This window comes from Mytilus edulis, chromosome 8 (genome assembly GCF_963676685.1).
Source record: "Mytilus edulis chromosome 8, xbMytEdul2.2, whole genome shotgun sequence".
Taxonomy (NCBI): domain Eukaryota; kingdom Metazoa; phylum Mollusca; class Bivalvia; order Mytilida; family Mytilidae; genus Mytilus; species Mytilus edulis.
This window is the reverse complement of record NC_092351.1, coordinates 65,419,109-65,491,197: the sequence shown is the minus strand read 5'-3', so window position 1 is coordinate 65,491,197 and position 72,089 is coordinate 65,419,109. Positions and strand designations below refer to the sequence as shown.

The 72,089-nt window shown below is 33.2% G+C and overlaps 2 protein-coding genes and 1 long non-coding RNA gene across 3 annotated transcripts; 2 read left to right on the top strand and 1 right to left on the bottom strand.

Moving 5' to 3' along the window:
• The first annotated feature begins 32,022 nt into the window (after positions 1 to 32,022).
• LOC139487083 (uncharacterized) lies at positions 32,023 to 34,164 on the top strand. Its single transcript, XR_011655740.1, has 2 exons — positions 32,023 to 32,176; positions 33,803 to 34,164. It is a non-coding gene; the product is annotated as an uncharacterized lncRNA (long non-coding RNA).
• Positions 34,165 to 36,444: 2,280 nt separating this feature from the next.
• Positions 36,445 to 41,293, bottom strand: LOC139486089 (uncharacterized). Its single transcript, XM_071270790.1, has 3 exons — positions 40,867 to 41,293; positions 40,417 to 40,506; positions 36,445 to 38,567 (listed from the first exon to the last, which is right to left on the bottom strand). Exons 1-3 carry the CDS (start codon positions 40,879 to 40,881, stop codon positions 38,010 to 38,012), a joined length of 663 nt encoding a protein of 220 aa, XP_071126891.1. The 5' UTR covers positions 40,882 to 41,293; the 3' UTR covers positions 36,445 to 38,009.
• Positions 41,294 to 48,872: 7,579 nt separating this feature from the next.
• Positions 48,873 to 70,611, top strand: LOC139486092 (glutamate receptor U1-like). Its single transcript, XM_071270794.1, has 7 exons — positions 48,873 to 49,028; positions 49,248 to 49,280; positions 54,709 to 54,900; positions 56,143 to 56,384; positions 63,882 to 63,973; positions 66,431 to 67,191; positions 69,564 to 70,611. Exons 1-7 carry the CDS (start codon positions 48,963 to 48,965, stop codon positions 69,627 to 69,629), a joined length of 1,452 nt encoding a protein of 483 aa, XP_071126895.1. The 5' UTR covers positions 48,873 to 48,962; the 3' UTR covers positions 69,630 to 70,611.
• Positions 70,612 to 72,089: the final 1,478 nt, after the last annotated feature.

Sequence of the window (72,089 nt, the reverse complement as noted above, 5' to 3'; positions counted from 1 at the left end):
CCCGCCACATTATGTATGTATGTGCCTGTCCCAAGTCAGGAGCCTGTAATTCAGTGGTTGTCGTTTGTTGTTGTGTTACATATAGAAAATAAGAGGTGGTATAATTGCCAATGAGACAACTCTCCACAATTAACAACTATAGATCACCGTCCGGCCTTCAACAATGAGCAAATTCCATACCGCATACTCAGCTATAGAAGGCCCCGATATGACAATATAAAACATTTCAAACGAGAAAACTAACGACCTTATTTATATAAAAAATGAACGAAAAACAAATATGTAACACATTAAACAAACATATTTATTTTTCGTTCATTTATTATACATTAATTAGGGCCTTAGTTTTCTTGTTTGCATTGTTTTACATTTGTCATTTCGGGGCCTTTTACAACTGACTATGCGGTATGAGCTTTGCTCATTGTAAAAGGCCGTACGGTGACCTATAGTTGTTAATTTCTGTGTCATTTTTGGTCCCTTGTGGAGAGTTTTCTCATTGGGAAGCATACCACCTCTTCTTTTTTTTATATGCGTATTTTGCGATGTACCTAAACTATTTCAGTCAAAAATATAGACCCTATATATAGTTATGAGATATGATATATAAAAACGATTTCCAAAAACTCTTGGTAAAAAAGATATACATATAATAGCTTGAAAATTCTGAGACAAGTGCCTATGGTGAGTGTCAATGTATTTATGGGTTCGTATATGTATGGTATATGAGGCTAATAAAGTTATTTCTCTTTTAGTGTATTACTCAAATTCTTATTTTATTTCAATGTGTTTTGTTTTGTTTCGGTTATTAATTCGTTTCGTTACGTTTCGTTTTGTTTCATTTCTTGTTTTAATGGGACCCTAACATGCATGCATTTAATTATGCAAGCATGGTCTTGTATTGTTTATTTAAGTTTTGGGATGGTTAACTTTCTGTTAGTAAGACCCGTTACGGCCTGTCTTTGAAACTGGATAGGCAAATGCTCACATTAATCTGTCACGGCCGAAACAATGTGCTAATATGTCCTCCTCTACAGCATACCTTATGGTGATGCTCCTTAGTAGGAGGTATTATACACATACAATAAGGTTCGTATCTTTCCCCTTTATTATACTTTCCATGAACTAGGTAAGACATGTTAGAATATAGCGTATTTTTCACCACTATTTTTGCAGAAGTTTGCAGTCACTTCGACACATTCAAGATGTTAAGTGATCAGGCGTTCGGGTCGATCCGGCCCCACGTCGATCCGGCCCAAGTCGATCCGGCCCACGTCGATCCGGCCCCACGTCTATCCGGCCCATATGTAAAGTCGATCCGGCCCCAATAAAAAATATATTTATAAGGAATAAAAATAAAGATATATATTAATTGTAATTCATAAATGTTTCTGATTTCTTTTAATTATAATGTAAAAGGTGTACTGTGTACGGTAAAAAAAAAAGGCCTTTGAAAAATATTTTCTTTAGATGAGCATACAAAAAGGGTTCTGATCTTCTATCTACAATATACTAGAAGTAAAAAAAATATGAAAGTTTCACCTTAGTGAAAGATGATGATGTCGGAATCGTTATATTTTTGTGTTTCGCCAACTTGAAATGTCTTTGATTGTCTATGTAATGAAATAACTCAAGTGATATTTGCATGGATGGCACGGTTAACTATTCGATACATGGGTGTAAAATGGCAACTTCATTCCTCTTGTGTTTGTGTTACTTCCACTTTTTATCAAAATGTGGGATCTGCTTATTGATTTGTGCACAACCCGAAGACTAAATCTCCAGCCCGAGGTAGATAAATTGACTTTAAATGCGCAATGCATACTGCTATTACAAAAATTTCATGCTACTACAATCAACGGTTCAAGGTACTCAGATTAATTATCTTTAATATATTTTTTCCGGAATGGTTACTATTTTCGCGGAAAAGTAGTAAGGTATTTATTTCCGGAAACGTAGACTTTTTTTTTGCGGAAACGTAGATTTTTTTTTTTGCGGAAACGTAAAACGCCGACTGTAATCCAATACGTCTTTTATCTTGTGTTATAACAAATAGCTACATACACAACGGTACAGGCCGATCCCCAAGCTGATACATACAAATTTTGTTTTTCTTTTTTAAAAGTTCTTAAAATTCTCAAATTGAGAAATGTTGTTAGATTTGCCTAGTCCTTTCTATAAAAGAGAAGACAGAATGCGTTTGTTTTTATATCACAATGGCTTTTCCTTGTGTATTATGGGACCAACATGTGCATTTAGTGTCATTGGTTTGTTATTTTCTTGCAATAAAGAATAATGGATACTCCTATTACTTGTTTTTTTTTTATCTACACACAACTATTCAAAGTATTGTCAATTTTAAGAAAAAAATAAATTGACTATATTCGATATTACAAAAGAAAAACAAGTGTAACATGTGTTATAGAAGCCTCTGATGTTACCTGAAAAAAATACAATTAATTATTATTATATAAACACCAAACACCAAACAAAAGATCAAACTACAAAGACCTTGTTGATAACGTAACTTTAATTAATCAGGATACTTTTCAAAGTATTGTCAATTTTAAGAAAAAATAAATTGACTATATTCGATATTACAAAAGAAAAACAAGTGTAACATGTGTTATAGAAGCCTCTGATGTTACCTGAAAAAATACAATTAATTATTATTATATAAACACCAAACAAAAGATCAAACTACAAAGACCTTGTTGATAACGTAACTTTAATTAATCAGGATTTGATTGAATTAAGTGATTACGATTGGCATTACCTTAGTTCACAATCATCAGACAATTATTGAATAAACAAACCAATTATAGACTAATGATTTGGTTAAACAAGACATTAATGATGAGTTAAATTTTTACGGTTCCATTGGACTGTAAATATTTATTGAGCTACTCTGTGTGAGAAGTAAATAAAATAAAAATCGCCATGACATTCAAAGTCAACTTTGAAAATATCTTCACATTTTAAAATATCATTGGAGCTGCTGTACAAATAGACACAATAACTATAGTTCAAAGCCACTAACAACTAATAAAAAAATCATGCATCTAAGACTAAACTAACACTCAGTTACGTATCGATTTAAAGTAGTTCTTTAACTGGTACTTCAATACTTCGTTTACCTGTTGTGATCCATCATCGACACTTTTTGCAAATTCCGTTTATACAGTTCAAATTTGTCACAAATTCCTCCATATAGTGAATATAGTTTATTCATATTTTATTATGGGGCCGGATCAACTTGTGGCTGGATCGACGTGGGCCGGAACGACTTGGGCCGGATCGACTTGGGGCCGGATTGACTTGGGGCCGGATCGGTTTGGGGCCGGAACGACCGGATACCAGTGATCAGCCATACTAAGTTTTATAAAGGACCGACCATTTAAATCTTAAACAGGGGGGCTTTTGTTTAAAGTTCCGAAACAAACAACACTCATTGCGATCCTGAATTTTCAGGAAAAAGACTAGTCAAAATAATTATGACGTCTGGCAAGGCTATTTTAATTTTTTTTCTGGGACGCCTTTCTACGTCTATGACGTCTGGCAAGGCTTTTTTAATTATTTTTTTTCTGGGATGACTTCCTACGATGTAGGATTAATTAAAATAGCCTTGCCATAGGAAGGCGTCCCAGAAAAAAAATTAAAATAGCCTTGCCAGACGTCATAATTATTTGGACTAGAAAAAGACTAATTTGATAGAGGATCTTTTCTGAGGTGGCATTATTATGCTGTATGCAAAGATCTTTCATACAGAATAATAATGCCACCTCAAAGAATAATTAAATGTTCTGGCATTGTCTCACCAACGTTATAAATCCATATTCTTACTGAGAAAAATAAATCAAATCCCCCCCCTCCTCACTCCGGCATTTCAAGTTAAAGGGTAACTGGACCGTTTCACTCTAGTTACATGTTCGCCCTGGCCTAGGTCAGTTTGTGGTGGGTTCGTTCGCCCATGGATTTCGTTCGCCCTAGGTTCGTTTCCAATTAAAAATACTTTAGTAATTGTGAAGTCAGCTTCAACTTTTTCTAAAAACCCTGTAAGTTATATCTTTAAGATCACCCTCTGTGTTTAAAAGCAGATTTATCTCATTTGGAAAGGAATATGAAAGAAAAATATTATAATTTGTCTATTATATTAAAATAAGATTATTAAACAAAGGAATCTTAAATTATTGATTATCCCTGAAATCATATTAGGGAGTTTGTATAATAATCATTAACATGTTCAGTGAGTATGTAAAATCACTGGTCATTTTCAGGGATTATATATAATTACTAATGATTTCAGTGATTCTACATATTCCCATAAAAATCAGGGATTCTACATAATGCCTGATTATACAAATTCACTGTAACATATATACATAGACATGATACATGTAGATATAGGAAGATGTGGTGTGAATGCCAATGAGACAACTCTCCATCCAAATAACAATTTATAAAAGTAAACCATTATAGGTCAAGGTACGGCCTTCAACACAGAGCCTTGGCTCACATGGAACAGCCAGCTATAAAGGGGCCCAAAAATTCGTAATGTAAAACCATTTATATATTATGAAGAGAAAATACATGTAGGCGAGTGTAATATTTGAAAAAGACGTCTAGTTAAGGACTTTAATGCACACACCTAACACACGGCTAATTTCTTTTTTAAATGAAAGAATAATGATTTAACTTTGATTTTTGCCCGGTCGTCACAAAATCGTACGGTGCAGTTTTTGTAAAATTGACGTTTATTTCGGAAATTAGTTGAAAATTATAAAACTACGACATGTTTTTCAAGCAAAGGAAATTAGTCGTATCTCTTCTTTTAGACAGAATAATTAAGTGAATTAGATTCTTAGAATAATGAAAAACATTATTTACAAATGCAAATCCGCATGCTTTTGTATTCCTTCTAAATATTTGACATTTTGTACGAAAATTTTCATAATCCTGACCTTTTCGGATCTACAATTAAATTTTTATTAAATGATTTTGCACTCTATCCGTTTTAGAACACACCAAATTACTCATCAGTTATCGTTTTTTCATTCAGGATCAAGACTTTATCTCAACATTTCTTAAAATCACGAGTTTCTGTAATTTTATGATGTTGGGTAAAATCACTATAGTTTCCGGAATCCCTTATCTATTTCGTTATCGTTTTTTTACTGAATATATTAGTCGATTTCCGTGTACTTAATAGTGCTATTAGAGTACTATAAATCATATTTAAACGGTTCTATTTCTATCTTTAACATCAGTGTAGCTTAAATAGATATGAAATCGTCCGAAATTAAGATCAAATTTAAGTAAAACATAATTTTTGAGTTCTGTAGAATTACCCCTTTCTAAAAAAGGAATCGTATCGGAAAATTGTAGAAAATCTTCCGAGTCGTGTCAAACTTTTCACAGTCCAGTTCACAATGAAACCATTTCTATGCTAAAAAGCAAAAACTATCCATTGATTGACATAGATATGCAAAGTCTGTCATGTATTTACTACATAGAAACTATGTAGTTAAACACTTAAATGATTGCCGCTGTGGGAAAACTAAAAGATGAAGTTTACAGAAGACTGGTCGATGAATATGAAAAAAAATTAAAGCATCCCATTTGAAAATACAAAATATCATAAGATTTGCTATAAATATTTTAAAAGTAAGCACAACCTATCATCTTCTGTTTTGTCCGCTGTACAAAGATTTTGTACTTCATGTACCAATTCTGCCGACCAGTCTCATATATCAACGAGGACAGTAGATCTATAACTCATTCTGATTTGTCTGTTTGTATATTTTGCAAATTTATAAAGCCTATAAGCAAGGTACACAACTTTATAAGGTATCCTTTGAGGAGCAAACGCAAGCTGTATTGAGTGTTACTACATATATCTCCTACAATGATCTAATTTACAAAATAACTCATGATAATTTTACTATTAAATCTTTATACCATCGAGCTTGCATCGCTAAATATTTGTTACAAAATTTGAAATCAGAAAGTAAAGAGCTATTTAATTCTGAACATAACACAGCTTTTACTAACATTTCGACGATTAAAGATGACGTGCCTGTACACAAGGAAGTATTCTGGTTAACAACTTTAATTACTTGGTCAGTTAACCGGGCTTAATAAATTTCTGCCCCAGAATAGCCGACGAGAAAACTACAGAACATATTATCAGCTTCAACAAAAACTAAAAATATATGGTCAATTTATAGTTACATATATACAGCATCAACGAGGCCAAGGTACATCCAATATTGTATACAGTAGCTCTATAATTTTGTCTTATGCCGTAATGACGGAAAATTACTCGTTTAAAATGACAGTTATATACAGTCTGTCAAATTCAAAGATCTGAGCAGTGACTGCGAAACTGGTTGCAAGCACTTTATGCAGCTACTAGTATTTTACGGAAGCATATATGGGGTAAAGTTGTAATCCAATCAGATGAATATCCATTATCTAAAAACATTTCACTGGATTATTCAATTAAAGTTATGCCACCTGCTTTCAAAACATTTCTGTATTGTCTTTTGGATGATTGCGCATCTGCCGCAGTTAATAAAGCGTACGATATTCCTATTGACAAAGTTCTTAGATGTATGGCGTTAGTAGAATGTATGTATATCTATAAATATTTGTTTTACTCTTTTTCATTTAGGTTTATTATTACAAATGCACCGTATTTATGGACACACCTTTGATAACTATTAACAAGTTTGACTGCTCAAGAGATTAGAAAAATTGAAAATGGGGCATACATTCTACGTGGCATTATTTTTCTTCTGGGGGTCAACATTTTATCCAAGACAAGTCGACCTAACTACAGAAACAATAAAAGTTCTCCGTATGACTTTGGTTTGGTAAAAGGCAACATCGGTCCGGTATGATGTCATCCAAATTGCTACAAGATTTGATCTGTTCACGCATTGGTATAGGTATAGGGGGAGGGTTGAGATCTCCAAAAACATGTTTAACCCCGGCGCAATTTTACGCCTGTCCCAAATCAGGAGCCTCTGGCCTTCTTAGTTTTGTGTGATTTTTTATTATTATTTCTTGAGTATATTTCGAAGCTTAGTATGACGTCCATTATCATTTCAAACTAGTACATTTTTGTTTATGGGCCAGCTGAAGAACGCCTCCGGGTTTGGGAGTTTCTTGCTGCATTGATGACCCATTGGTGATCTTCGGCCGTTGCCTGCTTTTTGAACGGGTTGGTGTCTCTTTGACAAATCCCTCATGTCCATTCCCAATTTTTAATTCAATCTGTATATAGTAGATCTTGTGTCCGCTTTGAGCAAAACCTCTGCTGTACTGATATATGCCCATGCCAAGGAAGTTGTCTTTGTATGGATATGTTGACCGATAAGAATGGTGAGATTACAAGTTAAAATGAAGCTATAATATTCCGATATTGCAAGATTTCGACACCTAAATGGTCCAACATCCCATTGGTCCGACGTTTCGATCATTTAGGTTATACTCTAACGGAATTTTAACATAAGAAAGCCAAATAAAAGGTTCAATATTAGGATAACCGTGTCCTCCGTTTGAAACGGTGAAACAAGATATAAAAAAGTAATACTTAGTGCCAAAGAAGCCGAACGTCATCACTAGCGTAATTCAAAATAAGTACAAACTACTTTGTCAAGTGTTGTTTGATTAGTTAGAGATCTCAAGATACACGGCGGCCGACTAAAGTAAAATCAAACTTAGTTTGATGTACAATGAGTGATCATATTTTCCTTGTGATGTTTTATATTAAAATTGTCACAATTTTGTTGATATAAATATACTAGTAGCACTTTACTCATTTTAGTAATGTTAGTTAGACTACTCTTATCATATCTGATTTAGTGATGTAAATGAAATTGCGATATGATCCAGACTCAACATATTGCACTACAATAATAAAATAATTCTGCCCTATGGTTGTCTGATCTTGAAGCGGTTGACAGGCTTTCAAATTAACAGGAGACCATACACTTCCTCAATTTTAATGTACAGCTCATCATGGGACTTTTCTAAACAATTCAAAATACGTCATATGTTATATTTCCCCCTTGCTTCAAATATTTTGTTTCGGATTATTTTATATCAAATTTGCAGATATGTGTTTGTAAATACGTGCAATCAAATGATATGGAGGTATTATAAGATTTAGATAATGCAAGGGCGACTACATATACATTTGTGTGACTTAATGGTTGATTTTCAAATATTCCGAGAGAAAACGTTACGTAACATGCGTTACCGTTAAAATCAACCAAAATTAATTAATACTATGATAGAAATATATTTTTCCAACAGTAATACAGCATTCCTGTAAAATTGTTTTTGACGCATGTTACGTAACGTTTTCTCTCGGAATATTTGAAAATCAACCATTAAGTCACACAAATGTATATGTAGTCGCCCTTGCATTATCTAAATCTTATAATACCTCCATATCATTTGATTGCACGTATTTACAAACACATATCTGCAAATTTGATATAAAATAATCCGAAACAAAATATTTGAAGCAAGGGGGAAATATAACATATGACGTATTTTGAATTGTTTAGAAAAGTCCCATGATGAGCTGTACATTAAAATTGAGGAAGTGTATGGTCTCCTGTTAATTTGAAAGCCTGTCAACCGCTTCAAGATCAGACAACCATAGGGCAGAATTATTTTATTATTGTAGTGCAATATGTTGAGTCTGGATCATATCGCAATTTCATTTACATCACTAAATCAGATATGATAAGAGTAGTCTAACTAACATTACTAAAATGAGTAAAGTGCTACTAGTATATTTATATCAACAAAATTGTGACAATTTTAATATAAAACATCACAAGGAAAATATGATCACTCATTGTACATCAAACTAAGTTTGATTTTACTTTAGTCGGCCGCCGTGTATCTTGAGATATCTAACTAATCAAACAACACTTGACAAAGTAGTTTGTACTTATTTTGAATTACGCTAGTGATGACGTTCGGCTTCTTTGGCACTAAGTATTACTTTTTTATATCTTGTTTCACCGTTTCAAACGGAGGACACGGTTATCCTAATATTGAACCTTTTATTTGGCTTTCTTATGTTAAAATTCCGTTAGAGTATAACCTAAATGATCGAAACGTCGGACCAATGGGATGTTGGACCATTTAGGTGTCGAAATCTTGCAATATCGGAATATTATAGCTTCATTTTAACTTGTAATCTCACCATTCTTATCGGTCAACATATCCATACAAAGACAACTTCCTTGGCATGGGCATATATCAGTACAGCAGAGGTTTTGCTCAAAGCGGACACAAGATCTACTATATACAGATTGAATTAAAAATTGGGAATGGACATGAGGGATTTGTCAAAGAGACACCAACCCGTTCAAAAAGCAGGCAACGGCCGAAGATCACCAATGGGTCATCAATGCAGCAAGAAACTCCCAAACCCGGAGGCGTTCTTCAGCTGGCCCATAAACAAAAATGTACTAGTTTGAAATGATAATGGACGTCATACTAAGCTTCGAAATATACTCAAGAAATAATAATAAAAAATCACACAAAACTAAGAAAGGCCAGAGGCTCCTGATTTGGGACAGGCGTAAAATTGCGCCGGGGTTAAACATGTTTTTGGAGATCTCAACCCTCCCCCTATACCTATACCAATGCGTGAACAGATCAAATCTTGTAGCAATTTGGATGACATCATACCGGACCGATGTTGCCTTTTACCAAACCAAAGTCATACGGAGAACTTTTATTGTTTCTGTAGTTAGGTCGACTTGTCTTGGATAAAATGTTGACCCCCAGAAGAAAAATAATGCCACGTAGAATGTATGCCCCATTTTCAATTTTTCTAATCTCTTGAGCAGTCAAACTTGTTAATAGTTATCAAAGGTGTGTCCATAAATACGGTGCATTTGTAATAATAAACCTAAATGAAAAAGAGTAAAACAAATATTTATAGATATACATACATTCTACTAACGCCATACATCTAAGAACTTTGTCAATAGGAATATCGTACGCTTTATTAACTGCGGCAGATGCGCAATCATCCAAAAGACAATACAGAAATGTTTTGAAAGCAGGTGGCATAACTTTAATTGAATAATCCAGTGAAATGTTTTTAGATAATGGATATTCATCTGATTGGATTACAACTTTACCCCATATATGCTTCCGTAAAATACTAGTAGCTGCATAAAGTGCTTGCAACCAGTTTCGCAGTCACTGCTCAGATCTTTGAATTTGACAGACTGTATATAACTGTCATTTTAAACGAGTAATTTTCCGTCATTACGGCATAAGACAAAATTATAGAGCTACTGTATACAATATTGGATGTACCTTGGCCTCGTTGATGCTGTATATATGTAACTATAAATTGACCATATATTTTTAGTTTTTGTTGAAGCTGATAATATGTTCTGTAGTTTTCTCGTCGGCTATTCTGGGGCAGAAATTTATTAAGCCCGGTTAACTGACCAAGTAATTAAAGTTGTTAACCAGAATACTTCCTTGTGTACAGGCACGTCATCTTTAATCGTCGAAATGTTAGTAAAAGCTGTGTTATGTTCAGAATTAAATAGCTCTTTACTTTCTGATTTCAAATTTTGTAACAAATATTTAGCGATGCAAGCTCGATGGTATAAAGATTTAATAGTAAAATTATCATGAGTTATTTTGTAAATCAGATCATTGTAGGAGATATATGTAGTAACACTCAATACAGCTTGCGTTTGCTCCTCAAAGGATACCTTATAAAGTTGTGTACCTTGCTTATAGGCTTTATAAATTTGCAAAATATACAAACAGACAAATCAGAATGAGTTATAGATCTACTGTCCTCGTTGATATATGAGAAGAGACTGGTCGGCAGAATTGGTACATGAAGTACAAAATCTTTGTACAGCGGACAAAACAGAAGATGATAGGTTGTGCTTACTTTTAAAATATTTATAGCAAATCTTATGATATTTTGTATTTTCAAATGAGATGTTTTAATTTTCATAGTTTCTATGTAGTAAATACATGACAGACTTTGCATATCTATGTCAATCAATGGATAGTTTTTGCTTTTTAGCATAGAAATGGTTTCATTGTGAACTGGACTGTGAAAAGTTTGACACGACTCGGAAGATTTTCTACAATTTTCCGATACGATTCCTTTTTTAGAAAGGGGTAATTCTACAGAACTCAAAAATTATGTTTTACTTAAATTTGATCTAAATTTCGGACGATTTCATATCTATTTAAGCTACACTGATGTTAAAGATAGAAATAGAACCGTTTAAATATGATTTATAGTACTCTAATAGCACTATTAAGTACACGGAAATCGACTAATATATTCAGTAAAAAAACGATAACGAAATAGATAAGGGATTCCGGAAACTATAGTGATTTTACCCAACATCATAAAATTACAGAAACTCGTGATTTTAAGAAATGTTGAGATAAAGTCTTGATCCTGAATGAAAAAACGATAACTGATGAGTAATTTGGTGTGTTCTAAAACGGATAGAGTGCAAAATCATTTAATAAAAATTTAATTGTAGATCCGAAAAGGTCAGGATTATGAAAATTTTCGTACAAAATGTCAAATATTTAGAAGGAATGCAAAAGCATGCGGATTTGCATTTGTAAATAATGTTTTTCATTATTCTAAGAATCTAATTCACTTAATTATTCTGTCTAAAAGAAGAGATACGACTAATTTCCTTTGCTTGAAAAACATGTCGTAGTTTTATAATTTTCAACTAATTTCCGAAATAAACGTCAATTTTACAAAAACTGCACCGTACGATTTTGTGACGACCGGGCAAAAATCAAAGTTAAATCATTATTCTTTCATTTAAAAAAGAAATTAGCCGTGTGTTAGGTGGGTGCATTAAAGTCCTTAACTAGACGTCTTTTTCAAATATTACACTCGCCTACATGTATTTTCTCTTCATAATATATAAATGGTTTTACATTACGAATTTTTGGGCCCCTTTATAGCTGGCTGTTCCATGTGAGCCAAGGCTCTGTGTTGAAGGCCGTACCTTGACCTATAATGGTTTACTTTTATAAATTGTTATTTGGATGGAGAGTTGTCTCATTGGCATTCACACCACATCTTCCTATATCTACATGTATCATGTCTATGTATATATGTTACAGTGAATTTGTATAATCAGGCATTATGTAGAATCCCTGATTTTTATGGGAATATGTAGAATCACTGAAATCATTAGTAATTATATATAATCCCTGAAAATGACCAGTGATTTTACATACTCACTGAACATGTTAATGATTATTATACAAACTCCCTAATATGATTTCAGGGATAATCAATAATTTAAGATTCCTTTGTTTAATAATCTTATTTTAATATAATAGACAAATTATAATATTTTTCTTTCATATTCCTTTCCAAATGAGATAAATCTGCTTTTAAACACAGGGGGTGATCTTAAAGATATAACTTACAGGGTTTTTAGAAAAAGTTGAAGCTGACTTCACAATTACTAAAGTATTTTTAATTGGAAACGAACCTAGGGCGAACGAAATCCATGGGCGAACGAACCCACCACAAACTGACCTAGGCCAGGGCGAACATGTAACTAGAGTGAAACGGTCCAGTTACCCTTTAACTTGAAATGCCGGAGTGAGGAGGGGGGGGATTTGATTTATTTTTCTCAGTAAGAATATGGATTTATAACGTTGGTGAGACAATGCCAGAACATTTAATTATTCTTTGAGGTGGCATTATTATTCTGTATGAAAGATCTTTGCATACAGCATAATAATGCCACCTCAGAAAAGATCCTTTATCAAATTAGTCTTTTTCTAGTCCAAATAATTATGACGTCTGGCAAGGCTATTTTAATTTTTTTTCTGGGACGCCTTCCTATGGCAAGGCTATTTTAATTAATCCTACATCGTAGGAAGTCATCCCAGAAAAAAAATAATTAAAAAAGCCTTGCCAGACGTCATAGACGTAGAAAGGCGTCCCAGAAAAAAAATTAAAATAGCCTTGCCAGACGTCATAATTATTTTGACTAGTCTTTTTCCTGAAAATTCAGGATCGCAATGAGTGTTGTTTGTTTCGGAACTTTAAACAAAAGCCCCCCTGTTTAAGATTTAAATGGTCGGTCCTTTATAAAACTTAGTATGGCTGATCACTGGTATCCGGTCGTTCCGGCCCCAAACCGATCCGGCCCCAAGTCAATCCGGCCCCAAGTCGATCCGGCCCAAGTCGTTCCGGCCCACGTCGATCCAGCCACAAGTTGATCCGGCCCCATAATAAAATATGAATAAACTATATTCACTATATGGAGGAATTTGTGACAAATTTGAACTGTATAAACGGAATTTGCAAAAAGTGTCGATGATGGATCACAACAGGTAAACGAAGTATTGAAGTACCAGTTAAAGAACTACTTTAAATCGATACGTAACTGAGTGTTAGTTTAGTCTTAGATGCATGATTTTTTTATTAGTTGTTAGTGGCTTTGAACTATAGTTATTGTGTCTATTTGTACAGCAGCTCCAATGATATTTTAAAATGTGAAGATATTTTCAAAGTTGACTTTGAATGTCATGGCGATTTTTATTTTATTTACTTCTCACACAGAGTAGCTCAATAAATATTTACAGTCCAATGGAACCGTAAAAATTTAACTCATCATTAATGTCTTGTTTAACCAAATCATTAGTCTATAATTGGTTTGTTTATTCAATAATTGTCTGATGATTGTGAACTAAGGTAATGCCAATCGTAATCACTTAATTCAATCAAATCCTGATTAATTAAAGTTACGTTATCAACAAGGTCTTTGTAGTTTGATCTTTTGTTTGGTGTTTATATAATAATAATTAATTGTATTTTTTCAGGTAACATCAGAGGCTTCTATAACACATGTTACACTTGTTTTTCTTTTGTAATATCGAATATAGTCAATTTATTTTTTCTTAAAATTGACAATACTTTGAAAAGTATCCTGATTAATTAAAGTTACGTTATCAACAAGGTCTTTGTAGTTTGATCTTTTGTTTGGTGTTTGGTGTTTATATAATAATAATTAACTGTATTTTTTTCAGGTAACATCAGAGGCTTCTATAACACATGTTACACTTGTTTTTCTTTTGTAATATCGAATATAGTCAATTTATTTTTTTCTTAAAATTGACAATACTTTGAATAGTTGTGTGTAGATAAAAAAAAAACAAGTAATAGGAGTATCCATTATTCTTTATTGCAAGAAAATAACAAACCAATGACACTAAATGCACATGTTGGTCCCATAATACACAAGGAAAAGCCATTGTGATATAAAAACAAACGCATTCTGTCTTCTCTTTTATAGAAAGGACTAGGCAAATCTAACAACATTTCTCAATTTGAGAATTTTAAGAACTTTTAAAAAAGAAAAACAAAATTTGTATGTATCAGCTTGGGGATCGGCCTGTACCGTTGTGTATGTAGCTATTTGTTATAACACAAGATAAAAGACGTATTGGATTACAGTCGGCGTTTTACGTTTCCGCAAAAAAAAAAATCTACGTTTCCGCAAAAAAAAAGTCTACGTTTCCGGAAATAAATACCTTACTACTTTTCCGCGAAAATAGTAACCATTCCGGAAAAAATATATTAAAGATAATTAATCTGAGTACCTTGAACCGTTGATTGTAGTAGCATGAAATTTTTGTAATAGCAGTATGCATTGCGCATTTAAAGTCAATTTATCTACCTCGGGCTGGAGATTTAGTCTTCGGGTTGTGCACAAATCAATAAGCAGATCCCACATTTTGATAAAAAGTGGAAGTAACACAAACACAAGAGGAATGAAGTTGCCATTTTACACCCATGTATCGAATAGTTAACCGTGCCATCCATGCAAATATCACTTGAGTTATTTCATTACATAGACAATCAAAGACATTTCAAGTTGGCGAAACACAAAAATATAACGATTCCGACATCATCATCTTTCACTAAGGTGAAACTTTCATATTTTTTTTACTTCTAGTATATTGTAGATAGAAGATCAGAACCCTTTTTGTATGCTCATCTAAAGAAAATATTTTTCAAAGGCCTTTTTTTTTTTACCGTACACAGTACACCTTTTACATTATAATTAAAAGAAATCAGAAACATTTATGAATTACAATTAATATATATCTTTATTTTTATTCCTTATAAATATATTTTTTATTGGGGCCGGATCGACTTTACATATGGGCCGGATAGACGTGGGGCCGGATCGACGTGGGCCGGATCGACTTGGGCCGGATCGACGTGGGGCCGGATCGACCCGAACGCCTGATCACTTAACATCTTGAATGTGTCGAAGTGACTGCAAACTTCTGCAAAAATAGTGGTGAAAAATACGCTATATTCTAACATGTCTTACCTAGTTCATGGAAAGTATAATAAAGGGGAAAGATACGAACCTTATTGTATGTGTATAATACCTCCTACTAAGGAGCATCACCATAAGGTATGCTGTAGAGGAGGACATATTAGCACATTGTTTTGGCCGTGACAGATTAATGTGAGCATTTGCCTATCCAGTTTCAAAGACAGGCCGTAACGGGTCTTACTAACAGAAAGTTAACCATCCCAAAACTTAAATAAACAATACAAGACCATGCTTGCATAATTAAATGCATGCATGTTAGGGTCCCATTAAAACAAGAAATGAAACAAAACGAAACGTAACGAAACGAATTAATAACCGAAACAAAACAAAACACATTGAAATAAAATAAGAATTTGAGTAATACACTAAAAGAGAAATAACTTTATTAGCCTCATATACCATATATATACGAACCCATAAATACATTGACACTCACCATAGGCACTTGTCTCAGAATTTTCAAGCTATTATATGTATATCTTTTTTACCAAGAGTTTTTGGAAATCGTTTTTATATATCATATCTCATAACTATATATAGGGTCTATATTTTTGACTGAAATAGTTTAGGTACATCGCAAAATACGCATATAAAAAAAAGAAGAGGTGGTATGCTTCCCAATGAGAAAACTCTCCACAAGGGACCAAAAATGACACAGAAATTAACAACTATAGGTCACCGTACGGCCTTTTACAATGAGCAAAGCTCATACCGCATAGTCAGTTGTAAAAGGCCCCGAAATGACAAATGTAAAACAATGCAAACAAGAAAACTAAGGCCCTAATTAATGTATAATAAATGAACGAAAAATAAATATGTTTGTTTAATGTGTTACATATTTGTTTTTCGTTCATTTTTTATATAAATAAGGTCGTTAGTTTTCTCGTTTGAAATGTTTTATATTGTCATATCGGGGCCTTCTATAGCTGAGTATGCGGTATGGAATTTGCTCATTGTTGAAGGCCGGACGGTGATCTATAGTTGTTAATTGTGGAGAGTTGTCTCATTGGCAATTATACCACCTCTTATTTTCTATATGTAACACAACAACAAACGACAACCACTGAATTACAGGCTCCTGACTTGGGACAGGCACATACATACATAATGTGGCGGGGTTAAACATGTTAGCCGGATCCCAACCCTCCCTTAACCTATGACATTGGTGTAACAGTACAAGTTCTACATAAGACATGTTTGTTTACTGTAAAAATTGACTAATTGACGAATTTGTGAAATTGCTTCACTCACATATTGCCATACAGATTTCTTACCCGTATCATATATTCCTATGTGAATGCACCTATAATAGTGAAACATCCTGATCACATCAAATATTGGAAGTAACTTTCCGGGCTTCTTTATCATGCATATCGAGTGAACAGTCATTCAAACAAGCTTTGAAACACACAAATCATACTTACTCCTTCCGCCGGGTTGCCTGCCACCTCTTGATCCGCCATTTTGTAATCAGTTAACACGTGATAACTAACAATCCGAGATCTCGATTAAATAATCCGAGATAACGATATAATAATCCGAGATCTCAATATAACAGTTTCGTTTTCTCGAGATAACGATATATTAAAGTTTCGTTTTCTCGAGATAACGATATAATAATCCGAGATCTCAATATAACAGTTTCGTTTTCTCGAGATAACGATATATTAAAGTTTCGTTTTCTCGAGATAACGATATAATAATCCGAGATCTCGATATAACAGTTTCGTTTTCTCGAGATAACGATATATTAAAGTTTCGTTTTCTCGAGATAACGATATCATAATCCGAGATCTCGATATAACAGTTTCGTTTTCTCGAGATAACGATATATATTTTTATCGAGATCTCGATATATTAAACCGAGATAACGATTTAATAATCCGAGATCTCGATATAACAGTTTCGTTTTATCGAGATAACGATATATTTTTTATCGAGATCTCGATATAACAATTTCGTTTTATCGAGATAACGATATATTTTTTATCGAGATCTCGGTAAAACGGTAATGTTTTATCGTGATCTCGAATTAAAAAAAATATTTTCTAATGTTTTGTGTGTCCCCTTACGGCTTCCGTATCAATTCCATAATTTGGTAGATAAAAATTAGTTTTCAGTTCTTCTGTAAATGCCCGCCGACTTGAAATATGAATTTTTAAGGCCAAGCTTAACTTAGAGATATGCAATGACATATTTTCTATTTTTCAATGATGTTAAATTCATCATGGATCAATGTCAATACGTGTTAACAAGCTTTAAACCGGACATGAATTATAAATAATTGTATTTTTTTTTAATTTATAAAGTTCGATAAAGTATTTTTCTGTAAGAAAATCAATTTGTTAATTATATGAAAATGCTTTGTCATCATTTTTCTATAAATTCGAATCTTCCTTAAATTTTATGACAGAAATGTCATAATGAAATTAATGTAAAATATTGTAAACACAAGGCGAAACAGGAAATCAATTATTAATCATAATAGCTGATTCAAAAGGGAAACGTTCGATTAAAGACTATTCAATTAAAAAATTACTATGTTACGTGATTTATTTAAAAAAAAACTGTGTCAGAATATTTATTATTGCGATGAAATTATTTGATCTCTCCGTTGGTTGCCAGGGGGTGCAAGAAAACTACCATGCAAGAAGACAATCATAAAAAGGAATAAAAATACCTTGGTGCATATGCATGAAACTCCACAAGAAGAAACCAGATGCTCCACAGGGCGCAGCTTTATACGACCGCAGAGGTTGAACCCTGAACAAATGGGGCAAGTATGGACACAACTTTCAAGCTGGATTCAGCTCTAAATTTTGATTGTGATTAAATAGTTGACACAGCATAGGTTTCTGACACAGAATGAAAGTGGTCTAATGAACTTAAAAATTCTTGTTTTTGCCTTTGAGTAATTCACTATGCTGTTGAATATAAATCCTCTCAAAACAAATTTTGAAGAAATTTTCTTTTTATTTATGAAATCTGAAATGAGAAAATTTTAACCCACCTTCACCCCCCCCCCCCCCCAATTTTTTTCTTCACATCCCCCTTTCCTTTATTCCAAAACCAATTTCAATTCAAATTCTAATGGAGTTTGCAACAAAACCTACTCATTTAAATACATCAAAAAATATTAAAATGTAAAAAAAGTGCTTGTTATCACTAAAAGTAAAGATTGTTTTAATTTATCAGTTGGTGGTAAAAGTGAATATACGTATACATTGTATATTGTATAAAACAATGATTTAACTACTATTCTGGACAAAGAAAGATAACTCCTATTGAAATTTCTTGCTATTGTGCAATACTGTGCTATTGAAAATACTTGTTATTGCACAATACTGTGCAATTGAAGCATATCAAAGAACCCCAATTATTCAATTTTTGATGAAATCAAACAAAGTTTAATTTTGGAACCTGATTTGGACCAACTTGAAAACTGGACCAATAATGTAAAATCTAAGTATATTTTTAGATTAAGCAAATCAAAGAACCCCAAGGATTCAATTTTTGTTAAAATCAAATTTAGTTTAATTTTGGACCCTTTGGACCTTAAGGTAGACCAATTTGAAAACGTGACCAAAATTTAGGAATCTACATACACAGTTAGATTCGGTATATCAAAGAACCCCAATTATTCAATTTTTGATGAAAGCAAACACAGTTTAATTTTGGACTCTTTGGGCCCCGTATTCCTAAACTGTTGACAACAAACCTCCCAAAAATCAATCCCAACCTTCCTTTTATGGTCATAAACCTTGCGTTTAAATTTCATAGATTTCTATTTACTTAATCTAAAGTTATGGTGTAAAAACCAAGAAAAATGCTTATTTGGGCCCCTTTTTGGCCTCTTATTCATAAACTGTTAAAACCAAAACTCCCAAACTCAATACCAACCTTTCTTTTGTGGTCATAAACCTTGTGTCAAAATTTCATGGATTTCTAATTACTAAAACTGAAGTTATAGTGCGAAAACCAAGAAAATGCTTATTTGGGTCCTTTTTGGCTTCTAATTCCTAAACTGTTGGGACCTAAACTTCCAAAATCAATCCCAAACCTTCCTGTTGTGGTCATCAACCATTATGTTAAAGTTTCATATATTTCTATTCACTTTTACTAAAGTTAGAGTGCGAAAACTAAAAGTATTCGAACGACGACAACGACAACGACGAGGACGACGCAGACGACGACGCCAACGTGATACCAATATACAACCCAAAAAAAAATAAATGTTTGCGGTCGTATAAAAACTGTCACATGATGACATCAATTTTTTTCAACAATGAAAACAACAAAATCGTAATGCAAATTTAAATGTAAGTGCAATTTCCACCACGTCGGCCAAGCGTTAATTAATATCAGCTCATTTATTACTGTCATATTCCTTTAATTTAACTGCAAAACGATACGGTTTGTTATTATATTTATTCAACATTTGATTTTGAATATTTATCAGTGTATGGCAGTGTATTAGACAACGCTTAATATGGTGTTATATTGTTAAGTATCAACATACTTGTGTGCGTATTATTGACCGTTCTTTTCGAGAACTGGCTAACATTGTAAATGTTGAAAAAAAAACAGCACATCAATATATGAGAGGTTGTTAACTCATTCTGGTAAACTAGGTTGTTTTAGCAGTTGATTTTGTTAAATTAATCTATTCGAAGTTATCAACTACTTTTTTACTACCATTAACACTAGTATGAGCATTATAATTTGTTATCTTAATTAGTGAATATCGAACATGACCTCCATGTTTTCATTATTAACCATGCATCGGAGTGAATAAAACTGCTTAGAACAATTTGAAAGTTATTGTGGTCATAATTTGGTTCTCTTCTGTATGTGTTGGATAGTAAAATATATATTTGTACTCTAGGTCTAATAAACAAAAAAATTTCAAAGGTTTAATAAATTTCGAACAGAAAATCAAATAAAGACTACTTTATGCATGACGGTACCTGTCGGAAGTCCTTTGTATATTTGTGATCGTTGTCATTTTGCATACATTTATTGGTTACGTATTCTAACATCGTATTAGGACTTCTTTAAACTGAGTTTTTCGGTGCGTATTGTTTTGTTTACCAAAGACCAATCGGTACCCTTGGATGTGTGGCTCATTTGTCTGGTTTGAGGGGGACTGGTAGAGTGAGACAAATAATCTCCATGTGATTGTGATGTGGCAATTCTTATACTACTTCAAACCAAAATATTATAAACCCTACCACTTACTAATCTGACCTAATCAAACTTAAATATGTTTACTCACCAAAAGTTTCAAAGTCAACAGATCATATCTGAGGGGTGGCACCCAAATAATCTCCATTGAAAATGAAAATTACCAAAACTAATATAAGTGCATAGCAAATAATGTGGACATACCACTACTGGTTCCCCATTAGTTGACATATTTACAAACTAATTAATTTTTGACAAAAACACTGCTGCTGCAAACAGCATACCTTTATCTTGCTTGCCTCAAGTTAAGACGAATATATGTTTTGTTTTCTATTTATGTAGCCTTTCTTGTAAACTCTTCAAAGTGAAGCTAGTGATCAATAGATTTAATGTAAATATAGATTTCAGTAATGCAAATACTTGGAGTTGGCGAGTATCACATCAACAAAAACTTGTATTGTGAACGATTTTGATATTTGATACATAATTATATTGTACGATTTTTTTTTCTGAAATAGAATTAATTAAAAATACCAGTATCTCATTTTTTCCCAATCTACAAAAAATCGAAACAATTAATACAAGCAATAATTCCTAAAATTAACATTAATTCATTAATTAAGTATAAGAAAAATGTAACATTGAATGTATATTTCAGCATTTTTATTATCGTATTTTAACAGATAAAAAATTTTCCTCATGATTGTTCATATAACAAGGATACATAAAGACAGACAATGGAGATCAATGTGTGTACAAGACCAACACCACAACATATTCAATATAACCGTACTTCCATCAAGCTATATAGAAAGTAAACCCTTCCTGTTTGGTTTGCTCACAAGATTTTCAAATACGTTATAATACAAACGTAAAATATTGTGAATTAAGAAGTAATCTAGGCAATAATGTGATCTGTTTGTTCATGTTATCAACAAGAAAACAAATATATAACAAGTACTTCAAAATGACATTTAGAAAACAATTGCATTAATAAGTACATTAGTGCAATTAAGAGTAAACAAATTTTCTAGTTGGAGTCAAATATTTTTTTGGAAAGAAAAATCAATATACAAAATATTGCAAAAATAATTTGTTAAATACAGTAATTTTTGTTTTCTTTTAATTTAACACCCATTCTTCACATTAGAGTTGATATAATTATTGGACCTACTCACATTAATAGGCATCCACAGTTTTTGGAAACTTATTCAGAATCCTGAATGAAGGCATATATTGCAAAAAGAAATGATAAGAGTAAAGGTATCCCTCAATTGTTTGAGTAAATTTGCTGTTCCTTACCCAAGATTCCGATTTTATATTTTTCAGTTCTATCTCTTGTCTGTAGGGATATATAATTACCCACAATGCCAAGTTTTGCTTTTCAGCAGCCATGTTTGTAAGATGGAGAACAAAAAATGTGAGTAAATACCTAATTCCTGAATCTTTACCAATCTTTACCAATAGATAAAAACAGAACAATAAGCTAGGTTAAAATCATTGATTAATGAAAATTTACAATATCTTAGATGAGGTTGTGTGTTCAATAGACATGTTACGAAAAGGTATATAATCGACGCTGAGATTGACAAACTAGACTTTAAATGTTGGGTATCGTATCAAAACACTAAAGTGATTTAAAAATTTGAATCACGTATGTGTCAATTATATCGTGTTTAATCTGCACATGTCCGAGTATATCGATTTCTTATAAGAAACGTTATTTTGAAAACTTATCTTGTATAGTCTCTTTATAAATACTTCTTGTGGAACAAGAATTTAATAATGTTTATTTCGTGAAGAATGAAGAATCCATAAGGGAACGACCATTACAATGAAAGAAGGGGTATGTTTTTTTCAAATAAAAAATATCGAGAAAAAATACACCTTATAGTGTTTAATTTAGAATAAAAAATACTTTGATTGAAAGCGTCGAAAAACTCACCAAAACAAATCGGACTCAGGGACCCTCCCCCTTTTTGTTTTGATCAATTAATTGATTGTTGGATGCTTAACGTCAAATGGAAAATATTTCATGAATATTCGGAATGACCCCCCCCCATTTTTTGAATTTAAATGAAGTGAATTGGTTGCTTTTCGTTTTCATATTTTGGAAATCTAACATATGAGAGAATATGAATAGCAGAATGGATATAAAATCCCAGAAATAAAGGAGTGATGGATGGGAGAAAAAAAATCCAGCGCCAATTCTTCGAAATCAAAGAAATTTACTTTTTTTCAATTGTTTCAAACTCATTAGTGACCAGAGTTGGGGTAATTATAATTGTAATCGTTAATCAGCTGTAATTGATTACAATTTTTCCAGTAATCACTGTAATCATTAATCAGCCAAAAATCTCATAACATGTAATTTAATTTAATCAATCACTTTTCAAAATACCCTGTAATTCTGATTACTTTATGATTATATTCTGATTACAATGAAAAAAATCTTAAAATGTGTTTATGTTCAATCTAGGAAACTTTGTTATTCTTATTCAATTTATATTGAACATGTTAAGATAGTTTGATTTACTTTTTTTATATAAAGCATGATAATTGGTTTGTATACTTCAGTAAAAAAATAAAATGTTACAGTTTTGAAAAGTTATCAATAGCCTAAGAAGAATCATATAATACAATTATATGTTTCTGACCTTAGTAAAAACTATTGTACATATATTCACAATTTTAAGATGTACATTATATATATTTAGTAATAACTGTTATATTCAAGTAATACTGTTCTTTAACCCTTAATTATATAATCTTTTGTTAATGTTGTGATTTTTGTCAAATTTGAATTTACAGGTAGGAAACCAATTAAGGTTTGTTTTTATTGCAATTACCATCTGAATATAGCTGTAGGACAATATGTATGGTAAAAGATAAATCAGACCGGTGCTTTGCTTTTGCGCCAATTGGCATTTCATTTGCGCCAAAAAAATCTTTCATTTGCGCCACAAACCATATTTCATTTGCGTTAAAAACTAAATCTTTCATTTGCGCCAATATTACAGGTAAGTACAGGTAAATATATGTAAATATTACCACTTAAAAATAGTATAAAACATAAAAAAAAAATTCAAAAAGTATTCTAAAGAAATAAAGAAAGTTTTAAACATATTCCTCAGAAATCAGTTTAACATTATAAATCATACAAGTAATGTTAAAACCTTGATAAAACCTTGGTAAAATCATACAAGTAATGTTAAAACCTTGATAAAACCTTGGTTAAATCATACAAGTAATGTTAAAACCTGAATAAAACCTTTGTAAAATCATACAAGTAATGTTAAAACCTTGATAAAACCTTGGTAAAATAATGAAAGTTATGTTAAAACTTTGATAAAAACAGAAAAGAAAGCACTATACACTGGAGTACATTATTGAGACATTTGTTAGCACTATAGTAAAGTTTCAAGTCTGTCATGTGATAATTTATCTAATTAGCACAAAATTAATTAAAAGTTGGACAAATATCTTGGTTAAAATGCAATGATTTTTAGCACTTGTATTTTTTACAATTTGATTAAACTGGTAACTTTATTTCATCCATATTTTACCTCCCATAAACTGCACCTTACAAGATATGTAAATTAAAGTCTAGAATATGTGATGTCAGAAGACAAACAGCGGACGCTTTTTATACAGCTATATTCAATTGAAATCAACATAATTCAGAGATTAATGATGGTAAAATGCAATGAGACAATACCGGTGACACAATGTTCAGGTATGTATGAAGTGAACTTTTGATGTTTATTAAATAGATGAATTTTTAAGTTATCGTTTTATAATATAGCAAACACAATACTTTCTAAAAATGCTATAGTTATATATTAAACGTTTATTCTCGTGGTGTTTTGTCTGTTGCTTGGTCCGTTTCTGTGTGTGTTGCGTTTCGGTGTTGTGTCGTTGTTCTCCTCTTATATTTAATGCGTTTCCCTCGGTTTTAGTTTGTTACCCCGATTTTGTTTTTTGTCCATGGATTTATGAGTTTTGAACAGCGGTATACTACTGTTGCCTTTATTCATTCACATCATACAAAATGTATTTTTTTTAATTCATTGTAATCAGATGTAATCATGATTACTTTGCCAATGTAATCATTAATTTAATCAGACACTTTCAGAAATGATGTAATCTTTAATTTGATTTAATCGTACAAATGACAAAGTAATTGTAATTTAATCAATTACATTGAAAGTAATCGGACCCATCTCTGTTAGTGACGGACATTTACCCATGACCAGAACTTTGAGACGGGTGGTATTCAGTGCAGAACCGAAGCAAACAATGTTACGAAATTCAACAGGCGGAAGGATGTGCGTGCAGGCGAACAGGAGAAGAGGGTGTCCGCTCGCCTCATTCGCCCATGTAGTTTTTGGAAATTATTTAAAATATAATTATCTGTTAAATACTTATAGGGACTCTATATCAAATGTAACCGTTACAATTGACATAGAGTCCCTATAAGTATAGTCTAACCCCTCTTTTTGTCTGTTGCACATCTTCGACAAATACCAAGAGGAGTGGCATAAAATGCCAGAAACGTAAGCGGTAATTGACAGCAATTATCGTGCCGTTTATAGACAAGACACGGAGCCTCGGGCACAACTTTGCCCAAAATACCGGCATTGCATATGTATGAAGTATATTGTGGACACTATGAATCGTAGCAGTTTCCTAGCACAGCATGATTATGCTCAACAGATTAATTCACTGATGTTTTTTTTTAACCGGCCAGGTGTGACATATTATCCCTGGGATTTTTTCAAACTGGTATTAATTCGTTTTAAACCGTGTTGAGACCCGAGCTTTTAACAGGTAAATCACTCAAGCAAAACAACATCAATGTATCTTTCGTTTATTTGTTTCAAACTTTATCGACTTATAGATATAAATGCGTGTATTCTTATTAAAGTCACAATCTTCACAATTTAAACAAATGGATGATCAATACACGTTACATTTAAGGAATTTAAAGACAAACATTAAAATATTGATGCACGGTTTGAAAAATGCAAAACTTGTGAATCTGTTAAAAATGAAATAGTTAGATGTTTAACATATTTTTAATTTGCCTAAATGCAGTAGATCTTTATCTCACATATTCGCTTCAAAACTTGCTGTGTGCTATGAAAACTCGGTCCATTCCAATGACTTACGAAACCTTATGAATTCCTGTATATTTCCGTTTCTCTTTTTCTGTCTTACTATAGTGTATTCGTAACTAAAATATAGTCACGGAAATTAAAGTAACTTACACAATTTTTTTTTTTTAAAATAGTTTAAATCGATGTTGGTTTTTTTTTTATATTTTCGGTGATCAACAAATATTTTCAAGCTGTATATTAGAAGCCGTAAGGGGACACACAAAACATTAGAAAATATTTTTTTTAATTCGAGATCACGATAAAACATTACCGTTTTACCGAGATCTCGATAAAAAATATATCGTTATCTCGATAAAACGAAATTGTTATATCGAGATCTCGATAAAAAATATATCGTTATCTCGATAAAACGAAACTGTTATATGAGATCTCGGATTATTAAATCGTTATCTCGGTTTAATATATCGAGATCTCGATAAAAAATATATCGTTATCTCGAGAAAACGAAACTGTTATATCGAGATCTCGGATTATTATATCGTTATCTCGAGAAAACGAAACTTTAATATATCGTTATCTCGAGAAAACGAAACTGTTATATCGAGATCTCGGATTATTAAATCGTTATCTCGGTTTAATATATCGAGATCTCGATAAAAAAATATATCGTTATCTCGAGAAAACGAAACTGTTTTATCGAGATCTCGGATTATTATATCGTTATCTCGAGAAAACGAAACTGTTATATCGAGATCTCGGATTGTTATATCGTTATCTCGGATTATTTAATTTCTTCTTATCACGTGTCAACTTATTACACAATGGTGACAGTCAACACGGCGGAAAGAGTAAGTATGATTTGTGTGTTTTAAAGCTTGTTTTATATATGATGTTATGGTGATGTGTCACTATTATAGGTGCATTTAGCTGGGAATATATGATATGCGTAAGAAATCTGTATGGCAATATCTGAATAAATCAATTGAACAAATTCGTCAATTAGTGAATGTTTACAGTATAAACAAAACATGGTAAAGTTCTCTTAGAAATCATACTGTAAACACTGAAGAACACGATCATTTCCGTCAGGAAGGTAGAAAAAGGGACAGTACTTCTTGATGGGTTGATAAATCAGCGTCCAAACTTTAGAGAAGGTACATTTTTATGTTTTGATTGTGTTTGTTCATCCTTTAGAAGAAATATTGATATCTGTTTAATGTGCCATTGACCGTCATATGAACGATCTAGGCTCATAATCTAAGATTTGCTGTAGCGGCCATGTTTTTAATTGGACCAAAACAAAGGTAGGATTGTTGGTAACATTCCTGCATAGTTTCGTCAAAATCCGTCAAGTGGTTTCAGAGAAGAATGTGAAAATGTAAAAGTTTACGACGGATGACGGACGCAACGTGATGGTAAAAGCTCACACTGACTTTCAGTTAGGTGAGCTAAAAAGGATTATATTTTTTATCAATTATGTGTATAGTAATCCTTTGGGTAAACATTTTATCAATTCAATGAGATATGGGGAACTCTTTCTTTTGAATTTCATAGTCGGATAATCGGAAGATCTGCTATATGTATGTAGACAAAAAGACAAAAATTACAACAAAGTTCCAAAGTCATAACATTTGTATATACTAGAACACACCCGTGATATCACGGGTCCGTGACTGAATTAAAGTATATAACTATGCGTAAGCATTATTTTAGTACTAGTATTGTCATCTGATAAAGTCATGCCGATTATAAGTTTCACAGTTTTCTCTGCTTTCAAAATCTTTCTGTTTGAACCCGTCGACCTGGATTTTATCAGTTATTTGTAATATTGGAGTATTTTTTAATAACAGCATTGTCCTATATAGGCGAGTGTAATATTTGAAAAAGACGTCTAGTTAAGGACTTTAATGCACACACCTAACACACGGCTAATTTCTTTTTTAAATGAAAGAATAATGATTTAACTTTGATTTTTGCCCGGTCGTCACAAAATCGTACGGTGCAGTTTTTGTAAAATTGACCTTTATTTCGGAAATTAGTTGAAAATTATAAAACTACGACATGTTTTTCAAGCAAAGGAAATTAGTCGTATCTCTTCTTTTAGACAGAATAATTAAGTGAATTAGATTCTTAGAATAATGAAAAACATTATTTACAAATGCAAATCCGCATGCTTTTGCATTCCTTCTAAATATTTGACATTTTGTACGAAAATTTTCATAATCCTGACCTTTTCGGATCTACAATTAAATTTTTATTAAATGATTTTGCACTCTATCCGTTTTAGAACACACCAAATTACTCATCAGTTATCGTTTTTTCATTCAAGATCAAGACTTTATCTCAACATTTCTTAAAATCACGAGTTTCTGTAATTTTATGATGTTGGGTAAAATCACTATAGTTTCCGGAATCCCTTATCTATTTCGTTATCGTTTTTTTACTGAATATATTAGTCGATTTCCGTGTACTTAATAGTGCTATTAGAGTACTATAAATCATATTTAAACGGTTCTATTTCTATCTTTAACATCAGTGTAGCTTAAATAGATATGAAATCGTCCGAAATTAAGATCAAATTTAAGTAAAACATAATTTTTGAGTTCTGTAGAATTACCCCTTTCTAAAAAAGGAATCGTATCGGAAAATTGTAGAAAATCTTCCGAGTCGTGTCAAACTTTTCACAGTCCAGTTCACAATGAAACCATTTCTATGCTAAAAAGCAAAAACTATCCATTGATTGACATAGATATGCAAAGTCTGTCATGTATTTACTACATAGAAACTATGTAGTTAAACACTTAAATGATTGCCGCTGTGGGAAAACTAAAAGATGAACTTTACAGAAGACTGGTCGATGAATATGAAAAAAATTAAAACATCCCATTTGAAAATACAAAATATCATAAGATTTGCTATAAATATTTTAAAAGTAAGCACAACCTATCATCTTCTGTTTTGTCCGCTGTACAAAGATTTTGTACTTCATGTACCAATTCTGCCGACCAGTCTCTTCTCATATATCAACGAGGGCAGTAGATCTATAACTCATTCTGATTTGTCTGTTTGTATATTTTGCAAATTTATAAAGCCTATAAGCAAGGTACACAACTTTATAAGGTATCCTTTGAGGAGCAAACTCAAGCTGTATTGAGTGTTACTACATATATCTCCTACAATGATCTGATTTACAAAATAACTCATGATAATTTTACTATTAAATCTTTATACCATCGAGCTTGCATCGCTAAATATTTGTTACAAAATTTGAAATCAGAAAGTAAAGAGCTATTTAATTCTGAACATAAAACAGCTTTTACTAACATTTCGACGATTAAAGATGACGTGCCTGTACACAAGGAAGTATTCTGGTTAACAACTTTAATTACTTGGTCAGTTAACCGGGCTTAATAAATTTCTGCCCCAGAATAGCCGACGAGAAAACTACAGAACATATTATCAGCTTCAACAAAAACTAAAAATATATGGTCAATTTATAGTTACATATATACAGCATCAACGAGGCCAAGGTACATCCAATATTGTATACAGTAGCTCTATAATTTTGTCTTATGCCGTAATGACGGAAAATTACTCGTTTAAAATGACAGTTATATACAGTCTGTCAAATTCAAAGATCTGAACAGTGACTGCGAAACTGGTTGCAAGCACTTTATGCAGCTACAAGTATTTTACGGAAGCATATATGGGGTAAAGTTGTAATCCAATCAGATGAATATCCATTATCTAAAAACATTTCACTGGATTATTCAATTAAAATTATGCCACCTGCTTTAAAAACATTTCTGTATTGTCTTTTGGATGATGGCGCATCTGCCGCAGTTAATAAAGCGTACGATATTCCTATTGACAAAGTTCTTAGATGTATGGCGTTAGTAGAATGTATGTATATCTATAAATATTTTTTTTACTCTTTTTCATTTAGGTTTATTATTACAAATGCACCGTATTTATGGACACACCTTTGATAACTATTAACTATAAGTTTGACTGCTCAAGAGATTAGAAAAATTGAAAATGGGGTATACATTCTACGTGGCATTATTTTTCTTCTGGGGGTCAACATTTTATCCAAGACAAGTCGACCTAACTACAGAAACAATAAAAGTTCTCCGTATGACTTTGGTTTGGTAAAAGGCAACATCGGTCCGGTATGATGCCATCCAAATTGCTACAAGATTTGATCTGTTCACGCATTGGTATAGGTATAGGGGGAGGGTTGAGATCTCCAAAAACATGTTTAACCCCGGCGCAATTTTACGCCTGTCCCAAATCAGGAGCCTCTGGCCTTTCTTAGTTTTGTGTGATTTTTTATTATTATTTCTTGAGTATATTTCGAAGCTTAGTATGACGTCCATTATCATTTCAAACTAGTACATTTTTGTTTATGGGCCAGCTGAAGAACGCCTCCGGGTTTGGGAGTTTCTTGCTGCATTGATGACCCATTGGTGATCTTCGGCCGTTGCCTGCTTTTTGAACGGGTTGGTGTCTCTTTGACAAATCCCTCATGTCCATTCCCAATTTTTAATTCAATCTGTATATAGTAGATCTTGTGTCCGCTTTGAGCAAAACCTCTGCTGTACTGATATATGCCCATGCCAAGGAAGTTGTCTTTGTATGGATATGTTGACCGATAAGAATGGTGAGATTACAAGTTAAAATGAAGCTATAATATTCCGATATCGCAAGATTTCGACACCTAAATGGTCCAACATCCCATTGGCAGGGGTTAAAAAATCCACTAGCCCGACGGCCGGGACTAGAGCATTTACGCCTCGGGCAATCTAAACTTTTACCCCAATATGCCCGACGGACTAGTAACAAAAAATTCTTGGCGTTTCCAAAATAGATAGTGGAAAATCCCTTCATCCCTATTCTATCTTAGCAAATCAGATTCAATTACGTCATCCCGGATTTGGGTTTGTACAGGTCCAGGGTTGCGTTCAATATCGTAGTGGCTACTTAGGGATATGCAGATTTATGACTATTGAACGTGTAGCTAGCCTAGCTGCAACATAGATATTGATAGCAGCTAGGCTAGCTACTCGTTCAGTAGACAAAAATCTATGTAGCACTACGTAGCCGCTACGATATTGAATGCAACCCTGTTGCACAGTTACATGTTTTAAAAATAGAACAAATAACTCAGGGTGGCCAGGTATCATCTATTGATCGCAATATCTCATACTTCCAATATCGTTTCTCAGTACAGGGGGTATTGTACATTGCCTTTGTCGAGATTTCAATTAAAAGTACTGGTTATTATGTATTGGTCTTGTCGGACAACTGTTGAACACGAAACAATACAACAAAATATATATATTTCAAAACATTTTAGAACGGGCACCTGATTTGCTTCGTCAGTTTCAAAGCAAAAATCGGTAGATGAAGGGGATACTAATGAGGCTGAAAATTCATCCAAAAAAAAATGTAAAAACGATCGGGAAAAGGGGAAAAGAACATATCTAGTGACATGGACAGAAAGATTTCTCTAGGTAAGGTCGGCTGTGGCGCTGGGATGAAAATCCGAGACCATGTTCTGCGAATATTGCCAGTGTTTCCCCGAGCACGTCAATAAAAGGTCTCCTGTGTATGTGTGGACAACAAATATAATAATTAAACCACTTGTTTCACACGATAAAACCAATGAACATGTTTTCTCTGCCAGAAAATATTTAATGACCCATAGTACTACAACGGATAAAAATGAACTAGTTTAATACAGTGTATAATGTCCCCTTCAAAACATGACACCCACCCTGTATAATGCAGCAAACTCTGATTTGTAAGGCACACATGGGCTAGCAGGTCGGTTTTGATGGGCTAGCAGTTCTTCAAACAGGGTTAGTAAAATCCTGCTGCCAATAAGTCCTGGGCTAGTTAGCTGTAACAACATTTTTTAACCCCTGCATTGGTCCGACGTTTCGATCATTTAGGTTATACTCTAACGGAATTTTAACATAAGAATGACAAATAAAAGGTTCAATATTAGGATAACCGTGTCCTCCGTTTGAAACGGTGAAACAAGATATAAAAAAGTAATACTTAGTGCCAAAGAAGCCGAACGTCATCACTAGCGTAATTCAAAATAAGTACAAACTACTTTGTCAAGTGTTGTTTGATTAGTTAGATATCTCAAGATACACGGCGGCCGACTAAAGTAAAATCAAACTTAGTTTGATGTACAATGAGTGATCATATTTTCCTTGTGATGTTTTATATTAAAATTGTCACAATTTTGTTGATATAAATATACTAGTAGCACTTAAAAGCACTATGAACACTAGAATTGAGTCCTGGTGGGGCATTTTGCGAAAGAAGTGCTGTCAAGTATGGATATCAGCGATGAAAGGCCTTCAGGAACGAGGTCAATTTTCAGGAGACAAACTTGACATTAACCTAATTCAATTTTGTTGCATGCAGTTACTTCAGGTACCTTTCTTTTCTATTTGTAGAAATATTTTACCTTCCAATATGAGCTCATGGCAATAGGCTTTCTTTGAAAGATCCTTTTTGATACCAATTTTTGTTGTACGTTTTACTTGTTAAAAACTCTTATTTTGATATAAGGAATGTATCTACTAAATCATTGGAATGTCACTCCGTATTCATCGTAGTAATCTTCATTTGACTAATTTATTTTAGGATGAAGGATTTGATATCGAGGTGCTTGGGTTTTTTTTCTATTATCAGTCGTTTAGGTTGTCTGAGCTGCCTGTCAGCAACAGCGAGTGTTCTCTTGTGAATCTTTTTATTTATGTTTTGTCTTCTTTTTCTGTAAACATGGTAAATTGTCTATGATTTTTCTCGATGAATTGGATCCTTTTTAATTCTTATTTAGATTGTACGTTTTACTTGTTCAAAATTGTTATTCTCATCTTGGTATATCAGGGACAGGCTGCATTACATACGTTTAACCCCGCCTCATATGTGTAAGTGTGCGCCTGTCTTATGCCAGGAACCTTTGTCAGAGTTTGTATTTGAATTAATCTTTTAATTTCTTTCTGGGAGAAGGTTTCTCATTTGGTTTGCCTTGGTGTTAAGTTGGCAAATCCTCATGATGCCCTATGGGACCATACATAGACGGTCGTACATGGTGTACATGCTGCATGGCGGCCTCCGTATGTCACGCTTTAATTGTTCGATGATTTGGTATCTGATTGGCATTTATTCCATAAATTGTACCTGACTTCTAATGATTGTAACGTATAGGAGTTTTTGTAATAAGTAATATCCTATTTTAACGTATAAACTCGTAAACGACATACATATCAAATGTGATCTGGAACAGAAAAAAAAATAACATCATAGAAAAAGTTACCCACATTAGGATTTCTCGGTAACGCGAAATTGTAGAAGAGGGACGAAAGATACCAAAGGGACAGTCAAACTCATAAATCTAAAACAAACTGACAACGCCATGGCTATAAATGAAAAAGACAAACAAACAACAGCACACACGACACAACATAGAAAACTAAAGAATAAACAACACGAACCCCACCAAAAAAACTAGGGGTGATCTCAGGTGCTCCGGAAGGGTAAGCAGATCCTGCTCCACATGCGGCACCCGTCGTGTTGCTTATGTGATAACAAATCCGTCTAAGGGGGACGATCCGAGAATTTTGAAAAGGAAGGGTGCTAGAACAAATGAGGGGTGGTGGTGTGCCAGGCTACTATTTGCCGATTTTGGCCTATATTTCACATGAATTTAACAAAATTTTCCAAAAAAAATAGGGTGCACATACCCGGAACACCCACTTCCCCCACCTTTTAATCGTGTGCTGTTGAATCTGCACATATTTTGAGAATGACACATATACTTTCAGTCGACGTTTCGTCTTAATGTATGTTTGCCAATCAGAACCTAGAGAAGACAATTACGCCAACAAAATTGGATTTTTACAGGGACATTTGGAACAAACTGATCAGCCCTACTTCTAACGGTAGTGTACAATTAATGGGGAAGATTTTAATAAGATTGCATTTGAAAATCTTGTGATTTGATTGGCCTTTTGTCCTGATTAAAAATGAAAAATGGCTTTGTCTTTTTTACAGAGCGAACTAGATGACACTGCGCAGGTATGGAACACTCATTATATTAGGAGAAGTAGAGAGTATGTTTTTCATGGACGGCCTGTCAACATGTATCTTTATCCCGACTTGTTCAATGCTGAGGAGCATATTCGACAGGTCGATGACGACGTGCTACACTTTTGTCGATCAGAATGCGCTGAAGAGGACGAGTACCCATGCGAAGAAGAGATTTTTGAGTTGGGATGCATTTACATGGAGGAAAATCTACTGAAACCACCCGAAAACGTCGACGAGTCAGTAGCGCTATACCTAAGTTTGCGTCGCTGGTTTATTCAACAGCTATGAAAATGAAAGAGATACAAAATAAATAAATTGGTTTATGCTCTCGCTCTTTTGTATTTGCATGTAGTGATATACAAAGCAGTACCTTACGAAAATGGGTGTAACCGATGTTCTTCTATCACACAGGTACAAAATACGGTAGTTTTTTTTTTTATAAAGATCTTGGCTTTTGACTTTGTAAACGTTCCAAAATGCTACGTGGAAATAACCATGCTAATGATTTTTGTTGTATATCAGACCGAGTGCGTACATATATAGGTCTTTTGATACTTGAACTGTCAATCAACTGTTTGCTAATTACACTTGTTCCATCTTGTTCCGTATGTCAATTCTCTGAGATATTCTCCAATGCTTCTCTTTCCTTTGCTCTATCTCACACCGTATCCAAACGTTGGTCTTTTGTTCTTTTTGCTAAAAAAAATTCTTCTTCTTTTGCGCTCTCTTGCACCGTATCCCAACCTTTTTCTTTTCGCTCAAAATAGCTCTCCCCTCACAACTTATCCCCACCTTTGTCTTTTGTTTTTTTTCTCGCTCCAATGGGCTCTTTTCCGTTCCTATTCCCGGTACCCCCGGTGATCTACACTGCTCTGATCCGTGCTCACAACCTTGCTTTTCCTACTTTTGGCGTTATTTTGACAGCAAAGGAGGAGAAGAGAGACTGTGGCCGATGCAAAATGTAACCATGAGTCGTATGAGCAAGCCAACGAGTCATACGAAAAAGCCACGAGTCGTATGAGCAACCATACGAGTAGTATGAGGTACCCTGCGAGCAACGACTCTCTCGGTCTCTTTCACTCACTTGTTAGGTGTTTGTGTCTTGTGTCCAAAATTCCTCAAAAATAGACATGAGTCGTATTAGCATAGCTTTGAGCACTATGAGCAACATTTCGATTCGTATGAAAAAGAGTGGACACACTGAAATGTCTCGCCTGTTCCAGTGTTCATAATATAACTTATGTTGTAAGTATAAAAAACAAGTTTAAACCACAAGCATTATAAATAAATTAACATTTAAATGATCAATGTACATGAGACGAAGGTGAGATAAACCCTTTCAGACAGAAATGTAGTTCATGCACTCATTCCATACAACAAATCTAGTTTACCTATTGCTAAAAGTATCTCCGAATAAACCTCTTAAAAAATAACCTTGACCATGAAATATAGGTCAAGATCAACTTACACCTACTTAACAGACATACACACCTTACAATTATTCCCTACACCAAATATAGTTATACTATCCCTTTAGTATCTAAAAAGAAGGCCAAATCAGATAAATGTAACATTGGCCAATGAACCATGACCTTGAGGTCAAGGTCAAATGATTATTGCCAGAATGGAATCCATACACGAAATATAATTGACTTCTGAGAAATAGACCATATCACAAATTTTTAATTTGGCCAGTCAACCATGAAAAAGAGGTCAAGGTCAGATTATTATTGACAGACAGACATGTACACCTTACAAACATTCCATACACCAAATATAATTGACTGGATACTTATAGTATCTGCAAAATAGACCAAAACACCAAAAAAAATATACTTTGACCACTGAATCATGAAAATGAGGTCACGGTCAGATGTCACCTGCCAGTTGGACATGAACAACTTACAATCATTGCACAACCAATTATAGAAGACCTATTGCTTTATAGATATGGACTTATAAAAAAGAAGATGTGGTATGATTGCCAATGAGACAACTATCCACAAAAGACCAAAATGACACAGACATTAACAACTATAGGTCATCGTACGGCCTTCAACAATGAGCAAAGCCCATACCGCATAGTCAGCTATAAGAGGCCCCGATAAGACACGGAAGCTTTCAAATATTCCCACGCAACTAAATTAGCAAATAAATCTGTCGTTCGTCATTACTGTGAAGTTTCAAAACATTTAGCCTAACAGTTTCAGAGGAGAAGATTTTAGAAAATCGGCCAATGAGAATCTAAGATTTGCTATAGCGACCCTGTTTTTCATTGGACCAGAACAAAAATAAGTAAGTTCGTAAAGAACCTTCAACTGAACATTCCTATAAAGTTTCGTTTAAATCCGTCCAGTGGTTTCAAAGAAGAAGATGAAAATGTGAAAAGATTACGACGGACGACGGATGCAACTTGATGGTCAGGTGAGCTTAAAATGTAGCATAAGGACATGAAAGATAGACTGTGCCAAGTTCAAAGTAAATCCCTTCAGTGGTTTTTGAGAGAAAATTTTCGGAATGTTAACAGCGGGCGACATACGATGGAAAGCAAAAGCACAAATAGTCTTCGGCTAGGTATACTAAGGTAAAAAATAAATATCATGAAATCTCCTTCAATATCTTTATTTGGTCAACAAAACTGACAAAATAATATAAAGCTGAAAAATGGGGGCCCGTATGCATAACACATCTTAAGGTTATATTTGTTCGTAAAGGACAGTTTTTTCTTCAAAAGCAATGGACGTCTACTGGTACTCTAAATGGAAATCTTAACTTCAGTATTTTTATGAATACAGGCTCAGGCCATTCTCAGTAATGCATCATACTCAGTACATTTTATATATTGAACTGAAAAGCAAACTTAATCATGTTTACTTAATAATATTTACATTAAAAAGTTACATTCAGTGCATATGATATTAAAGTTTTAATAAAGAAAAAAAGCTAAAAACTTTATGATCTTATTTAAATTGGTCTAAATTTGAAAAAAATGAAAACATAATTTCGACAGGAATACCTCTGACTCAGAAAAAAAGTGTAATTCACACTGAATAAAAGTGTCAACGAGTTAAAATAATGGTGGAAAGGTTATTTATTGGTTACATGCCTAAAATTACCCCAGTTGCTGGAAACTACTCTGATACTTTCAGAAAGTACTCCTACAGCTTATTAAACAAAAAGGCAAAAAAGGGACATATCTTCCAAGACGAGACATTGGAGCAATGTAATTAATATGCTGACCAATATTTTGATAGCTTTACTGCTTTACAAATACTGAGTCTACCCTCATGATCTATTTCAAGCCATTTGAACATTGTTAGTAAACCCTTTAGATTATGTTTACCTAGTTAAGATCAGGACCCTTTTGATTTTTACAGGGTCAAAGATTTTAATATGTTTATGATGGATAGTTGACCCATATCGATAATACTTTCAGACTGGTGACCTAAAAATGCAAGAGGTGGGATTAACTTCAAATGACATATTTTAATGCCATTTGAACCATGCATGTTTATTTTGTTGAGACAAGTATACACTCTACAGTTATAATCTTCAGTTAAACATATCTAGATTCAGTCAGGCCAGTCACTCAAAGTATGCTGCAGTGATCTAGCATTGATGTAAGCATGGTTAAACAATGTGCATTTAGTCCCTGACAAATTTACATTTTGTTGATTCTTCTTTGAATCATTACATGAAATCATACAATACAATCTTAAAACAATATGCATTTAGTCCCTGACAAATTTACATTTTGTCGATTCTTCTTTGAATCATTACATGAAATCATACAATACTAACTTATTGAATGTAAGTGATAAAAGCAAAAGAAAGGAATGTCCAAACTTCAATCAAAGAAGTGACTAAACATAATCCATCTCCCACATGTTTGTTTTGAATATGTTCATAAAGTCTTCTCTGAGGTCAGCAACAGACTCATAACAAGATGGCAGTTGTAGCATATTCCCACAAGTCTGAGCTGTGGGTCTCCTCTCAAAACCTGAAAGCATACTAAATGCTACATTTAATTGGTAACACATGAGGTTTGATCCAGTACAAAAACGCATAAAGTTTTGAAGTCCTTTCTCGTCTAAACTTTTTATAAACTTTTAAAGATAACCAGTCACAATCTGTTCTTTGAGTTCAAGAACATCAGGAAACTATAGAAGTTTCAACACTTTTGCAACTGTTGGGTTCTTGTCTTCATAAACTCTTGAACTCTTAGCTGGACTGTTTGTGGAGTTAATGATGAAGTCTTTGAAGGTGATTCATTTGATGGATCAGAAGATAAGTTAGCGACTTGTTTATTTACTTGTAGTAATTTGTGATCAGGTAAACTATCATCGGATGGAGATTCCATTTCAGAACAGCCCACAGCAGTTGTTGGTAACTTCTTGCTGTATATGTAAAATCGTAGAAGTTTTGATCCTGTCAAAGTATATAGGTCTCCAATTGTGCAATCATTGTCCATTCTGCCTCCCATAAAATTTCTGACTTCAAATTGAAAATCTGTTACGTTTCCTCTTTTCGATTTGCCATTCAGGAAAAATACCTTCTTCCCATGTTGCAGGATATCATCTTGCATCCAGGTCTTCGGTGCATTGATGTATCTTACGCCTCCACCATTTAGTGTCCTGACTTGACGATATTCACTACTTCTGTAATCGTAATCAAACCACCCAATTTCAATCTTCCTCTCTTGCTTTTTGGCATTGTCATTCCCTTTCAGCTTTCAATAAAGAATGAAGAACGAATGTACAAAAACAAAGAAATTAAACAACTAAACACTCTTTATTAAATGTTTACTTTTTAGCTCATTTTTTTTCAATTGCTAAATATGTGATAAATAGATTATTATTCACTGTAAATTATTCCTGTACATGCACACAGTTGCTTACATTACTCAGTTGCTTACCCATGCTACACTACACAAGTATTGGTACTCCAGATCTATATAGTGGAGGAAAGAATAAAGAAGAAGAAGAATATGGCATTTTCCATATCGACCCTATTATCAGCCCTTGACCCATATCTATACCTTGGGCTAAAGCCCTTGGTCCGAAATGAGAGTCTTTGGCTATTAATTGGGCCGATATGGAAAATGCCATGTAATAATTTTTAATAATACCATTTTCAAAATATATGCAATTAACAGCAAATATGGTCAATTTTGAAGTTTAAGGGGATAAACCCCAAATAAGGGATTGTCGTACGACTTGCCGTACAATGGAGACTTTAGCAGATCTTCTAATTCGGTAGAAGGAATGTTGACTCCTTTAGTCTCTACATGGCCTGGGACTATAATACTAACGGGACTGGAAACCGTTACACCAATCAGTGTAATAATATCTGCATCACAGCCGTTAGAACGAGACTTTACCTGCGCTATTTATTGATACGCCATATTGTTTTGACAGTGACATCGTGCCTTGATCTTATAATTTCGGTAATTTGTTTTTCTATTTTATAGTTACAATGTATTAGTAATGATTATCCTTAACATAAACATGATTACTTTAATGATAAAAGATATCCCGATCTTTGACAGTTAATATAAATCACCAAATCCCGCCTTAATTGTAAAAATTAACATATAAACATTGAAATTTTCAGGATTAAAATAGCGTGGGTACGATGTGGAAAAAAGTATATGATTCATAAAATGTCTTATAACTTTTGATTGAAAAGAATTACGCAAGTTCGGTTTGTTGTAAAGTCATATTTATAGGTGATAGTTTGGATTTGCCTTTTTTTATTTTTTAGTATAATAGTCCCAGATATGGCCAAATAGGCTGTCCACATCTCCAAGGTCTATTTTGTAGTAACGGCAGCCATGTTTTTCGGAAAATGGCTATGTGCGACACAATTTTTTAAGAAAATATACCCTAAATAGGATTGTGGCAATGTTTCGTCTAAATCCCTTTAGTGGCTTCATACTTTTGTTAACTTAACAGATAAACAAAATGGACACCATTGAGTGATGACAATAGCTTACAAGCACCTTCGGTCCAGGTGAGCTCACAAGAGAAAGTTGTGGTGGGGACACAAATTGGTTTAAATTCATATGCATATTATATGCATTCTTGTATGCAACACACTTTCTCATGTTGGTTAACAATCATGTTGAGCGGACACAATTTGGACGGACTGACAATCTAATTACTTTAGGGCTCCTGTTGATAGTCAGCGTGGCCTTAATTAACAGTGTGACATGTGGATGACAAATAGACAGACATTTGTATACCATAAAACTTCCAGCAAAATAATTTAAAGAGCTTATAAACATGATTAAAACTGTGAAAGCATAAATAAACTCATCATAGATACCAGGACAAAATTTAGTATATACGCCAGACGCGCGTTTCGTCTACAAAAGACTCATCATTGACGCTCGAATCCAAAAAAGTTAAAAAGGCCAAATAAAGTACAAAGTTGAAGAGCATTGAGGACCAAAATTCATAAAAGTTTTGCCAAATCCAGCTAAGGTAATCTATGCCTGAGGTAGTATAAAGTACCCCCAATTATAATGTAGTATTGTGTATTGAAATGTGAATATACATGTAATAATGATAATGTACCTTCTCTTCTCCAATTGTTTGTATTGATTCATCTGATGCATTTCCATTTCTTAAAAATTCAAATACTTCACAGTAGTCATCCATTTCTTTCTGTAAAACAAAGACAAATATCAATATGATAATAACATCAAGAGTAATAACAAAATTACCGAACTGATGAGCAAAAATCCAGGGCAGTAGTCAATAAATAAAAACAATAAAATTTAAAAAATCGATAAATAACGCTTATCAGGGGCAATAACTCTTCCATGGAGAAAACACATACCTTTGAATTCAATTAAATAATATTAAATCAGGCCGTTGCGCAAAAATATGGAAATTCGCCAACAATGGGAGAAAAGATGTTCCCCATTTTGAGAAACAGATAATCGTATGGAAAACTTTACTTTAGTTTTTGGGGTTATGGCTGATTAAGTTATACTCAACCAGCACTGACTTAAACATGCTTACTTCAGACTTTTTCATATTCACGACGGGTATTCCTGGCACACGGAACCGCAATATCCATAGCACAGAGTTCTAGTTCTGTAGGTCAGTAGTGAGAATGTGGATCTAGGGAGTCCTCTGCTTTCAGAGATTGACGGAATCGGGATGGCACATAGATTGTGGACATGTCACAATGAATGCACACTTACTGTCTGTGTATTAAATCTGGACAGAAAGGACCGTAGGCAAATAAAACTCTGTTGAGTCAGAAAATTTCAGTGCGTGAAATTTTATTTATTTATTGCACACATCGAAACAAAGCATGTTTTTCCCAAGATACAGGAATTTACGGTTAATCCAGCTATTTTGGAGAAGGGCAGAACTGTTGCATGGACCATTTGATTTTCAGGGGTGGGGGGATGGGTTGGCTTTTCATGTGGACCCAGATTTTTTCCCCAGCAAATTTAGGGCCAGGATAATTTTATCTAAGAAAACCCAGATGCCTCCCCCCTCCCCCCTCAGAAAAATCAAATGGTCTGTACCTTTGAGGCCCACTTTTCCCTTTGAGCATGTTGAGATCAATTTATTCCACCCTTCCTGGACAAATAATTTCCCCCCTCAAATTTCAGGATATTATAAATAGTCAGGCCCCCTGAAGTTAAAATGGTCGGTCCTTTAGGGATATTTGAACTTGAATCCGGGTCTGTTTGCTCTAATTCACGTTGCCCTAGGACCTGTTCACTCTACTTCTTGTTTGTCCTATGTCCGTTCACTCTGATGTAATTTATCTGCAAGTTATGTAATCACTGTAATACAATTTTATTGTATTGTCTAAATTGTTTTACATGTATATACGTTTGTGTGCTTTGTGATTTTTTTCCCTTCATAAAGTTGTTTTACTGTATTGAGACTTTAAATCAAGGTGTGTCATGACTTATCGTGTTCTGTATTTGATCACATTTATACATTTTATACATTAACTCGGAGAGAACAGACACCATGTATTTTCTCTTCATAATATATAGATGGTTTTACATTACGAATTTTTGGGCCCCTTTATAGCTGGCTGTTCCATGTGAGCCAAGGCTCTGTGTTGAAGGCCGTACCTTGACCTATAATGGTTTACTTTTATAAATTGTTATTTGGATGGAGAGTTGTCTCATTGGCATTCACACCACATCTTCCTATATCTACATGTATCATGTCTATGTATATATGTTACAGTGAATTTGTATAATCAGGCATTATGTAGAATCCCTGATTTTTATGGGAATATGTAGAATCACTGAAATCATTAGTAATTATATATAATCCCTGAAAATGACCAGTGATTTTACATACTCACTGAACATGTTAATGATTATTATACAAACTCCCTAATATGATTTCAGGGATAATCAATAATTTAAGATTCCTTTGTTTAATAATCTTATTTTAATATAATAGACAAATTATAATATTTTTCTTTCATATTCCTTTCCAAATGAGATAAATCTGCTTTTAAACACAGAGGGTGATCTTAAAGATATAACTTACAGGGTTTTTAGAAAAAGTTGAAGCTGACTTCACAATTACTAAAGTATTTTTAATTGGAAACGAACCTAGGGCGAACGAAATCCATGGGCGAACGAACCCACCACAAACTGACCTAGGCCAGGGCGAACATGTAACTAGAGTGAAACGGTCCAGTTACCCTTTAACTTGAAATGCCGGAGTGAGGAGGGGGGGGGATTTGATTTATTTTTCTCAGTAAGAATATGGATTTATAACGTTGGTGAGACAATGCCAGAACATTTAATTATTCTTTGAGGTGGCATTATTATTCTGTATGAAAGATCTTTGCATACAGCATAATAATGCCACCTCAGAAAAGATCCTCTATCAAATTAGTCTTTTTCTAGTCCAAATAATTATGACGTCTGGCAAGGCTATTTTAATTTTTTTTTCTGGGACGCCTTCCTATGGCAAGGCTATTTTAATTAATCCTACATCGTAGGAAGTCATCCCAGAAAAAAAATAATTAAAAAAGCCTTGCCAGACGTCATAGACGTAGAAAGGCGTCCCAGAAAAAAAATTAAAATAGCCTTGCCAGACGTCATAATTATTTTGACTAGTCTTTTTCCTGAAAATTCAGGATCGCAATGAGTGTTGTTTGTTTCGGAACTTTAAACAAAAGCCCCCCTGTTTAAGATTTAAATGGTCGGTCCTTTATAAAACTTAGTATGGCTGATCACTAGTATCCGGTCGTTCCGGCCCCAAACCGATCCGGCCCCAAGTCAATCCGGCCCCAAGTCGATCCGGCCCAAGTCGTTCCGGCCCACGTCGATCCGGCCACAAGTCGATCCGGCCCCATAATAAAATATGAATAAACTATATTCACTATATGGAGGAATTTGTGACAAATTTGAACTGTATAAACGGAATTTGCAAAAAGTGTCGATGATGGATCACAACAGGTAAACGAAGTATTGAAGTACCAGTTAAAGAACTACTTTAAATCGATACGTAACTGACAATCGGAACAACTCGGCCTTTCTGGTTGCACGAAGAAATAACCTCGTATGCATTAGGCGGAGGAATCATTGTCCGGAAAATTTTCCGATTCGATTCAAAATTATATTTTTTCGACTGGACTGGTACATTTTTTTTACCACTACTGATTTAACTTGCTCCTGTCCGGAAAATTTTCCGATCCGATTGAATTTTATATTTTTTCGACTGGAATGGTACAAATTTTTTACCATTACTTATTTACCCTGCTCCTTCTTTCGCGCCAAAATATTTGGCAGAGTTAAAGTTCTTGATTACTCTGTGATATGTAACCAAATTATAGCGCCACCTGGAGGATAGAACTTCTTTGTGTCGCGGATCACTACAATTCCGGCCAACAATTTAAGAAGAATTTCTCCGTAGTGCATACGAGGCTATTGTACTGCGTAGCGAGAATGGCCGAGTAGTTACGATTGACGTAACTGAGTGTTAGTTTAGTCTTAGATGCATGATTTTTTTATTAGTTGTTAGTGGCTTTGAACTATAGTTATTGTGTCTATTTGTACAGCAGCTCCAATGATATTTTAAAATGTGAAGATATTTTCAAAGTTGACTTTGAATGTCATGGCGATTTTTATTTTATTTACTTCTCACACAGAGTAGCTCAATAAATATTTACAGTCCAATGGAACCGTAAAAATTTAACTCATCATTAATGTCTTGTTAAACCAAATCATTAGTCTATAATTGGTTTGTTTATTCAATAATTGTCTGATGATTGTGAACTAAGGTAATGCCAATCGTAATCATTTAATTCAATCAAATCCTGATTAATTAAAGTTACGTTATCAACAAGGTCTTTGTAGTTTGATCTTTTGTTTGGTGTTTGGTGTTTATATAATAATAATTAATTGTATTTTTTTCAGGTAACATCAGAGGCTTCTATAACACATGTTACACTTGTTTTTCTTTTGTAATATCGAATATAGTCAATTTATTTTTTCTTAAAATTGACAATACTTTGAAAAGTATCCTGATTAATTAAAGTTAAGTTATCAACAAGGTCTTTGTAGTTTGATCTTTTGTTTGGTGTTTGGTGTTTATATAATAATAATTAATTGTATTTTTTTCAGGTAACATCAGAGGCTTCTATAACACATGTTACACTTGTTTTTCTTTTGTAATATCGAATATAGTCAATTTATTTTTTTCTTAATAGTTGTGTGTAGATAAAAAAAAACCAAGTAATATGAGTATCCATTATTCTTTATTGCAAGAAAATAACAAACCAATGACACTAAATGCACATGTTGGTCCCATAATACACAAGGAAAAGCCATTGTGATATAAAAACAAACGCATTCTGTCTTCTCTTTTATAGAAAGGACTAGGCAAATCTAACAACATTTCTCAATTTGAGAATTTTAAGAACTTTTAAAAAAGAAAAACAAAATTTGTATGTATCAGCTTGGGGATCGGCCTGTACCGTTGTGTATGTAGCTATTTGTTATAACACAAGATAAAAGACGTATTGGATTACAGTCGGCGTTTTACGTTTCCACAAAAAAAAAAATCTACGTTTCTGCAAAAAAAAAGTCTACGTTTCCGGAAATAAATACCTTACTACTTTTCCGCGAAAATAGTAACCATTCCGGAAAAAATATATTAAAGATAATTAATCTGAGTACCTTGAACCGTTGATTGTAGTAGCATGAAATTTTTGTAATAGCAGTATGCATTGCGCATTTAAAGTCAATTTATCTACCTCGGGCTGGAGATTTAGTCTTCGGGTTGTGCACAAATCAATAAGCAGATCCCACATTTGATAAAAAGTGGAAGTAACACAAACACAAGAGGAATGAAGTTGCCATTTTACACCCATGTATCGAATAGTTAACCGTGCCATCCATGCAAATATCACTTGAGTTATTTCATTACATAGACAATCAAAGACATTTCAAGTTGGCGAAACACAAAAATATAACGATTCCGACATCATCATCTTTCACTAAGGTGAAACTTTCATATTTTTTTTACTTCTAGTATATTGTAGATAGAAGATCAGAACCCTTTTTGTATGCTCATCTAAAGAAAATATTTTTCAAAGGCCTTTTTTTTTTTACCGTACACAGTACACCTTTTACATTATAATTAAAAGAAATCAGAAACATTTATGAATTACAATTAATATATATCTTTATTTTTATTCCTTATAAATATATTTTTTTATTGGGGCCGGATCGACTTTACATATGGGCCGGATAGACGTGGGGCCGGATCGACGTGGGCCGGATCGACTTGGGCCGGATCGACGTGGGGCCGGATCGACCCGAACGCCTGATCACTTAACATCTTGAATGTGTCGAAGTGACTGCAAACTTCTGCAAAAATAGTGGTGAAAAATACGCTATATTCTAACATGTCTTACCTAGTTCATGGAAAGTATAATAAAGGGGAAAGATACGAACCTTATTGTATGTGTATAATACCTCCTACTAAGGAGCATCACCATAAGGTATGCTGTAGAGGAGGACATATTAGCACATTGTTTCGGCCGTGACAGATTAATGTGAGCATTTGCCTATCCAGTTTCAAAGACAGGCCGTAACGGGTCTTACTAACAGAAAGTTAACCATCCCAAAACTTAAATAAACAATACAAAACCATGCTTGCATAATTAAATGCATGCATGTTAGGGTCCCATTAAAACAAGAAATGAAACAAAACGAAACGTAACGAAACGAATTAATAACCGAAACAAAACAAAACACATTGAAATAAAATAAGAATTTGAGTAATACACTAAAAGAGAAATAACTTTATTAGCCTCATATACCATATATATACGAACCCATAAATACATTGACACTCACCATAGGCACTTGTCTCAGAATTTTCAAGCTATTATATGTATATCTTTTTTACCAAGAGTTTTTGGAAATCGTTTTTATATATCATATCTCATAACTATATATAGGGTCTATATTTTTGACTGAAATAGTTTAGGTACATCGCAAAATACGCATATAAAAAAAAGAAGAGGTGGTATGCTTCCCAATGAGAAAACTCTCCACAAGGGACCAAAAATGACACAGAAATTAACAACTATAGGTCACCGTACGGCCTTCTACAATGAGCAAAGCTCATACCGCATAGTCAGTTGTAAAAGGCCCCGAAATGACAAATGTAAAACAATGCAAACAAGAAAACTAAGGCCCTAATTAATGTATAATAAATGAACGAAAAATAAATATGTTTGTTTAATGTGTTACATGTTTGTTTTTCGTTCATTTTTTTATATAAATAAGGTCGTTAGTTTTCTCGTTTGAAATGTTTTATATTGTCATATCGGGGCCTTCTATAGCTGAGTATGCGGTATGGAATTTGCTCATTGTTGAAGGCCGGACGGTGATCTATAGTTGTTAATTGTGGAGAGTTGTCTCATTGGCAATTATACCACCTCTTATTTTCTATATGTAACACAACAACAAACGACAACCACTGAATTACAGGCTCCTGACTTGGGACAGGCACATACATACATAATGTGGCGGGGTTAAACATGTTAGCCGGATCCCAACCCTCCCTTAACCTAGGACAGTGGTGTAATAGTACAAGTTCTACATAAGACATGTTTGTTTACTGTAAAAATTGACTAATTGACGAATTTGTGAAATTGCTTCACTCACATATTGCCATACAGATTTCTTACCCGTATCATATATTCCTATGTGAATGCACCTATAATAGTGAAACATCCTGATCACATCAAATATTGGAAGTAACTTTCCGGGCTTCTTTATCATGCATATCGAGTGAACAGTCATTCAAACAAGCTTTGAAACACACAAATTATACTTACTCCTTCCGCCGGGTTGCCTGCCACCTCTTGATCCACCATTTTGTAATCAGTTAACACGTGATAACTAACAATCCGAATCTCGATTAAATAATCCGAGATAACGATATAATAATCCGAGATCTCAATATGACAGTTTCGTTTTCTCGAGATAACGATATATTAAAGTTTCGTTTTCTCGAGATAACGATATCATAATCCGAGATCTCGATATAACAGTTTCGTTTTCTCGAGATAACGATAATTTTTTTATCGAGATCTCGATATATTAAACCGAGATAACGATTTAATAATCCGAGATCTCGATATAACAGTTTCGTTTTATCGAGATAACGATATATTTTTTATCGAGATCTCGATATAACAATTTCGTTTTATCGAGATAACGATATATTTTTTATCGAGATCTCGGTAAAACGGTAATGTTTTATCGTGATCTCGAATTAAAAAAAATATTTTCTAATGTTTTGTGTGTCCCCTTACGGCTTCCGGTATATTGATACATGGAGTAGCTTGTAATAAAAAAAATGTTGTGTTTAATAATAAAATTAATGAAAATAATGCTGAGATTTGTTAAATTTAAAAAAAACAGTTAAGTCTTGCTCAAAATTGTATATGAAGTAACAGCTGGATAAAGTTTTAAAACTGTGTCAAATTGTAAAACCGGTTACTGACGCGAAAGGGGCGTTAATTGTGGAAAAGCAGCAAAATACGAAAATTGTGAAATATGGTTCCGATTCTGTAAACGGATTATTGTGCTGTCATGCACCGTGACGTACAAAAAGTCTTGCTATAAATAAACATGTTTTCTGTTTATATGAGACAAATTTAAGTATGCGATAACGATGGGTAGGTTGATTTAACTTTAACGACCTTTACTTGCTCTATAAAGTCGACATTATCTTACGTCTATGCACTTAAATGAAACCCCGTATATTTACGTTTAGGGCATTTAATATAAGTCTACCTACCAAATTAAAATCAACATCAACCTTATTAAAAAAAACCAGAATGTAAAAGAAACAATTATGCATTGTTGCTCTGATATAATTTTTATCTACTATATTTTATCGGTAATTTCTAAATAAAAATGTATTGTCGTAGAGAAACAAACGAAAATCAAATATGCAACACATAAACAAACGATATCCACTGAATTACAGGCTCATGATTCAGGACAATCACAAAAGCCTAGTATTGAGACTTCACCAACTTTGTGCGGATATGCAGAGATTGAATGAATGTTGATTGTCTTACGTCTAGTGACAAATATTTCATGACTTTTCAGGACGAGGGTCAGTAGTGGATTGACAGATTAATATCGTAATCAAAATAGTAAAAAACTGGCTTATAACTAGTATTTGATTTTGTTTCAGAAATGCATTCTTAACAAAATCGTTTCCCGCTAAGATGTTCCCCTTTTCAGTTATATAACCACAGGCAATGATATCAAAAAATGATTATTCAATATTTTTTGTATTAGTTCTCATAAACAAGAAGTGCGTAGGATACATGCTTAAAATCACTCAAATTTAATTTTACCTGTTGAACTCGATAGTCAATGTTTTGACACAGTCACCACATCTAAAGTATAATTTGTCAACCTCAAAGTCGAGAAAATACCTTTTCGTAACATGCATGTGATTGTCTATTAATAAGAGATACGCTTATGAATTTAAATAACGACATATGGATATATTATAATTGTTTGGTTGTGGGAATTATATATTTGTGTGTCAATAAATAATTACATAAGTGTGACTGCTTAAACATGGACAGGTGGTATGAAAACACAGCGTTTTTACTCGTCTCTGTTTTTTACATCTCTGCGACCGAGGTAAGGATATTTTCTAAATTTTGTTGATTTATTTTATTATATCATTTCAAGGATAATATTGAACATTTATCTTTTTATATAGCAAGCGTATAACCTTAGGGTATATATCACGCCCCTTTCGGTGGTCTTTTCCTTTTTGCAATTGTATCTGGAGTGGTTAATTTTTTTTTTTTATCGTGTTTATTTCCAAATAATCTAGTTTTTTGTAATTTTTCACAGGGTTTGACTGATTATCGAGTGACTACAATTCTGGTAAGTGTGACCTATTTTTGCAATACAAAGTAAGAAATACCGCAATGAAACAGCAACCGAAAAACAAACAAAATAATGAACTAGAAATCTATACTGAATCATTAGAAAAGCTTTCGAAGACAAAGGCGCATATTATTACAATATACTAGTACCCCAATTGTTTGTAAAAAAAACAATTGAAAGGTCTTTCTATAAAAGTGATGTTTTCGTAATGTTCTTTGTACGACCTTTCGTTTGATATACGACAAGCATACCTTCTGAAACGTTTCGCTTTTTACACTTAATGGCCTTATCCGCCTACATATTTGAGATCGCAAGTATGATATATGTAACACAGGCTAGATTAGCTTTCATTTTATATGCGACAACGACATGTTCTAAAAAGTTTGATTTTTGCACTTAATAACCCAATCCAACCAATTTTTTGAGGTTGGGAATTTGTTATTTCAAATTTACACATCATGACCATTCATTTGATATACAACATCCCTATCGTAAAAGGTCAAAGTATACTGTGAAGGTCAAGATGACATTTCATCATGACCGGACATAGACCTCAAATTGACGGTCTTGAATTACTGATCATCTTTGCAGTTTATAGTAGGTTGATATATGTTACCTTTAAAAAGATATACGCAAAATACTTCACTTTTAAGAATCATCCCGTTGTAACTTTTGAACAGACAGTCGGACTTTTTGGACTTATCATATAAAATGTAGAGCTCGTCGAGAGAAACATTTTATACGCTGTATGTATGCAGCCAAGTCTTATCGTTTTCCTAATATGTAAGCTTGAAATTGCAGTGTATTTTTTTTTTTGTGCACTCAGTGACCTTTGACCTTGACTGCATATTAAAGGTCACATGAATTAAAGATTATTGATTAAGTTCCCAAGTCTCTACGACTTCTGGTTATGAAATACAATTTTTCTAAAATTATGTAAAATTTTTCAAGGGGAATAACTCCTCATTAGGGTTAATAACAAAATGATTATACATTGTTCATTAACATTGCCATCTGTTCCTGTACATGTTGCCGTTTTCAAATCGATTCTATCTCTTATACTTTTTGAGAAAAATGCAAAGAAAAGAAATTGTTTCAAGGGTTTATAACTCTCATAGGGGACGATGAAATCATATTCAGCCTCACATGGTAATACTTCATGATGATATCTATATTTTTTTCCAATTAAGGTCATGTATCTTTAAAACCAACGAGGGGGGCCATGTTAAAAAAATAAATAAAAGGGAGATCACTCCTTAAGGGGATGATGAAATCCTTAACAGGGTCATTTGGTAATACATCTTGGTGAGGTCGATCGATGGTCCATATTTGGTCTCAATAACTTTAACAGAAACAATAGCCGGGCATGTAAAAAAATGTTGGAAGAAAAAAAAGAAAAAGAAAAAAAAAGAGAAAAAAATTTAGAAAAACAATAAGGTCTTTCCTCACGTAGGGGTAAGACCTTAACAAGAGGCGACATCGCATAGGCTATTGTCCTCTCTTTATTTCTTTCGACCTTGTGTTTATATAATTTCATTTAGTAAATATTCATTACTAATAGGACATGTTTACTTATGGCTCAGTGGCGGATCCAGAACTTTTTCTAAGGAGGGTGGGGGGCGCTGACTGTCTTTAAGGGGGGGCCGCTCCAGTCATGCTTCAATGATTCCCTATATAATCAATTACATTTTTCCCACGAAAGGTGGGGGGCCGGGTCCTTAGGCCCCATCCCCTGGATCCGTCTATGTATGTAATGTGCTTTTGCTTTTAACCAATCGAAATTACAATAACATTAGTTTACTAATATAATATGATACCCGTTTATTCTTTTTCTGCGAAAAATAGACCCCCACAAAAACAGACCAAAACTGGAAAGGAAAATTAGTGCTCATACCACAAGCACCGTTGAAAAACGGAGGGATCTCGGGTTTCTAGGGTTCAAGCAAAGAATAAAAAAAATGTAAATGTCCGTTATGATAAAAAGTAATTGTCTAACTTATTACGAAACAATTTAAGAGAAAAAAATTGATTCATTGATTGATTGATTGATTTAGTTTTTGTTGCTCAACGGAAAACAAATACGACGAATACGAATACGAATATTTTATTCTCATAAACATACATAGTTACAGAGGAATTAGTAAACAATTATAATACGATAATAGTGCATGCGTAAAAAATTTGGAAAAAGACATTTCATTTAATTGTGTATGCTAAACACAATTTAACTAACCAGGAGGGACTACAATTGATAATACATGTTTAATAAATCTTGCTAGTTTTTCTAAAACAATAATATCAGTTGATGAGAATAACTGATTAAATCTGAACAACATGCATTCCAACGTGTTTATAGGGGGAGGGTTGAGATCTCACAAACATGTTTAACCCCGCCGCATTTTTGCGCCTGTCCCAAGTCAGAAGCCTCTAGCCTTTGTTAGTCTTGTATCATTTTGATTTTAGTTTCTTGTGTACTATTTGGAAATTAGTATTGCGTTCATTATCACTGAACTAGTATATATTTGTTTAGGGCCAGCTGAAGGACGCCTCCGGGTGCGGGAATTTCTCGCTACATTGAAGACCTGTTGATGACCTTCTGCTGTTGTGTTTTTATATGGTCGAGTTGTTGTCTCTTTGACATATTCCCCATATTTCCATTCTCAATTGTAAATGTTATTATTTTGCAACATTAGAATTATAGCAAACGACAAACATTTGTTTTTCTTTTAAGGAGAAAGGATAAGGCCCCAAAGGGGGCTTCACACTTTTAATACTTATATAACCCTGATGACTCTAGTCTATATAAGATTCATTAGTAACGCTCAGATCAAAACAGAAATTAAGCACAAAGGTAAAAAGCATTGTGGACCCGCAATTCCGAAAAGTTATATATATGGTATATGAAAAATATGGTTATACCTGGGATATGAAAATCCTTAGTTTTCGAAAAAAATCATAGGATTTTTTTATTATGAATATTGATAGATAAAGAATTATAATAATTATTATCATTATTTACAGTGCTTATATAGCGCTTATCTAAATAAACATTTACTCTAAGCGCTTTACAATGCATATAAAAAACCAATGATACAAATATACAAGTGAGATATATAAACACCGTGAGATGGTTTGTATCATTGTTTTTTTATATGCATTGTAAAGCGCTTACAGTAAATGTTTATTTAGATAAGCGCTATATAAGCACTGTAAATAATAATAATAATAATACACTGTACCTCTAGCCAATGAAGAAAAGTAAATGCATAACAATCAGTACATTAAAATTCAGTTCAAGAGAAGTCCAAGTCTGTTTTCAGAAGATGTAATCAAAGAAAATAAACAAAATGACAATAATACATAAATAACAACAGACTACTAGCAGTTAACTGACATGCAAGCTCCAGACTTCAATTAAACTGACTGAAAGATTATGATTTCATTATATGAACATCAGGCACAATCCTTCCCGTTAGGGGTTTAGTATCATGCAATCATAACATGTATTAGAAGAACATAACCTGTTTCATGCCAACAACTGGTTTATGAATAAAGTTTAGTTCCGATGTAAAGACCCCATAAGTGAATCAATATTAACGCTAAAATATGCAATTGTTAATGACCTGACAACAGTATCGTAACCATATCCCTTCTTAATAAGTCTATTCAAAGGTTTTGTTAATTTAAGGGGTGAATACTGTGCATTATAAAGAATATTTCCATAAAAAATGGATGTGAAATACCTGAACGTATAAGAAGTCTGCATGTTGAGCTATATTTACGAATGATGTCCTTATACCAATGATAAAATTTAGTAAATGTTTTGACTAGTTTGTGATATTGAAAACCCTTGTGTAATCATTTATCAGTATAACATAAATTTTTCTCTTTAAAAACTAAAACATTGTTACATACACGAGCGAATCGTACAAGTTGAGATATATAAACACCGTAAGATGGTGGCAATGGAACGTCACCATCTAAAAATGGATAATTAACGATAGGAAATGAAAAATCATCTCTTTTATCATAAATTGTAGTATTCAGCTTTCCGTTAGTGATATAGATATCAAGAGCGAGAAAAGGGCAGTGGTCATTGTTAGTATTAGCTTTATCTAAAGTAAGTTCAACCGGATAAATTTCTTTAGTATACGTACTGAAGTCGTCAGTATTGAGAGTCAAAATAGCATCCAAATATCTAAAAGTATTATTAAATTTGTTTATCAGATGTTGTTTTGATGGGTCTTTGCTTATTTTTGTCATAAGTTGTAATTCATAGCAATACAAGACGAGGTCTTCAATAAGTTGTGCACAGTTAGTTTCCAATGGAATTCCGATAACCTGACGATATACGAAATCCCCAAAGCGACCAAACATGTTATCTAGTAAAAATTCAAGGGCATAAATAGTTTCAAAGCAGGTCCAAGTGACATAGTGTTTTTTTGTTTATTGCTACTAAACATTGCTAAATTATGATCTAAAAGCGTTTGATCCTATATATACCACATTCTGACTTTTTAAATGTCCATTTAATTAGGTGTGTGATTTTTTTCTTAATGAGAATATGAGGCAATGTGGTATACAGGGTAGAAAAATGAAAACTTTGAACAGATATAAAACGACCAGTATAAGCATGTACTTCCAACGAGTTCTTGACCCTACAAAGGTAATTAATTCCACTGTTTTTCGAAGGCCTTATTTGAACAATTTATTATCAGGTTTTTGATTGTACCAAGTGTGCTGGTAAAAAGAATAGACAATTTAGTAATGGAACAATGGCTTGAACACGAAATAAATCTATATTTGTAAGGTGTTTTGTGTAGCTTCGGAAACCAATAAATAGTTAGGACTTTCATTGTATTTGGTTCTGCTTGTAAAGCGGTAGCTGCAAGTTAATGTGTGTTTCAGATGTCGTTTTCTGAAAATGGAGTCAGTTGAAATGTTGTTTAATTGGTGATTTCTTTTTTCAGAATATCTTCATTGGATATAACGTTCCAATACGGATGGACCTGACTGCGTATTTATACATCACAAACAGCCAAACGAAAACACTTGGGGAAAATAGTTCCACCCTGATAACAACTGGGACTAATTTTTATAATAAAGTGCACATTTTAAAAATCGATTTGAAAATTCCAAGTTTTACATTAGCGTTCAATTCTTTTTGTATGTATATCATGTATATGGCCTATTATAATATAAAGTAAAGTAATTTTCTATATATTTCATTTCTAAGTTTTGTTTTGTTTTTTTTTAATTGTATGTGATTGAATTTTGTAATTTACCTCTTGTTTCACATGTCAATACGACGGAGTGTTTTTGAAATAAAGCATATTGCATTATTGTATCGTTGTTGGTGAAAGGGTCCATCATTTTTTTTAAAAAGGTATCCATCATTTCAAAACCATTTAAATATTGTTTACAGAATCCACCACTTGTAATGTCTCAAGGTGATGGTAGTAGCAGAAAGTTTGTTGGTCTTTTACCAGACCTTCTGGACAAAATAGGTCCAATGATGAGTGCCACATTTTCCCTGACGCACGTGCAAGATAGCAGATATGGTACGTTAGATAACACCGGAAATTGGACCGGGATGATAGGAGAGCTTGTAAATAAAGTAAGTATATTTAATGCGGTGATATAAATAAAAAAAAAAAGTAATATATATATATATATCTTACATTAGTTTGTAGGATCCTTTACTACAGATAATTGAGCTGATCTGTAACAATAACATCTCCATGCCTTATATATCATGTACTGTAGTGCGCCGCTAGATTAAAACTGACGAGGAAAGATAACGCACGACCACTTTACAGATTTAACATTGTTGGGTTGATGTTTAGACGAGTTGTATATATATGGGAAACTATAGAACTAATCTATTACGTATTATCGACAAACAAAAACACATTTCAGTCATTGATTGTTGACCGCAGGCTCATAAACTAGTTAACCGTTGAATTTGTGCCGAAGTTATCATGTGAAGCAGGATCTGCTTACCCTTCCGGAGCATCTGAAACCACCCCAAGTTTTTAAATGGGGTTCGTGTTGCTTATTCTCTAGTTTCTTCGTTGTGTCTATTATTGTTTGTCTGTTTGATTTAGCCGTGGCGTTGTAGGTTTCTTTTCGATTTATGAGTCTAACTGTCCCTTTGGTTTTTTTCGTCTCTCTTTTATCGAATCGTGACATTGATAGACAATTATCTCGGGGAACGGGAATATGCGTTCTTAACAGCTGTCAATCAAATAATTATTGATAATTGTTAAATATTTGGGTGTATCTAATTTATTCTTTACAAATCACTGAAATCAGTTAATACGTGTCTTTACCTCCCAGTGCACGTTTGCTTCGCGATTTCACTTCGCACTTGCGCTGTGCGGTAGTCAAGTTCTAACAAGAGGTCCTGACTGTTATACCCCTAATTTCGATTCTTTTTACCCATTATATCTGTGTGTTTTGTTCATGCGTCGTTGTCAATAAAATCCAATTTGATGCGACTGTCATACAAATGAGAGGTATAGCTAGTTATAAAAACAAATTCAATCCACCATTTCCTACATAAGAAAATGTCTGTACCAAGTCAGGAATACGACAGTTGGTATCCATTCGTTTGATGTGTTTGAGCTTTTGATTTTGACATTTGATTAGGGACTTTCTGTTTTGAATTTTCTTCACTGTTCGGTATTTTAATGATTTTACTTTTTTTGTAGTAAAGTAACGAATCGTTACTTTGTGAGAAGAAAGATATCTCTTATTTGGTGATTAAAATACGTGAGGAAACGCTCTATACGCCATATATTGATCCGCTATATAACGAACAAATTCAATTATCGTTTTTTTATGTATTTTATTCCAGAAAGCTGATATAGCAGCAGCGGGCTTGACCGTTACAGTCCAACGAGCAAATGCAGTACATTTTTCCCAGCCAATACTAGACTCTGGACTATCTATTGTTATGAAAAAACCTACTGCTAATGGTATATCCTGGAAGAGATGGACGGGTTTACTAAGCTTTCTCAAACCTTTTACGACTGGAGTATGGATTGCTGTTATTTGTTCCTATGCCATTGTTTCCTTACTATACGGAATCATTCTACAGTAAGATTTTTTGTATGTCATTGACGTAGATATGAAGGGCTGTATGATTGAAAAGTAAGTTCAGGTCGAAAAAAGTCAAACTAAAAACCTATAGGAAATTGTCTTTGAGGTGTCATTTTACACGAGTGCTTTGAAAAAGAGGAACAAAAGATACCAGAGGGACAGTCAAACTCATAAATCGAAAATAAACTGACAATGTCATGGCTAAAAATGAAAAAAGACAACCAAACAATAGTACACAATGACATAATATAGAAAACTAAAGAATAAACAACACGAACCCCACCAAAAACTAGGGGTGATCTCAGGTGCTCCGGAAAGGTAAACAGATCCTGCTTCACAAGTAGCACCCGTTGTGTTGTTTATGTAATAACAACGTATGCAACTACAGATTGAGGGTCAAGATCATCCGATGGGTTTTAAAATGAAAAATAATAGAGTGGCGGAGACGGGACGAAGAATAAATAATATTTAAGATTATAAGAGGATGTAAATGAAAAAAGACAAAAATTAATTTAAGATCTATACAACATTGTGTGCTTTTGACCTGTCGAAATGGGAACGTTAATTTGGAGTCTTACACAGGATGTGTTCCTTGCTTTCTGCTCGTTGAATATAGCGTAGGTTCAGTAGATGACCTGCTCCAAGTAAAAATCCGATAAGGATCATTCATAATTCAGAACTCAGAACTCGCAAATAAAGAAAGATAATCCTGTTTTATTGCAGTTGCAATCCAAACACAATAAATATTATCTTAATCTGATCAACTGATCTGATAAAATATACCGTAGATTAATAATATAATAGTACACAGACAAACATTGTAACACTTTTCAAAGGATACATGTATGTGCCGACATCATGTCAGACAAGTGAAACATTTTTTGTTATCACTTTTACTCCGGGAGAGAGATATGACGAGTGTCACTTCAATCCTTATTCGATTTTTTTCTTCTTCTTTTCATGACTTGAGAATCTTTCATAATTTAGGAATAAGAAGATGTGGTATGATTGCCAATGAGACAACTCTCCACAAGAGACTAAAATGACTCAGAAATTAACAACTTTCGTCAATGAGTAAAACCCATATCACATAAACAGCTATAAAAGGCCCAAAAATGACAAATGTAAATAATTCAGACGAAAAAACAAATTTGATATACAGCAAAAAACGACAACCACCAAATTACAGGCTTCTGACTTGGGACAGGCACATACATAATGTGCACCATCCTCATTTATACAACACAAAAAATATGTCGTCCACTTTTCGTTGTAGTGAATTAGAATTATTGTCAGGTGTATATTAAAAGAATAGGCAGGCGAAGAATGGAGATCGTAGCGTTTTTTTTTTATCCACACAGGAAACACATTGAGAGTTTTATGCAGTAAGAAATTAAGCATTTCGCATTGTGTTTCTTTCATTGTAGAGGATGCTTACATAGTTTTAACAAACTATATTTGATTGTAATATAAAATTTCAAATTCTTTTTAAATGATTATTTATTTATTTATTTCTGTTATTTCTTTAACCCGAATCCGCCTTTGAAACTGATGAAAATGTTTTGCAATGTTCCTGGATATCAATTTTACCCAGGGTTTTCGGATTTTTCATTGCTATCATTGGGAAATCTAGCGTCAAAATATCAACTTCTAAATTAACACTGAAAACTTTGATCTTTCAATGTTGGTTCTGTTTTAGCAAAGACATTATAAGTTAAAAATTCACAAGAAAACTTTCTGGTAGTAACAATAAAAAAGATTTGAACTTAAAAATAACATTTCCAAATAAAGTTATCATTTCCCTCCTAAAATAGCAATTAAACGACGAGTACAACAGGCTTCAGAAACTTTTTGTATAATAAAGATAAAAAGAACAAGCTTTATGTCAAATTAGGTGAAAATACTCCTATGCGAATATATTCCCGGAGTAACAGCTTTAATTTATGTTTTTATCGGCTGTATACCTCTCTGGAACATACTAAGTATTCGCATATGTATCATATGTACATTTTGGTTCAGTGGTGCTGATGGCATTTGAAGCAGTCCTCTTTTTCATATATAATGACATCGGGGTTTTATATGATTTGCTATGTGGTATGACGTTTGCTCATTGGTGAAGTGGAAATAAGCATTGTATGTAACTTTCATAACATTTTGTTGAGGCAATTAAAGTTAGAGCGCGTAGACGACAAATTAAACATTATACAACTTATAAATGGGCTCGACCGGTGAAAGTGATCTCAGTGTGGTATTGTGTATAAGTTTCATAGTATTTGTTTGAGGCAAAATAAAGTTGTAAATTTTCCCATGAATACGTACGGACGTACGGACGGACAAGCGTTAACATTAATGTCCCCTCCGCTTTAGCTGATATTATTCCGGCGGCACGTCTGTCTGTGTATACCTTCGTAAAGAAATATGCCATTTATAAGAATGGATAATTTGAAAAAAAGGTTGTGTTGAAAAGGGGTGGAGGCAAACTTTTGATAGTGACAAGAAAAAAAAACTGTTTTCTATGTTATGTTATAATCTTAGATTTAGTGATTGTTCTCTTTCATTTTCATCTTTTAGTTTCAAATTTGTCTTAAAATGGGTGGGGGCATAATGTTGTCCTCTTTTTGCCCCTGGCGCCTATACGTACACTGTTATTATGACATATTTTTTGTAATAGCAATGAAACGAGTCATTTCGAATACCGGTATGAAAATGATAAAATTGAGAATGGAAATGGGGAATGTGCAAAAGAGACAACAACCTGAACATAGAGCAGACAATAGCAGAAGGTCATCAACAGGTCTTCAATGCAACGAGAAATTCCCGCACCCGGAGGCGTCCTTCAGCTGGCCCTAAACAAATATATACTAGAGACTGTTCTATGACGACTTCTATTTATTGAAGGCACTTATTTATAAAATACAAAATTATTGTATTTATTGGGTCTTAGTAATGTTTAATAGCGTATTTGAATAAAATCTCAAAGAATTAAATTTGCTACAATACAAACAATGCTTAGCTCTATTTTAGAACTTAAATTCCTAATTCGTAAACTCAAACGAATATAAAATATTTATAAAATAACCACAAACTCTCACATGGGAGACGCCAATTGCAGAGACAAGTGCACATTTATTATTCGTATATGTATAATGAAATCAATGTTTTTGTGTAAATGCACCGAACCTTCTCAGCTGGTGCTGATAACCGCACACTAAAGGTCAGCAAATCTGACAATAAATAATATAACATTATTGTATTATTTATTTTGAAAAGTGCTACTGGTCACTTTAACTGAAATGGCTCGAATGACTTTAAACTACATGAATTCACTCGTGCATGAAACCTTAAACCCCATATAAACCGACCTTACTATAAATAACTAAACACGTGTTAACTATAAACAGCAACAACATTCTTACATGTTCGACTTTTGTACAACTTTGATAAATGCATATATAATTTAAACTTGTTGAAACGAAGTTAGTTTAAAATTTGTCAAAGTAAGCTTTAAGAATTCCTTTTTTTCAATTTGTCTTTTAATTTAGATTGATCATGTATGTCTCTATTCAAAGTATGCGACAAGTAACAGTTTATAAGTCTTGGTGTACTCATATATTCATTAAGTGCGGTGCATTTATTATTGATATATTTCAGACTCCTTTTATGAAAGAAAATATATAGAGCAGAGCATTTTGTTTATTTTGTAGCTCTATTTTAGAACATAAGATTTAAACTTGTTGAAATGAAATCAGTTAAAAATTTGTTAAAGTAAGCTTTAAGAATTCCTTTTTTTATTTTAGATTTATTATACATGTCTCTATACATAGTATGCGACGCGTAACAGTTTATAACTACATTTAAGTGTTTTGATATATGACTTTGATACGGTCCATTTGTTATGGATATATTTCGGACTCCATTTATGAAATAAAATCTATAGAGCAGTGAATTTTGATTTTTTTTTGTGTATCAAGTTATGAACATTTCTTAACCTATAATAATAATAAAGCATTCAAAAGTCGGATCATTGTATTACATGTACACAGAGCAGTTCAAATTGTGTAAAACTGTATTACGTAATATAGATACAATGATTCTCATACGCTTTCGTAAAAAATGGAATTACATAAATAAAAGCCAAACGTGTCATCTTTCGTCAATCATAGACCGTAACTCCCAAATAACATAAAGAAAAATCGTCAAAAACTTAATGCATTTTTCCATTGTGAACGTTCCATTTCAGTGAAGCGACTTTCTAGCTTAAAAGTAGGCATTAAGAATTCCTTCTATCTTTATTTTTAGATTTATTATGCATGTCTCTATACATAGTATGCGACGCGTAACAGTTTATAACTACTTTGAAGTGTTTTGATATATGACTTTGATACGGTGTAATTGTTATGGATATATTTTAGACTCCATTTATGAAATAAAATCTATATAGCAGAGAATTTATTTTTTGTGTTTCAATTTAAAATGTAGATTCAAATATTTTTCACTTCAAACGATAAAGTAGAACTTCTTCAAAACTTATATATAATGTATAGTTCAGCGTCCGCAAAACAGAAGTCATACGTATTTCATTGAATCTCGATATTTATCATGTTTATAATTTTTCTAACAATGAAGTTCTACCTCCATAAGCCTGGAAATGTCATGCCGGGTCATACTTTTAATATATAATTATAGGTACCATATATAAGTTAATATTATATAAATATGGGTACATTGTTTTAGACAAACATAGCACATCCCTACCAAAAAAAATCGAAGTTAACCCCTCCACCCAGATTAAAATTGATAATTCCAACATTAGAGTTGGAAAGTGCAAGATTAAAGTTGATAATTCCAAGATTAGAGTTGGATTGTGCAAGGTTAAAGTTGATAATTCCAAGATTAAAGTCGACAATTTGAAAAAAATAAAATAAAAAAGGATGGCCCTAATACGCTTTCGTAATAAATGGAATTACATATTAAGGTCAAGTTACAGTAAATGGGCTATGTCACAGATTTCAGTAAAATTTGGCATACAACTCTGGCTCGATGAACTTCAACTGAAAATCGAAAAAATAATGCATTTATCTCATATATCATTTGAAATATTACTGATTGAATTCTTACAAAATGGGTGAACATTTGTATAGAAAGCACATAAAATCGGCGAAAACCCTTCTAAAATTTGTCTTAAAATCGCCAAATCTCTAATTCTACTCCATAGATTTTTCTTAAAAAACTATATGTTGTTCATACATAAATTTTCGTTATAATGATGCAAAATAAAGATAGGGTCACCGACTTCGTTTTTACGGTATACTTCATTTAAAGTTGCGTTCTTTGTGAAAATATCCAACAAAACGTCGAAATAATCGTAACGTTATCGCGTTGCAGGCCGTAAAACGTTGATTTTTGACGTTTTTCACTACCAACAAGGTAACAAATTGATTATTTAGACAAAAAACGAAGTCGGTGACCCTATTATTATTTTATATCATTAAAACAGAAATTTATTTGTCAACAATATATAGTTTTTTAAGAAAAATCTATGGAGTGGAATTGCAGATTTGGCGATTTTAAGACAAATTTTAGAAGGTTTTTCGCCGATTTTATGTGCTGTCTATACAAATATTCACCCATATTAAAAGAAATCAATCTGCAATTTTTCAGATTATAAAACAGATAAATGTATTATTTTTTCGATTTTCAGTTGTAGTTCAACGAGCCAAGGTTGTATGCAAATTTTAAGCAAACTCTATGACATAGCCCATTTACTGTTCCTTGACCTTAAGTAAAAGCCAAAAGTATCATCTGTCGTCAATCATGCGTTTCCCTCGGTTTTAGTTTGTTACCCCGATTTTGTTTTTTGTCCATGGATTTATGACTTTTGAACAGCGGTATACTATTTTTGCCTTTATAGACCGTAACTCCCAAATAACTTAAGAAAAATCGTCAAAAACTTAACACAAATTTTGTGGATATACCAACATAAAATGATCAGAATTTGATAAACGATACACAAAATCTGTCTTTTGTTTATACATATTTTAATAACTAGATTCTTCCGTTGTAAAACTAGGTTATTATAAGTGATTTCTTGTTGTTTGTTCAACCCCCAGTGGTAAATATTTCATACATATTTAAACTTTACGAAAAGGCGATGATTTCAATTTTTTCATTGTGAACGTTCCTTTTCAGTGAAGCGACTTTCAAGGCTTGAGTTTTCTTTCCTATTTTCTTGATAGAGGGTTGCTCCTGGCAAGAATGCTGTGTTACCAAGGGTAGCAAATAGTAACGTTGGATGTATCCCTTTGAAGGTGTAACGGACCCTTTGCCTTGTTTCAATGGGTGTGTGTTCTTAACAAACTTTCTAAAATTGCTTTTAGTAGTATTTTAAAGTGTAAAGAGCGATCTTTGTTAGCTTTCGTAAGCGCGGGTAATCATGATAGAATAATGAAGGATTTTTGAGTTTTGAATTTTGAATTTTGAATTCTGAGTTCTGAATTTTGAATGATCTTTCTCGGCTTTCGTACTGTCGTTATCTGGTTCAGAAATAACAAAATTATTAATCATTAAATATGTAAACCTCTGAGAAGCCAAAACTTTCTAGAATTAAACTTTTTTCTTAACATGATTTTTGGATTAATAAGACTGTAACAAAATAATTGGTGAAGAAAAAATCATATGATGGTGCACTTCTTTCTTTTTAAATAATTCCACAATTAAACTTTATTTTCATACTTTCTATAAAGATAAAGAAGACCAATCTGAATTTATTTTACTTAAAAAAAAACTATAGGTAGGTGTTAATTAAAGAAAGTTTTATCATATTTTGACCTATTTTTGTGTAAAATTTACCATGTTGTCAATTTTGTATTTTTTGTGATTTTTCTCAGTTTCGAAAACAAAATGCATATTATTTCAATTCTTTGGTTATAAATGATTGAAAAAAAACGTATCTCAGAAATTTGAAAAAAACAAAATGATATTGGATGTACAAGATTCTTGTAAAATTAATTTTTGTATCCCTCAACAATTTTCTCAAAATTTTGGCCAAAAATACTGACTTTAATTGCTTTGACTGGCCTTTGTTAGTCTTGTATTATTTTAACTCTTAGTTTCTTGTGTACAATTTGGAGTTTAGTATGGCGTTCATTATCACTGAACCAGTATATATATTTGTTGAGGGGCCAGCTGAAGGACGCCTCCGGGTGCGGGAATTTCTCGCTGAATTGAAGACCTATTGGTGACATTCTGTTGTTGTCTGTTCGGTGGTCGGGTTGTTGTCTCTTTGACACATTCCCCATTTCCATCCTCAATTTTATATATCAGTATTGATGAGTATGGTAATCACTGCCGAGTAACTAGGTCAATAGAAAATTAAAAAACGAAACGGGAAATTGCATCATAAGCAATATCGGACATACATTTCTCGGCTGAATATTTAGTAGACGTTCAAACGCGGTTCCTTTATTGAATTATTCAATATTAATTCTTTATCAGGTTTGATCCAATGGAAGAAGATGGCACTGACAGCATTAAGAAGAACATTACTCGTGGATTTCCCGTCATGTTTTACAGATTTTGTTTTCAAGGTTGGTATTTGTTGTATCATGAGAAATATTTTTTTTCTTAGACAAAACAAATGAAGAAAAAAGTACATATTATGAAATTTTGAGATTCGATGTTCTAATATTTGTTATGTGTCAGAGATGCTTTACAACTCAATATCAATTTCATAAAAATGGACATTTTGACTATAACTGTGTAAACCCCTGCATTGTATATTGAACGACCTCCGTAGGCTTTCAGTACCCCGGAAGTCTACTGCGTACGTAATAGTTAATCAATTGATCTAATATATATGTTCCAGACCGTCTGAGTATTTGAACCGTACGCGTACGGTCTGGACCGTTTGCGTACTTTTTCAAAATACTCATACGGTCTGACTAATATTTAAAAGTTGGTCAAGTTTATTAGATACAAATGCATAAAAAAAGTTCAAATGTAATTGAAACAAAAACTTTATATTTTAACTTTTTTTTTAAACTTCACGCTAATTAAATCTGTTAATATCTTGTATTAAGCATGTCGATCAGTAGTACATTGATTGAACTTTGATCACTGAAATAAATGATATCGGAAGTAAACATAATGTGGGAGGACATTTGTTTGAGAATATTTAGCAACTTTACCAAAACTTGCAAATGCAAAAAAACATACATAACTGCATCCATGAACATGTGTAAAATATTACGTTGGTTGAATTGTGTCACCTTGAGCGAGAGTACCAAAATAGGATATACAATTAAACAAATACTCAATTTCAATTGTTCGTGCAGGAAAATTGGTACCGTTAATTTTATTGTTAATTTTATCTATCTAATTGTAATAAATTATCAATGACAATATGTTAAACTAAAAAAAAAGATTGTGATAAACGCTTGTTTTAATTTAACCAAAATGATCAAATTACATGTATGGTCAGTTCGTACTGGACCGTACGCGTATACTCATACGGTCCGACCGTACGGGTATGGTCGGACCGTACGGGTAAACGTATACGGTCCGGACCGTACTTGTACGGTCCAAATACTCATATGGTCTGGAACATATATATTATTAATTACCGTTATAACGTTGTTGGAAAAATAAGTGTTTATCCAGACTATGTATATTATACTAACATCAGTAGTTAAGATGGGCGAAGTTTTTTCTGAAGTACAAGTTGTGTACCAATATGGGATAAGATTTTAAGCGAAAAAGTGAATGTCAGTAAATAGACGTTGTTGATGATTTTAAATTTGGCCATTTTAGCGAAATAAAAAAAAAAGCAGCATTAAAATTCTTCATACACATACCGGTAGTAATTTACAATAGTTTTTGATAGATCTAGAAAATAATTTTACAGACTTAGTATAACGCGTCTTCACCAATCAACTGTACTAATATGATCTAATATGACCTAATTTTGCTTTTAATTGCCCAGATACTCATAATTTATCACTTATAACACACACCTAAATGTTGCCGTTTAAATTTCGTCTTAATTTCCAGGATTAACTGGCACTATTTTCATGTAATTCTTTAAAGAAAAAATGCAATCGTAGTAAGCCCAAATGCTGGTTTGGCATTGAATAGTAGATAATTGTTTGATAAAGATGTATTGTTTTATATTATTTTTGTTGTACTGTGGATTCTAGTCAGAGATTACTCTGACGTCCAGCGGCTGTTTTGCAAGACAAGCTGGGGCAATGTGTCCATAGAACACAGATGTCCCATCCACACTTTCATATTATATGTCCATTAGACTGTGAAAATGATGTAAAAAATCTTAATTTGGCATACCCCTACCATAAACGTTAACATGAAGCGGGACAGACGGGCGAACGGGCGAACAAGAACATGACTTTGGACTAATGTAAGCGAGAAGTGACTATTCTGAACTACGGCTTTGGTTTGTAACCCGGATGAGTTTTCTCTCAACCGATTTAATGCAGATTGTAATGCATTGATTTGCAGATAAATCATAATCGGCAATTCCGTACGTAGCGTTCTTGTTCATACTCTATCACCCGGTTTGTGATAAAACGCTGTCAGGAAAATGAATGGCCATGAATTGGAATCATTCTTTTTGCAGAATATCAATCAGAAGATACGATTAGTTTTTTTCTTTTTCATATTGGAAAACGAAAACGAGAAATGATGAACAATAGCGTTTAGACCTTCATTAATGTAGGCGATAAGTGACTATGCCGAACTACGGCTTAAGTTTATAACCCGGATGCGTTTTCTCTCAATCGATTTATGACCTTTGAACACATGTATGCTACTGTTGCCTTTATCTTTTGGCAACAATACTTTCCAGAGAACAATAATTGATAGTTTTTGTTGTATTTAAGGATAAAGATATTCCCAGACATTCCGAAATCTACTAAAATACTTTCCATAGAACATTAATTAGTATTTTTTCTATTGCATAAAGATAAAGATATTCCGGGAATTACAAAATCTGACTTATTTTCTTCTTCTTTGTGTATCTATTTTTGCAGGCAGTTTTAGTCCATCAACGTGTACATCTCGTTCTGCAAAGATGCTGACATGTTTTTGGTGTATATTTGTTATCCTGATCTTTGCCTCATACATAACTTCCCTTGCTGGCGTCTTCCGTAGTGGAGACGATGAACTCCTAGAAACACCAATCCATTCGTTCGAAGATTTGCCCCTCCAATCTGAAATCGAATATGGAGTTGCTTATAACAGCATGACATATCGATATTTCACTTTAAATGCCAAAGACAAGACAGACGAAGCGATTGGAAAACAATTAAAGAAATCTAAAGATCAGATGCCAAAGACCGTAGCTGAGGGAGTAAAACGGGTTCGTGATAGTAAAGGTGACTATGTTTTTATCACGGAAGAACTTTATGCACGTACAGAGTCTGGAAAACCTCCTTGTGACCTGGTACTTGTACATCATTCAAAATATCGTGGGTCTTACTCCTTTGCGTGTGGATTGGAATCAAAAGCGTGTCATGATTTAGATGTTGCTTTGGTATCACTGAAGGAAAATGGTATTCTTGAAGAGCTGGTTGGTAAATGGTACAAAAATCAATGTGACACCGATTTTGATGACAATTACATCAAGTACGTCACTTCCTTTGAGGACAAGAAGTTCCAGGCAGGACTTTTTTTTAGGACTGATGGGATATCTATCGATAAAATCGGGAGTCTATTTATATTGCTTTTACTTGGTATCTTGATTAGCATTGGGCTTCTGATTTTCGACATCTGCTTTGAAAAGAGGTTTGAGGTCAGTATTTATGATTATTCAGATATGTATAAGTGAAATAAATAATTGCGAAAATATAACACGTACAAATCCTTGTCTCTTATCACGTGCACGTATTGAAAACATTTTAATATATATCATCAACGTCTCGAAAATTCGTCTACGTTTTCCGTTTTCATTTTAACACATGGAATTATGAAACTTATCATAACATACTTAATACGCGATTTTAGTGAAAATAGATTTGCATAGCGAGTGATACAGTTGATCATAAAGAGAAGCAGTTTCCGCGGCTTTATACAAATCACTATAAAAATATTCTGGAATGAAATTATTTCTTTTTAACTGCAAAACGCTTTATCTTTTTTTCTCTCATTCTCGTTCTCAAATTCGTTGCTTGGTCTAGGTTGCAGAATGGTCTATTAAGTATTTTCTGAAAATTGATCAATACTCTTTGAAACAAGAATGTGTCCATAGTACACGGGTGCCCCACTCGCACTATCATTTTCTATGTTCAGTGGACCGTGAAACTCGGGTCAAAATTATAATTTGGAATTATAATCCGAAAGATCATATCATAGGGAACATGTGTACTAAGTTTCAAGTTGATGTAACTTTAACTTCATCAAAAACAACCTTGACCAAAAACTTTAACCTGAACTTCGCACTATCATTTTCTATGTTCAGTGGACCATGAAATTGGGGTCAAAACTATAATTTGGCATTAAAATTAGAAAGATCATATCATGGGAAACATGTGTACTAAGTTTCAAATTTATTGGACTTCAACTTCTTCAAATACTACCTTGACCAAAAACTTTAACCTGAAGCGAACGGACGAACGGACGCACAGACGGACGGACGAACGGACGCACAGACGGACGGACGAACGGAGGCACAGACCAGAAAACATAATGCCCCTTTACTATCGTAGGTGGGGCATAAAAATAGGGACGAAAGATACCAGAGGGAGAGTCGAACTCATAGATAGAAAACAAACTGACAACGCCATTGCTAAAATTTAAAAGACAAACGGACAAATAATAGTAAAGAAGACACAACATAGAAAGTTAAAAACTTAGCAGCACGAACCCCACCAAAAACTGGGGGTGATCTCAGGAGCTCCGGAAGAGTAAGCAGATCAGGATATATAATGATGTGTTTTAAACCACGATTGAATACGATCTAAATTGACAAGGAATTATACTTCTTTCCGGGTACTTCGATTTTCGGCACTGATAATTTTTTTATATTTATAGCCCAGATTTAAATATAGATATATATGAGTAACCTAGTTTGCTAAATTTGTTTTCAGGTACATATACCAAAACAAACATACAATAGCTATAAGTAGATGTAGTATGAGTGCCAATGAGACAACTTTCCATTCAAGTCAAAATTTATAAAAGTTAACCACTACAGGTCAAAGTACGAATACATTTCTACAAGTAGTTGGTATCGTTACATAGTAAAAGTTGCATCATTTAGTAAAATTATATAAGAAATAAGGTATAACTATGATATGATGTACGATTCGTGTTAAAAAATAAGACCGAAATACATTTAAAAAGTAAAATCATAAAAATTCTGAACTCCTAGGAAAATTCAAACAGGAAAGTCCCTATTAGTAATCAAATTACAAAATTAAAGGATAAAACACATCAAACGAATGGACAACAACTGTCATATTCCTGACTTAGTACAGGCATTCGTCAACGACGTCATTTGCAATATCCTGAAATATTATCAATTTGTGATTTAGACAGTTGGTGGAAGTTAAACTATCGTATAGTGTGTTATTTTCGCGGGGTGAAAATCTTCGTGGATAGAACAAAATCGCCAAAATAAATTCCGCCAATTTAAAAGTACACATACAAAGGTATTGATAAAAGTTTTCAATCCGCCAAAATAATAACTGCTTATATATTTCGTATACCTTATTCAATGAAAACGACGAAATTTTACACCCGCGAAAATAAACCGTTACTGCCATGGCTGGTAACTTGTGGTCAGCTGACCTGTAATATTAGAAACTACTGCTTAGTCATTGCGTGGTCTAACTGGAGATTTATGTACAGTTGCTTTTTTTATAGATACTCCCTTCATATTCACCATACAGAGTAGAGACAAACACTGCATTGTAAACTCGAATTTAGATTTATGATAGAGTAATTGGGTTGCTGTCTGTCTGACTGTTAATTACAGGAAAATTGGTACCGTTAATGTTATCAATATCGTTAATGTCTGCGTAACTTTTGGACTACTCCGTCAACCATGTTAAAAATAATAATCTGACTCAGCCTCTGGATAACATTTTCGTGCGCTTATTAATATCAATTGATATTTGTTATCTGATTGTTATATATTATGTACTATTTCTTTTATATTTTCAGAAAAAGATGAGGGGCACGGCAAGAGATGATCAACCTTTCGAGAGCATAACAAATGATATGCAGTGATAGTGTGTATGCCTTTTTCCCCCTTGTGACTTATGTTCTTTGTGAAACAAGTGTTCCAAAAGAACTTTATATCAGACGTGTCCCATGAAGTAATATCCCTAAACGTGAGTGCAATAGGTATTAACTTGTAAAGATTCCCGATTGACGTGCATCGTGATATTTACGCTGGACAGTATACGAATATTCAATATATACATAGCGTATTCAAATGCTTAATAGTTCAATGTAGTATGTTAGAATTAATAACAGATTAGTGATGTGAATTATCCATAATGATTTAGAATTTGCTCCCGATCAGATTTATGATGTCTAAAGATTCAATGAGCGTTTAAGAATATGTTATCGATATGATATTTGAAATGTACGGTCCTGATGAGGGAAAATGCGGAAAGTCCTTTCGGATAAACGCAATTTATAAAGAGGTGTTTCCATTATCTGTAGTTGAAAAGTATTCAAATCGATATTGTTATAATTTTTAAATCATGTTTGTCCCTTTTTAGGCATTTCAATTGATAATTCGTACAAAGATAGTCATTTAGTTGAACTATAATGGAAAGATGACAAACTCTGACTTTATTACAATAACTTAACCTGTCTGAAGTTGTAACTATATATAAATATTTTACTAGAACCACATTTAGCACATTATCATTCCGTTTTAGGAAGTCAAATGACGCATAGTTATAATGTATAAAAAATATTACTTGCATGTTTAACTTTATTATTTCTTTCCTCACTTTTGTGTGACTTTGAAGGGCTTTGTATTAATAAGCTGTTTTGCTTATTTTTAAATGTAAATCGAAGTAGCTGAAAATATTGATGATTGTAATTGTTTTGAATGTGTAGGAGATCTTTTCTTGTGTGTCGTATGGGAAGCTTTTTAAATTCTTCAGCTGTGTAGTTTAGAAACTGACCACAATAGAGTTACATGTATAAACTGTATTTCAGAAAAATATAACTTTAATAAAAGGTTTAACGGAGATATGTAATTCTTGTTAACTCTTATAGTTGGTGTTGTTTCTTCGCTTAATGTGCAATCTAAATTGCATTAAAATTCAAGAATTAATTTTGCAAAGTTAGAAAGCCATGGTGAAATACAATTATGTTTATTACCAACATTAAGGGGGGTTGCTGAAAAGTAGAAACTTATATGTGATAATCTATGTTTACCACACTTTGAAGTGAAGAGACGATATGTAAAAACTAAAATGACAAAAATACTGAACTCACAGGAAAATCCAATCGGAAAGTCAATAATCACATGGCAAACTCAAATGACAAAACTCAGCAAAAACGAATGGACATGAGTTGTCATATTCCTGATTTGGTACAGGCATTTTCAAATGTAGAAAATGAGGGATTAAACCTGGTTTTATAGCGATGATTTTGTTCTGGAACAAGTAGTCTGGGCAAACACATATTAATAGTATAAAAAGTCCTTGGTTACAGGATTTACATGCATAATTGGTTCGATATCAGTAACTTATGTCCTCAGACAAATTTTCTTTTGAATTTACATGTATACGTATGTCATCCATATTCCTATGCAAAAACGTCCATGATCTTTATTTGAGTAGGAAATGTTTGATAAAAGAAATCATTTACATGTATTCCACATTCCAAACTAAAAGATAAGTTGGTATTGCTTTGTTTAAAAAAAAAGGGCCAACGTAGATATAAGTATCTTAACTTATGGAGGGATAAATCCTAGTTTTTAAAGGATTATTCTGATTCAGACAAAATATTCTCTGAAACTGTCATTATGAAGATGCTTGATTTCTTGACTGACAATATATGTGTTACGTTCGGATAATATCCAGTGTCCAGTTTGAAGGTCATTTTATTTAGCGTACACATGCATGCACGTTCTGATTAATCAATAGTCATGTATGAAAAGCATAAACAATTTGAAGGTAAACTAATAAAACTTAATCCAATCAAATTGCCTAAGATTCAATAACAATGACCAGTCCACATCATGGTTTTATTAGTTTACCCCCATAAGTTAAGATTCATGGGGGTAAACTGGGTAGGGAGACAATGTCAGATATTTAAAGTTCATTATTTTGCAATAACGAATAAAAATTTGTCAATCAAATGATTTACTATAATTTCATAAAAATGTCGCTCTGTATTAGTATATTTTTTTTATTTTTCATTTGCGTTTTATTTACCGGATTTATTATATCATGAGCAGCACGACGGGTGTCACATGTGGAGCATGATCTGCTTACCCTTTATGAGCACCTGAGATCATCCCTAGTTGTTATGTTTTAATGTTGTTTAACAGTTTCACATTTCTCTTTAAGTAAAAAAACATATGCCTAGACTATTTCTACTAGGAGTTCATGTCTTTATGCTTGACTCCATTTTTGAAGCAATTGGCCAGCTCTTCGAGTCCATTCTCGAGCATCTCATCAAATGTATTGTGATTGTATGTTTTAATTAAAATGTAACTGT

Coding starts and splice junctions, on each gene's coding strand:
- LOC139486089 (XM_071270790.1), bottom strand. Junction 38,568..40,416: donor AAACAATTGGAGAAGAGAAG/GTACATTATCAT, acceptor CTTTATTGAAAG/CTGAAAGGGAATGACAATGC.
- LOC139486092 (XM_071270794.1), top strand. CDS start 48,963: ATGGACAGGTGGTATGAAAACACAGCGTTTTTACTCGTCTCTGTTTTT. Junction 49,029..49,247: donor TTTACATCTCTGCGACCGAG/GTAAGGATATTT, acceptor AATTTTTCACAG/GGTTTGACTGATTATCGAGT. Junction 63,974..66,430: donor TTACAGATTTTGTTTTCAAG/GTTGGTATTTGT, acceptor CTATTTTTGCAG/GCAGTTTTAGTCCATCAACG.